Genomic DNA, 63904 nt, shown 5'->3' with positions numbered 1-63904 from the left:
AGAGATTATGATGCACCAGTATTTTCTCTTCAGATCTCATGGGGAGGCAGGCTGTCAATTGGTACAGGTTCACACAACCATTATCCACATATGGGTGTTTGTGCAAGAATCACTGACAAAGCCAATTATGTACAATAATATGCAACAGAATCAAGCTGAATAGGGCTGTCTAAACCAGAAAGCAAACTAGAGGAAACTCTTAAGAAAAATATTGTGGTGGTTAGTTTTTGTGCCCTCTGGGCTCCTTTAGTCTTCATTTCCCCTGAAATATACTGAACTAAACATGTGGGAGAAAATCAAATATGTATGTGACATTAAGAGTTAAGTGATTCCAGATTTTGAGATGCACTACCCTACGATAAAATCTGTTCAGCACTTCTAATTTCATAATCTGATTAGATATTAAAATAAAATTAGAAATTGGTTTTATATAATGGACTGCAGAGAAATTAGTGGTCTCATTATGCAAATGATGATGAAGAACATAATTTCCTTAAGCCACAACCCATTATGCTAGTGATGGTCTTCTACTTATTGCTCTATCCCTCAACGTAAGCCAGACATAGACTGACCTTTTCTTAATTTGAGTCGTCAGATGCACATTAGCGCCTGGGATACCCTCCCATTCTGCACAAATATCAGCATTGCTGATCAACAACCATTAAGCTGACAAATAAGTTATTCAGTACTTTAATTTCCTCCTCTGTTTCCTACGGTCCCCAGGTTCTTTCCTGGGAATAATTCATTAAAGAGAAAGTGAGAACACAGCACAAGGATGCTCTTTTAATGCCACTAGAATCCATTTACATGATGATCACTGAATAAAATAAACACAATGTTTTTCCTTTAGTGATGTTGGTTTTTTGTTTTGTTTTGACAAAATTAACAGAACGGTGCAGTGATGGGGGTGATATAGATGAGAAGAATTCTGTTTATATTTGCATGGGGCGGGGGGGAATGTGCAGCTACTCAGTCCAGCAAAAATCTACACCATCATCTCACAAAGGACGTCTTTTTCCACAATGAATTGATTGTTAATATTAGCTTCCATCCTCCGGATCATGGATCAGGGTGGTCTAATACAATGGCACCTTGGGTTACAGACGCTTCAGGTTACAGACTCTTCAGGTTACAGACTCCGTTAACCCAGAAATAGTACCTCGGGTTAAGAACTTTGCTTCAGGATGAGAACAGAAATTGCACGGTGGTGGCGCAGCAGCAGCAGGAGGCCCCATTAGCTGAAGTGGTGCTTCAGGTTAAGAACAGTTTCAGGTTAAGAACAGACCTCCAGAACGAATTAAGTTCTTAACCTGAGGTACCACTATACATGGCTTAGGGGTAGTCTTGGTCAGTACTGTGCAAACAAGAGAATCACACCACCAGCCACTGCTACGGATTTCTGAAGCATCTGATCAAATTTGGTCAGGAGTCCTCATTACCATCTGATTTTATCTTTAGCTCAATTTTTGTAGAGAAGACCATTTTGACTGTGAGAAATGTTGGTGCTGGTGGAGTAGAACATAGAGGTGCAGTTGGAACTGGCTGAATGGGGAGGGGAGTGGCGGAAATATTTCACTACACTGGAACTTACTTTTTATGTTCCAAAAAGACCAGGGTATTTGGGACTGGCGGGTTCAACAGCTGACACTTTTGATTTAGCAACATACAGATTTTTCTTAATTGTCTTTGGCTGTGGGATGAAGTGGATTTGAGTTTCCAGCTGTTCTTCTCTCTCAGACTGTTCATTGAGGTCTAATTTGAAAAATTTAATTACTTTCCACATTCCCACCCTTCCCAACAACCTGAATCCGAGGGCTAAAGAGAGTTTATTACTAACCAAAGCACACCATTTCAGAGAAGGGCACCAGATGTTGTTATAGCTTTAAATCAAAAAAATGGTAGATAGTTGTGGGCCTAGTTGTGGGCATCAAAACGGAAGAACCCAGAGAAAAGTGGCTTCTGCATTCCTGAAGGACATCTCCGGTTTGAAGAGAAACTTACTTTGCTTGTTAAAAATTTGAGACCCCAAAGTCTGCCACTGTCTCCAACTCCAGCTTCTCCCCCACCCCAGAAAAAAAACCATTTGAAGTGTTACAAGATCTTCAACTTTTGTAGCGTAAAGGGTCATTGGGGGTAGTTAAGCTGAATTAGACAAAATAGTACTTCCTCAAATCCAAATACCCCCCCCCCAAGAACAATTTAAGGTATAAATGGGGCAAAGTCAGTACATCCTTTTGCCAGGTTTTGTGACTTGGTGCTTTAGAGAGTGCTTTTTTCTGGGGGGGGGGGGGACACGGGGTACACATACCCCATAATATTTAAGTTTGGCCTCATTGAGGGGCAGTATTTCAATATGACTAGGAAAATGAGATTACCCCAGAACATATTTTTTTTTAGAAAAAAGGACTGGCTTTAGATATATTTTAGCTATATTATCAAAGTGCCCATTATGATGGGCTGGGTGGGTGTCTGGGCAGGGTGGGCTTTGCATGCCGCGTGGACCCCTGGAAAGCAGAGTTTACCTGTGTGCTCTGCACAAATGCAGATACAGAAAAAGAGAGGGAGACCCTATATGGGATCTTCTCTGCACTAGTGCCAGACCAGTAGTACCAGAAGTTGCATGAGTTTCTTTTAGTCTTTAGAATGCCCTTCAGAAGGACAATCTAACACCAAATTAGGACATTAGTCACCAAGCACATTTAAGGAAGATTGGAAAAGCATCACCTGGTCTCCCAACTAAATAGATTTACGTTGACTTTTGACTTCCTTTGCTTCCAGTGTCATAATTCCAGCTCCTGAACTGTATTCTGCACTATTCCAGGCATAGCCAAACCCCACTGTCAGCATTACAAAGGACTCTGCATACAACCTGTTTCGTAATGGACAATGAGAAAGCTCTCACTGCTTTTGTAGATACATTTGCTGAAGCACATAGTCCTGGACTGTTGCAGAAGTTCCCAGTTGTTAGAGGAAAAGCTAGATTTAAGAAGAACACAGGGCTTTTCCTCCTCCTTTTCTGTGGAGGTATTCTACAACATGTACGGTAATTGACACAATTACAGTGCACAGGAGTCCTTTTGGACTCACATCTGTCCTCGTCCTTTCTGCAGCTCTACTGCCATTCTAAGTATGATTCTCCTGCCACAATATTTCAAGGATAAGGTCAAAACAATCTAACGTTAATTAAATATTGCATGGAATTTTTAATATTGCATAATTCTATTTCTCAACCTACCCCCCTTCCCTGGATAGCCATCTTCTTCTGTTTGCTTTGCTTACAGATTGTGAAGCACCATTAATATTAAAACAGGGCAAGCAGCGCCAGTAGTTGTACCAGATGCTCCTGAAATGGATTCCCTGACTGTGCCGCAAGGGCACCGTTTGAGTCATAACACTCAAGGCTGAGTCATTGGAATGGCTTATATTAATTTTCTGAGCCTGCAACTCAGCAACTCAAAATTATTGTGGAAGACAGCAGGAATATAGTACCGATAAGGTGTGCCTTCCACAAGAAAGGTAATAATGATAGGTCAGCATTTTTCAAGATATTTTAGACTACAGCTCCCATCAGCTGGGGAAAGTTGCGTTCTCAAAGGCCACACTAGAGCCTAAGCGGAATTTGACCAACAGAATATTTTCTGATTACTATGGGCCTGTATGGAATTCCCCACGACAAGCAGCCACACAGAAACAAAAAATGACCAAGCATGTCCAAGGTTAGAGGTTCTTATTCATGGCAGCAGTACATGCAATTGGTTGAGTTGATGTGCTACAATAATTGAGGCTCCTATAACCCCAGATATGTTCAGGCCATCAGGCAAGATGCTCCACAATAAAACTTTTCCATTGCCTGGAATTTCCCTGTGATGTAAATATTACCGTATATACGCTTGTGCTTGTGGTGGTGAAGCTTTACCACAAATGATAGAGGAGAATGAGAGATGATAGAAATAATGAGCAGGAGACAGCCATCCCAGTTCATCCGCCAGCAGAAGATTCTCATGTAGGCCTTGCATCATCCATCTGCTCCCTTCAAGAAAATGCTAGCTTTCCTCCACAACCGGCTCAGGTGATTTTTATTCTGGAAGGAAGGGGGAAAATGGTGCCGTTGGGTATTATAATGGACCATCTACCTCACACCTTGTTTGGTATTTGATGGAGGGGATGGTCAGCAACCCACAGTTCCTCAGCTACTTACATTACCTACTTAAGAGGATTGGCATACAGCTTAATCAGAAGTGTGCATGCACACAAAAGCTCATACCAATAACAAACTTAGTTGGTCTCTAAGGTGCTACTGGAATGATTTTTTTTATTTTGGTTAACATAAAATATACATAGAAATTAATAGTTGAGTGGTCATATATGGGATATGGCAAACTACTAGCCATTGCTAAACAATAAACCAGGACAGACAACAGATGAGAAAGGGGTAGGGTGAGAAAAGGACAGGCAAGAATGAAGGCATAGGGGAGGAGATTTTCCTGTGGGCCATTGACCGGGGTGAATGGGATCTCTCTGTGTTAAGTTGCTATTGGTAAAAACAGCCACTTTAAAAACCTTGAGTAGCTACAAGTTCTTGAAATGCCATATGTGGTCATTCATTGGGGATCATACTTCCCAGTTTCAGGTACATATTTGCTATTTCAGGTAAAACATGGACTTGCTGATTCACAGGTGTTTCAAATTATAGTGTAGGCTGACATGAGGAACAGTTATAAGCATGCAGTTGCCTTTCCTATTTTTATCTTCCTTCTCCTATCAGCCCACAAAGCATTATTGTAACAACACACTCCCTGAAGGTGTCCACCCTGCTTTCCCAGTTTGGGTAGAATCGATGTGTTAGGAGTGAGACTCCAGCAAACCAATTAATTTATTTTGTATACCTAAACTGATTTGCAAGCACAGAATATTTTCACCTAATATTTTAACACATTGACAAGAGCACCCAGAGGGAGTTGGATGGGCATTTTGTCATTGTGCTTTGCATTTATACATTTAAATATGCTGCTTTTCACTTTTTACTGTATCAGACTACTTAATCTTGACTCTTACCTCTCTAAGATGTCACCACCTTCTCTCATTTATTTATTCAAAAATTTATCAGCTGCTCTTTCATAAGAGCAAAGTTGTTTACCACATATAAAATAAAACCGGTCTATGAATTTCTACAAGACTAAAAACATCGAGACATTATTAGAGTGAGAATAAATTGCACAATTATGTACAATGTATTCATTTACCATAAATCCATTGAACAAATAAAAATGTGCAATATATCGTGCTGACTTCAATTTTTGTGTTTGTGTGAGAGAGGAAGGTTCATTTTGTTCTATTTTCTAGTCACTAGGAATTTTCCATAGGTTTCCTATAAAATGTTAAGGCTTCTTGCCACCAGTTTCCAACCACCCTTCCCCTTATGAAAAGCATGGGACATTTATTAATCGAAGAGTGCTCTGAAGTTTAATAAAAGAACCCTTTCAGCTTATTTAATCAACTATTCATTGCATATATTTGTACTGAACAAAATACAATAAGCTTAATTTTTTTTTATGTGAAATCTTAAAGGGCTCTGATAGCTACCATACATCAATGAACAGAATTCTTATGTAAAATCTATACAGACCCCTGTTTCATACTGTCCTCATGTCATGCAGTCATGAGTGGCAGCCTGAGTCTCAAGAGGGGACTCAGCTATATAGCTGCAAATGAAAAGTTTTAAATGTTGTAAAGTACAATATACAAATGTGACACTATATGGCGACAGTGAGCTATGCCAAATTCAATGTATTTTTCAAAACTTAAAAAAACACACACATTTCCACAGCGTTTTTTTAGATGTGTGCAGATTCCACCAGGATCAGCTCAATGACTCATTTAAGACAGTTGTTTTTTGAAAACACCGTCTTTGACCTCTATGTTTTCTACGAAAGGTACACTGGCTTTAAAGAGTACAATTTACTTACTGAGGGATCAAATATTAGTCTCTCCCCCCCCCCTTCTGCCTGTGGCAAGTGGAAAGATTTGAGGGTTATGTAGGTAGGTTTCTTTGTGCTCCATTTTGAAGCAACGTCATTTAAATCCCAAACTGCTATTTCAAAGGCAAAGTTCAAGATAAAGGAAGTGAAAAAATGTTGTCTGTGATCAATGTTTAGGTATTGTTGTTGTTTTTAAATAACCATAAGAAATAGGTTATTTAGAAAGATAGCTGTCATCACTCCATTCATGAATGTATGAAGCTCTCTTAGACATGCAGTGGTACCTCGGGTTAATAATTTAATTCGTTCCGGAGGTCCGTTCTTAACCTGAAACTGTTCTTAACCTGAAGCACCACTTTAGCTAATGAGGCCTCCTGCTGCTGCTGTGCCACTGGAGCACGATTTCTGTTCTCATCCTGAAGCAAAGTTCTTAACCCGAGGTAATATTTCTGGGTTAGCGGAGTCTGTAACCTGAAGCGTATGTAACCTGAGGTACCACTGTATACAGATATGTCACATTCACTAACAAAACAGTAATTGTCCTAGCGCTTATCAGCCACTAGCTTAAAGTTTACTGATGCCTAAAAAAGATCCTAGTTGGAACTCAATAACACAAGTTTGATGAGAAAGGAAAATGGACCCCATGTACCAAAGGGACATGCAATAGCAGTATGCCTCCAAATCACATTTCATAGAGGCAATTTCAACCCAAGCTTCACTGCACCGCACATAGACACCTCTTATGTTTGGGCTCTTAACCTGCTCTCTTCACTCTGTAGTCTGCAGAACAATTGAAGCAAGGCTCAAAAGGGTATTGGCAACTTGTCAGTCAGCCCCAGAAATCACAATATGCAGCACACCTTAACGTTTAGGGAAGAAATAGCAACTTACAACCTTTTCTTAAAAATAAAAACAAATCCTTCTCATGAGATTGAAAACAAAACCCAGGACACAGAAGTCATGGCAAAGGCAAATGCTTGTTGCCCTGCAGGAAAAAGGATTGAAAAGCTACTACATTTGATTATCTTTAATCAGCGTAGTTAAAAGAACTGAATAAAACTACTCATTGATTCTTCTGGGAGTCTAAACACAATATTTACTATGCCACAGAATTATCAGCAACAAAGAAGAATGTTGATTGCAGCAATAATTAAAAATGCAAGCAAGAATGGAGTGATTACATATTAAAAGTTTGCCCTTTAAAATTGGTTTCCATGAATGATTGCTTTTCATCAGCCTTTATACTTGTTTCTATGGACAATATAAAAGCTTACAAAGGAGAAGTGAAATAATAGAAATTTTATCAAGCTCTCTGACTTGCCCTATTAACCTTTAACTTTAATAAATATAATGATAATAAATATTCTACAACTATAGATTAAAATACACAACTAGAACATTTATTTATATGTATCTATATAAAATTATTTTTTTATATAATCATTTTTTAAAAGTCAGTTTGGGCTCAACCACAATTCTGGTTTGCCCCATGTCTAGAAAGTATAAGTCTGAGAGGTTTGGGGTCCGAATGGTTTTGGTTTGTTTGTTTTTGCCTGTCCCATTGCTTTCCCCAGGAAAACCAACTGTTTACTGCTGAATTGGAACAAATGTTGGTCCACAAAAAAACTGATTGGCGTTTGTTCCGTTTCAGCAGTAAACAGCAGGTTTCCTCAGGACAAGCAGAAGTGTGGCTGAGCCCAAACTAACTTATGTAGCATAAAAACATAGTACGAAAGCATGATTATAGCTGCAGCACTACCCACCATTTAAGGACATGTGCCAGTTAAAACAAATACAACAAAATAAGGTTACAGGAGACAGAGAAAAGCTATCCGTCTTAAGAGAGCTTTGTAACAATGAAGTTCTTCTTTAGGAGAAGGTGCCCCCAAATCAACAATTGGAGTGATGTAATAGTTGAAATGCCCCTTGTAGATAATTCATCCAGCCAGAGGTCGCTTGTCTTTGTTTTATATCTCCTCATCCTGTCCCAGGGGTGGGCGGAAAGTGAAAACAAATATTCTAGTGTTTATGAAAATTAAACACCATGTATCAAATTAATACAGTGTCTCTAGAGACACTAACTGGGAAAAATTATTGCTGTTACACATCTCTGAAATGTGTGCCTGAGGGCAATTCCAGACTGTCATTATTTTTAGTGAGATCTAGTCGCATGATTGGGAGGTCTTGCACAACAAACCCACTTATCCAGAAGATTGGACTTTTTGGGGTAAGAAAAGTGACCAGGAAACGCACTGGAAAGTGTGATATATCATTAGCTTTGATGCAACATCATCTCACCTCACCACCAACAAATCAGATTTAATGCCCAACAGCCAATGTCATCTAATTTCCCTGCAATCAAATCAAGATTAAAAACAACAACAACCCAGATCATCTGGAAATACCCTGAAGGAGGAATGTTCCTATTTTTTTGCTGGAAGGGCTGGGCTTTGCCATTGAGACAGGACGGGAAATCAAGGACGTACAGTAATGGCTTGGAAAAGCAAGAGTCTTATGGAGATATATTATGATTGATTCTTCCACTGTGAATAATAACGCCCTTGATTCATAATAGAAGCTACCTGCCAGTTTTTCTGTACATATATTTGTGTTTTTCCATAGTTGACAGGTAGTCATTTTGTTCGTTTTATAAAAGATCTTAAAGTACCTCTTGATGATTTATAATTTACTCAAGGCAATACGAGTCTCTCTTTTCCACCGCAGTATAATTTTGCATTTCTTTTCACTGTATAGTATGTGAGCGAGACCACAAAGGAACTCGTTACTGTAGGCATTCTGTTTCCTTGAAGGACTGCCATTATAGAAGCAGAAATAGTGATCAACAATCAGCCTGTGTTTAGGTGACTGGCGTTCCATATGGAAATGCCTATTCTTTCAATGCTGGGCAGTCATCACCTTGCCTGATCACTGCATGTATTGAACACATTTCTTGGTGGCAAATAACGACTCGACAGCATTGAAATTAAAAGCAAAAAAATCACAAGAATTTTTTTGCCAGAAGTCTTAAGGCAATAACCCCACAAATCCAAGACAAGGCAGCCTTGTGTCTTCTATATTTCCGTTGTGCTGTAAGAAGAACCATAAGGAAGGGAAGCTGCCCACCAACTGTTAGCAACTGGACCCCAGACTGAGCAGACACACAGCTCACCTGGTTAGTCTTCCCTACAATAACGAGATGTATTGCATTTCTATTTAAATCACATCGACTATTTCTAAATTTGCACCTATATATGTACATTAGTACCTGCACCACATTTGGTCTTCTCTTTTTTTTTGATGTTTAACGTGATATTGGCAACCATGTCTGTTGAAAAAGAAGGCATGGGGCAAGGGGGGCTCGATTTTTCCATGAAGCATTTTTTGGGTATTTACCTTGAAATTTGGTAATGCCAGCTTAAACAGCAGATACCGGCAATTTCAGTTTACCAGCTGGAAATCTTCATACATTTAGAAGAGTAAGAACTAACTTCTGTGGCTGTCCACATAAGCTCTACTGTCCTCCTTCAAATGAATTAGTGAGAAAGATACTGAAGCCCTTCCTATGCTCCAAAAGGTTATACAAGGGGAAGCCAGGCTTTATTTGCAGCAGATGCTGTATCCAAATATGAAAAGTAATCTCACTGCAGTCCTTCTCTGTCATCCATCTTGACACAGCTGTGATTATTTACTTGTTCTTCTCTCTGTCATGGGCACTGAAAAGTAATTTAGTAATTTAACCTTTACATAGACTTAGATAAACATCTGGGAATAAAATCACACTAGGGTGGTTAGAGGCACAGTTAAGATTACTGGTGAGTAAAGAAGGGTTATAAAGTAACTGGATGATAAACATCATGTGTAGGTTTGTGTAGGTGTACGTAATGTACATGTTACATATAACGTTTATGACAGAGGCTCTCTTTCAACTTCAACTTTGCTTTTTTCATCACTAGGTCTGCAATGCAGTTAACGAAATCTATAACTGTCTGTGGACAAACGTCGGCTCCCTCGGCCAGTAAAGCGAGACGAACGCCGCAACCCCAGATTCGTTCGCGACTGGACTTAACTGTCAGGGGTCCTTTACCTTTTTTATAATTTAATCAGTTACGTCAGCATAAATCTGCACATCACAAGCATATGTTTCCCTGCTTAATATTTTGGTAAAAATAAATAAAAGCCAGTAGTGTGATCCAGAGGCTTTAGTGTAAGATAGTTGTGTTAGAAGAGCTGCAGAAGAAGGGATCCATTGTGCACATGTCAAAATGCACCGGATTCGGAGCACTGGGTTATTATTTGGGTTGTCACTTAGGGAAAGGACACATTGTTTTCATGAGTTTATGAGGTCCAATTGATAAATTGATTAACTAACCCAATTTGCAAGCAAAGAGGCAATGCTTTGGAAGGAGACACCTCCCCCCACTGATTTTTGGCTTGCACATGTTGAAGCAGGTTCTGCCTTGGAAGAGGTATCTCCCTATCCAACTATGCATAAATTCTGGTTTAGAAACCTAATAGATGGGGATGTGAAATTATACAGAGGAAAACGGATATGTTGTTTTTAAACCAACCAACCAACCAACCAACCAACCAACAAACAGTTTTAACAAGGAGAAATAGTAGAAATGGGTACAATACAGAAACGAATACCAAAAAGATAACACAACAGAAACTTTCTCAACTCCCTTCTTACTGTGCTCAAATCTTGTTTTACGCTGTCACCCCCTGCTCACTCAAAACTCTGCCACCATTGTTTCCCTCTCAGTTTCTTTCCAAGGATTTGAGCCTTCAATATTTCATTGTATGAAGGTCTAACCTCCGCCATTGCTTAAAAGTTCAATTTCCCTCTCAGTTCTCTGCCTTCCTGCTTTACTCAGGCTTCTTCTGTTGTTTTAGACCATCAATTTCCACCTATTGTTTATCTTTTCTCACTCCCATGTCATAGATACTGGTGTTGTGCAACCGGCCTTCTCTTTTGCTTTTCTTCCCCCCTCCTACCCTGACTCCCTGAAAATATCAGCTTCCTATATGCACATAGGAAGGAAATTTATATACTGCTTGACTGTAATAAAACATCCAAGCAATCTACTGCATGTGTTCATTAGGCGAGTAATATGGAAAACAGTTTTAAGAATAGCAATGGTTTCTTTTAGCCACCATAAGACATTTCTTGAATTTATGTAACAATCCTGGTTGTCAAGGGAACAGAAAACAAAGCCAGACTCCACTTGTTATTGTTTACCCAGGAGTAAATATCACTGATTTCACTCCTGATAAGCGTGCACAAGAAGAGTGCAGTCTCAGACTGAGCATCTCTTTCTAAGCGGCCTTTGAATGTTTACACATGCACACACCTTTCAGTCTCAGGCCAGAGAATTCCAAATTCCAGAGGTACTACACTCAGTTGTCATAGTTACTGAACTCATTAAAATAAAGCCTTATGAGGAACAGTTGAAGGAGCTGGGTATGTTTAGTCAGGAAAAGAGGAGACTGACAGAAGATATCTCAAGGGTTATCACATGGAAGAGGAGGAGGAGGAGGAGGAGGAGGAGTTTGGATTTGATATCCTGCTTTATCACTGCCCGAAGGAGTCTCAAAGCAGCTAAGATTCTCCTTTCCCTTCCTCCCCCACAACAAACACTCTGTGAGGTGAGTGAGGCTGAGAGACTTCAAAGAAGTGTGACTAGCAGCTGCATGTGGAGGAGCGAAGATGAAAATCCGGTTCACCAGATTACGAGTCTACCGCTCCTAACCACTACACCACAGTGGCTCTCCACACAGGAAGAGGGAACAAGCTTGTTTTCTCCTGCTCTGTAGGGTAGGACTTGAACCAATGGCTTCAAGTTACAAGAAAGGAGCTTCCAACTAAATATCAGGAAGAACTTTCTGACAATAAGAGCTGTTCGACAATGGAACAGTCTCCTTTGGGAGGTTGTGGACTTTTCTTCCTTGGAGGTTTTTAAGCAGAGGTTGGATGGCCATCTGTCATGGATGCTTCAGCTGAGATTCCTGCATTGCAGGAGGTTGAACTAGATGACCCTTAGGATCCCTTTCAACTCTATACTTCTGTGATTCTATGAAAGGAAACAACTATTTCCCTCCCAGTAAGCAATAGTGACCCACCTGCCTGGAAGTTAGTGGAGTGACTCCATCCCATCTGGTGAGCCACTTCTGCCTGGGAGTACACATGTGAAGGACTGCAGCATTATGACTAAGTCAAAATCATAACAGACCAATTGAAATCAATGGACATGACTAAGAAGCCAACTGACTTCAATGGATCTACTCTGAATATGACTTAGTCAGATGCAACCCATTGATTGAGAGATGCTCTGAGCTGACATAGCTGAGAAGAATGGAGCAGCTTTGGTTCCAGAAGATTTGTGGACAACCCTGCTCCTCTCCCACCCACTAAACCCCCTTTCAAAGCCATATGCTTGCTTCCACTGGTAGGAACTCCATGTTCTTCGTGGTTGCAGTAGAGGCCTTCATAGCGGTCCTTATGCATAGGGGCCACCAGAGGCAGCCAGTAGATGGACATGTCCTCCTTTGTCATAACCCGCTCCGGCAGTGAAGAGAAGGATTCCTCTTTATGCTTTTTTTTAAAATAAAAAAGTATAGCTTGTGTTATCAAGACAAATAATGTATCTCTCTAGTACAGTATCCTTATTTGTGCAGAAAAGTAACAACGTACGTAGATACGGCTGATATTAAAATAAGTGATGAAGCACTGAAATATTACTATGAAGCACAGTAAATATTTAAATAAGAAATCTATTAAGCAAACACATTTTGAAATATGATAAAATTATTTATCCTGGTGAAGGAAATTAGAGAATGAAATAGCTGAAGAATAAATAAGCAACAGCTGTATATTTGCCCAATAGATAAGTAATTGTTGCAAGTGTTTTTCTTAATTTAACTTTTCCATAAAAGGGCCCATTTGCATATACTGTAGCACTCAGTATTGCACAGCAACAGATCCAACCAATTGTGAAAAACATTAAGAATCGATTATTTAGCCATTCCCTGTCCCACCCTTCCCTGGTTAAATGGAAAGTTGAGCTATATAAGCCTCATTTTGCATGAAAACACATACAGTGGTACCTCAGGTTACAGAGGTACACAAACCTAAAAAGCATCTTTGGTGACAGGACTAGGAAACCAGAAAAGTCTGAGACCATGGAGAGTTACATCCATAATAAGCAATGCTGACTGTACAGTGGTACCTCGGGTTACATATGCTTCAGGTTACATACGCTTCAGCTTACAGACTCCGCTAACCCAGAAATAGTACCTCAGGTTAAGAACTTTGCTTCAGGATAAACACAGAAATCATGCTCCGGTGGCGTGATGGCAGCAGGAGGCCCCATTAGCTAAAGTGGTGCCTCAGGTTAAGAACAGTTTCAGGTCAAGAACGAACCTTTAGAATGAATTAAGTTCTTAACCCAAGGTACTACTGTATAAGGAAGCCAAGCTTTAATTTAGAAAAGCCTCTGTAGTGGAGACATAAGGCATTCCCCCCCAAGAGCCCCCAGCCAAACTTATTCTTTTCTTGTGGGGTGCAAGTTACTCTACCATTTAAGAACATCCATGCCCCACCACCCACAGAACTGACAAAGAGCCAAGCATGGCTGGAGGGGAGAGTTGGTGCTGTTCTAGCTTTTACTGGGAGAGGGGTGATGCAATGGGGAGGCCAGTCTTGAGTGGGCACACTGGCAGAGCCAATCTGGTGCTCCCACCATTGTACAAACACAGCACCAAACTTCCTGTCACCTCAGCATCAACACCCCAAAGAGTCTTGTTTCTTCTATTAGTCTCAGCCTTGGATTCCAACAAAAAACAAACATCTCTCTCTCTCCAGCTTGATGCTTTTCTATCCATTTGCTGTCTTGTACAGAGCCCCTTTCCTTTGTTCCCCTTAATGGCCCATCACCCAGGCAATCGCCTCATCAGGAAGCTAGCCTGGCTTATATTTCAACATTTGCTTGATCCAGGGGTTAGAATGGGCTCGGCATACAGCCTACTCCCCCCCCCCTTTATTTCTTATTCTTAGAAAGTTGTATAATCTTAGAAGGGACATGGCTATGAGGAGGCATGGCTGTGATGACCATGAAGGGATCCTGCACTTCTGAATTTGCCACTAAGCTACTGCCCTCAAGGTGGGGAGATGAATAAAGCTTTTCAAGAAACATAAGGCGCAGATGAAAAATGTAAGTACCTAACCAGCCTATGTTTATTACCACTATCCCCAGCAACAGTTAATTACCAGTTAAATGTTACTGTTAATAAGAACAAGATTATTATTACAATTTTGTGAAAATCCCTGCTCCTGCATTCTCCTTGGTTTCTCACACTAAATGCCTTCTGATGTGCTGTTAAAGACTGTTGTTTTATCTCACCAGGCCTTTGATTGGTTCCAGCTTTCTTTTTCATTTTTGTTTGAAATACTGGTTTTCTGCTAATTGTGACTGCAGGTTTATTCTCTTTTATGATGCATTTTTATTCATGGTTACTTTTACAGTGGTACCTCAGGCTACATATGCTTCAGGTTACATACGCTTCAGGTTACAGACTCCGCTAACCCAGAAATAGTACTTCAGGTTAAGAACTTTGCTTCAGGATGAGAACAGAAATTGTGTGGCGGTGGCGCGGCAGCAGCAGGAGGCCCCATTAGCTAAAGTGGTGCTTCAGGTTAAGAACAGTTTCAGGTTAAGAACGGATCTCCGGAACAAATTAAGTACTTAACCCGAGGTACCACTGTATTAGGAACTTCAATGGGCAGAAATGCAGCTTAGATGTATGAATGCCAATAAATATAAATTTATAATCAAAAAATCAAAATGTCAGGCAAGATAATAAAGCAAGAACTGGGGGAATTTTTTTCAGACTGAGGGCTACATTGCTATCTGGACAATGGTGGGTGGGGCAAGAGGGGAAAGTGGGTAAAGGAACAAATGTAAATTCTACCTTTGTATAGCAGGCTAGTTTCTACAGACACATGCACACACAGACACCCTTCTATCTAGGCAAGCAAGAGACAATATCCGAGTTCAAGCACATATTCCAGCCATGCAACAGCACTCAAGGAGAGTGTGAAACAAAGCCAGTGTGGTCACACTCTCACACACCCAGCCAGGGGGTGTGGCCAGAGAGAATCCTGATTCACACAGAGGGTGGATAGCTCATACCTTAAAGCAGAGCTTGACAAACTGTGTGTCATGAAGTGTTGGTGTGTTGGCTGCACTGTGTAGATGTGCTGCATGAACTCTCCCCATGCTCCTCCTGGGGCTGGAAAAGTGTTCGTTTAACCTCTGGTTTGCCAGTAAAGCTGTATTACTGTGTCGCGAAATGATGCATGTCTAAAAAGTGTGTCACCAACATGAAAAGTTTGGAAAGCTCTGCTGTAAAGCATGGGACTCATAACCTCAATGTCATGGGTTCGAGCCCCATGCTGGACAAAAAAAAATCCTGCATTGCAGGGGGTTGGAGTAGATGACCCTTGTGATCCCTTTCCAACTCTACTATTCTATGTGGCTGATGGTGAAGCCACGGACTCGGGTGTGCCTTCTAGGCTGAACCCTCCTGAGAGAAGTCAAAAGGTTGCACAGACGTTTCAGCTGGTCTAAGAAAAGTTTCGCCTTCACTACCACCACCACAAAGATGGCACACTACTTTGTGACATTTTGTTGGCCTGATGAAGGTTTTTCAGTCGTTTTCTTATGGGGCTCTAGGGCAATTTTACTATTCCTGGGTTAGCTCAGTCGGTAGAGCATGAGACTCAGGATTGTTTGCTGAAGCCCCACGTTGGGCGAACGATTGAAGCGGGCTGGACTTCAACGCTACCATAATTCTAACTGCTCGCCTGTTACGTATTTAGGCAAAAGGCGCCTGCGCACACACTGGAGTCCCCAGGTCCCCGCATGCGCGAAGCTCTTCCTCCCATGCGGAGAACGAACGAGGCCGGAAGCAGCGTATCCGGCTCGCGCGCGCCGCAGCTCCCGCCGTTGTTGCCAGGGCAGCTGTGCGTAATTACGCGCGGAAAGAAGGCGCGCAGATGGACGAGCTCCCGGCTTCGCGGGACTCCGGCCTCGCGGGCTGCCGAGTGACGCAGCGGCTGCAGCAGCTGAGCGTGGCTGGCGGTGCCGAGGGGAGCTCGGCCGGGACCTGCCCGCTGGCCCTTGCCGTGAAGGAGGGAGAGAAGGGAGCCACGGAGGCCTCCGACCCTCATGGAGGCGGCGTGGAAGGAGGAGCCCCGCAGCCCGGGCCCTGTCCCGGCCTGCTGCAGCCGTCCGGCGCGGCGGAAGAAGAGCCGCCTCCGCTGGGAGATGGCTCGTCGTCGTCCTCCATCGGCGGCCCGCGGCTCAGTTTCAACGCCGGAGAAGGAGGCGAGCCGGGCGGGGGACCTCGCCGCGCCCCCGATGCACCCGCTGCACCGGCAGACGAGACGCCCCTCCCCGGCGAGAGAAGGGAGGAGAAGCCGCCGCCGCCGGATTTGAGAAGCCTTCCGGATTTTAACGGCGACCTCCAAGATGTAGGGATGGGTGTCGCGGAGGAATCGAGGCCGGCGCCGCTAGGGATCGAGCAGGACTCGTCGGCGATAGAAGGCGGCGGCTCCTCGAATTCCGACAGGTGGGTAGTTCCGCAAAGCATGGCAGGAAATCCGCCCGGCCGGAGTCTTGCATTTTCGAACTTCCCGGGGAAGTAGGAGAGGAAAGCGGGTATTTGTACTGCTCGGCTTGCCACCTAGCTGCGCGTCACCTTTTAATGGCCGCGAGACTGGAGAAAAGCACTTGGGGAAAGTTAGACGCTGGAAAAGGACCTTGCCTGGCTGTGCTTCGGCAGTGATGGGTTGCCGGTTGTGTAGCAGGAAAAAAGTCGCGTGCTGCTCTATAGAGTCTGTTTTATTTTGTGCTACCTTCCACTTTTGGTTGGTACCACCTTTATAAAAAGCACGAGATTTTTCTTCCTTAACATATTTTAAAACTGATGTCTGTCCTTACATATTCTAGGGCAGTATGCAGTAGGAGTGATGTAAGTTAATATTAAAACAAATCTAAACGGAGTTCGAAGTAGTTAAAAATGATGGAGCAGACTAACAACACTTGAAAATGCCAAATATTTTAACTAGCTCTTGCAGTAAACTTGTTTATGTACAGACATATTGATAAGAACATAGTCTGCTGGATCAGGCCAGTGGCCTGTATAGCCTAGCATTCCTTATCACGGTTGCCTATGGGAAGCCTAGGAAACTGCTAGTTAAGTGATAAGTAACAGAACCAAATGTATGCATATATATTGGGCCTATTTTTCAATGCTACACCAGTGTGGTTTAGTGGTTACAGTGTCTGACCAGGACATTGGAGACCAAAGCCCACTTGGCCCATTAAGCTCACTGGGCGGCCTTGGCCTATCCACTTCCTCTCAGGCTAACCTGCTTCACACTGTTCTTGTGTGAAGCGGTACCTCCTCATTAAATGAGGAGGGGGCAAACCATGTACACCACCTTGAGCTCCTTGGAGAAAAAGGTCTTCTAAAAATCCAGTAAATAAGTAAAGGTCCAGTCGTGGCTGACTCGGGGGTTGCGGTGCTCATCTCGCTTTATTGGCCGAGGGAGCCGGCGTTTGCCCCGCAGACAGCTTCCAGGTCATGTGGCCAGCATGACTAAGCTGCTTCTGGCGAATCAGAGCAGCACATGGAAACGCTGTTTACCTTCCCGCTGGAGCAGTACCTATTTATCTACTTGCACTTTGACATGCTTTCGAACTGCTCGGTTGGCAGGAGCAGGGACCCAAAAATGGGAGCTCACCCTGTTGCGGGGATTTGAACCGCCAACCTTCTGATCAGCAAGTCCTAGGCTCTGTGGTTTAACCCACAGTGCCACCCACGTCTCCATAAATAAGTAAATAAATAAGTAAATTCAGATTGTAGGTCCCTGAATGCTTGAACAGACCTAGTCTTGTCATGACCAGAGGTATGTGTGCTGTTAAAAAGTTGAATATTAATATACTGCAAAAGCTAAATTCTATCGGCGTATTAGTGATGAGAATTAACAATACTTGGATTTTGTTTGTTTGTTTAGCACAATACTCCCAAGTAAGAAAGTGGCACTAAGGGCTTGCAAAGCATTGTAGTTCTGGCACTGGGAATACTGGGTCTCTGCCAACCTGCTGACTATGGAAATTTTGTGCAGGCATCAACAAGCCGGTGAAATACATCCTTGCTGCCCTGAAAGTTAGAAATGTATTGTTGCAGGCCATGCAAAATCGCTGCTGAGCTGTTCACAGGGTTCCAGGGGTCTTGGTCCTCAACCAGGGCCTATGCTTCTTGGGAGAATTGAAGACAACAGTGAAGGCTGTCATTGCTTTAAGAAATATGATTTATTCACATGTTTACACTTGAGTTTAGATTCAGGTAGAAATTGCAAAATATCTTTTGGAGGACCAGCATAGTTCTCAGCTCAACTGTATTATGCTTTTGAACTTTTTAAATGTCAGTGGGGAAGAACATTGGTACTGGCCAGAGTCCGAATAAATTGTGGGCTCTCTAAGAGCCTTTTGCTTGGAGAGGCTCAGCAAACAATTGTTTAGTCCCTTTCCAGTCCTGCCCCCTTTCCTGCTCCCTCCTCTGTAGCTCTGTAGAGCCCCCCTAAAGCTCAGATTTGCATCTCATTCATGCCTTGATGGCAGGCTACCAAGTGAACCAGAGTTTAGACTTCTGCGAAATTTTGTGATCATAACAGCACTTACCAATCCAGAATTGTGTCCAGTGGTGGTTCTCATGTGACAGGAAGGATTCCATTGCTTCCTTCCCAAAATGTTCTCCAGAGGGTTGGGGAATCCTTCAGACCATGTTTTTGTTTTTTTTGGGGGGGGGGAGCGGGGTTCCAAGCAAGAGAGGGAAATCACTGGATTTCCCCTATTCTGCTGAGTGAAGCCTTACCATAAGTTGAGTGACATGGATGCAGCCCATAGGCTTCTTTTGCTATTATATGAACAACAATTTCTTCTTTTAAGATTTTTCTGTAAATAGAATGTGGCAGGAGATATGCTGAAGAATAAAAATAAAATTTAACTTTCGTGCAGTGATACAGACAGTTCATCTACAGACAGTTCATCTTCTGTCTCCTCTTCTTCCTGTCTTCCAATGCTGTCTGAAGATGATGATCAGCAGTCTAAGACTGAAAGTAACTCTTGCCCTAATAAAAAGAAGGGCGAATTAAGTGAAGTAAGTATGTTGATTTATACACTATCCTCATATACCTATAGTTGGACGGTTTATCTGAGAATCTTATCTGTAGCGCTTTTATAGGGCAGAATTAGATGTTGTTATAGAAAGTGCTCAGAGCAAAGGGGCCCTCCTCCTTTGTCTGTTAAAGCATTGCAAGGGATGCTTTGGAGTCCCACTTTATCATCTTTCCCTATCACTTGTTTTTTTGGTCCAAACTTAAAGTTAGCAAGTGCCAAAACAAGTGGATTGTTTATTATTGTATATATTTGAACAATTTATAAACTGCATGGCTGCAATAGTTGCTAAGCAGTTTTCTAAGATACAATACCTCCAAAATTAAAACTGTAAAATCAAGAAAACAAGTTAATAATAATAAGTATTGTTTTGTTAATGTTTGTCTTTCTCTTCATGTACAGTGTCTGTTTTTGCTCCTCTTTTTTTAAAAAAAACCCTCAACACAGCAACTATAAACTTCAGTAAAACTTCAGTAAAAATGACTGCAGTAGGCACTCATTAGGGAGAAGGCTCTTGGTGGATATGGTCTGTACCTCTGAGCCATGGGGAACACTTAACAGTGACTCCTGGAAATCTCAGTGATAGGGCAGGGATATAAGGAATTAGGCTGCCCTTGAATACTGGGCCCCAATGGTAAATTATTACAAAACCTTGAACCTGGCCCAGTACTGTTTGGGCAGCCACTGCAGACTTTTGAGGTTTTGTACCAGCAATAGTCTGTCCCCATCAACAGTCCAACTAAAGCTTTTTGCATCAGCTGGAGCCTGTAGACCAAGGTCCAAGATGTGCTGTGATTACTGTCTCCATCTCCACCCCCAGCCCAAGAGTCAAGAGAAGCAAATAAGAGGCTGCTTGCTTCTTTTTAGGCACCCATGCCTAGTTAATGAGAGCTCAAGAGGCGTGAAGACACTGGGCATGCACATCCTTTGTCACTTTTGGTGATTTGTAGGGAAGATAGCCAGAGGAGTTCCCGTTGTACTGTGCTTGCCTTTCCTTGGGCACCGTGCATCCAAACATGCAGAGTTTGCTAAAATTAGATGTTTTGACCAAAGGAAGCTCCAGGGAGGCTCACTTAGCATCTTCATTACATATCTTCAGGTGCCAGTTGAAAACATTCCTCCCCTCCCAGGCCTTTGGCTGCTTAAACAATCTATGGTCTTTTAAAGGGGGAGCATTGTTTTGTTTGCTATTATGTTATGTGTTTTTGTGTTTTTATACGTAAACTCCCCTGTGATCCTTGGATGGAGGGTGGTATATAAATTTAATGAATAATAACAAGGTTAACTAATTGTGGATTTTAGGACTGCAGTTATAAATTGACCCTCGGCCAGACAGCTACAAAGAGATTATCTAGGGTGGGCAGCAGTAGGATTAATATTTTATTATGAAAGTAAATTCTTAAAATTATCCAGCAGGAGCCACTTCCCGTTGAAGATTTTACCATAATTCTGCCTGAATCGGTTGAACTTATGCCTTTTGGAAAAGTTTCCAGCATCATTGAGCACCTAGGTAAGCGAAATGTTTCTGTGTGTGCATGCTTTTTCAATAATTGTTCTCCTTTATAGTTCATAGTGTATTGAGAAGCTTAATGTTTTGACAGAGGGGTTCCTTTTGGAGGAAAGGCAGGATATAAGAATAAGTTATAATATGATACCATATTCCTAAGTGTGTAGATGCCAAGTGTATAGTATAGTTTAGTGTCAAGGGATAGTCAGAACCTCTAGAATGTGTACTTTTTGTTTCACCTCCTGGCTTCATGCACATCTACCCCAAACCTATATTTCATTCATTTCGTGCATGCAGCTGTGCATCCTGCCCCGCTCTCTCTCAGGCTACCATCAAAATGCAACTTCTTCTTATGCTTCCTTTGTCCCTCCAAAATGTGTAGTAGTTCTCTTCTGCCTTACACCTCTCATCTCTGTGACTATTATTGCATCACATAGAACTAAAACCTAAAGGTAAAGGGACCCCTGACCATTAGGTCCAGTCGTGGCTGACTCTGGGGTTGCGGCTCTCATTTCGCTTTATTGGCCAAGGGAGCCGGCGTACAGCTTCTGGGTCATGTGGCCAGCATGATTAAGCCGCTTCTGGCGAACCAGAGCAGCACACAGAAACGTTTACCTTCCCGCCAGAGCGGTACCTATTTATCCACTTGCACTTTGACGTGCTTTCGAACTGCTAGGTTGGCAGGAGCTGGGACCGAACAACGGGAGCTCACCCCGTCGCGGGGATTCGAACCACCGACCTCCTGATTGGCAAGTCCTTGGCTCTGGTTTAACCCACACCTCGCCAAATTCTCATTTTGACTCTTTTGCCGCCCCTTCTTCCTCACTAGGCTCTCTCCTTGTTTCAGCAGGGTGCCCTTGCCAATAAGATAATTTTGTCTTGAGAATTCCTAACTTTTCTTCTAGTTGTCAATGCTAAAACATGTGTTATGTGGAAGGTTGTCTGGGGGCACAAATTGAGCCACTTGGACAGCGATAGACTGCAGTGCAGTGAGACTAAAGGCTGAAGAAGAAAAAGCTTTGTAGAATGTGTATCACAGAAAGCAATGACAATATGTGAAAGTAAATAGAAAATAAGCTTTGGGAAAGGTAGTGGGTTTTGTTCTTGGTGTTCAGTTAGTAGTGATATTTTAGTATTGGAAGTTTCTTAATAGCGCCACAAACACTGCAGTGTCAAAGATTCCATTGGCAAAGGATAATTCTGAGGTATAGTCCACATAGTGATTCAGTTCCATATTGGTGGCAATATTTTTCATACTTTTGTGGGCATTTGTTTACTCTTCATTAAGTTGAAGGTGGTAATTCTGGAATTGCAGCTAAAGTTGGAGAGGAAGAGAAGAGGGACACACTATAGTACCACAGAGCTAGCTGCAAAAATCTGTATCTTTAGGCAGGACGCTGTATATATTAAATTGTATTATACAAATTAAAAATCTACTTATTCCAGTTAAACCTAGAGGCAAGTAAGATTGTCCATGCCAGAGAAGGCTGCATGAGTCTAGCAATGCTGTTCCAAAAACTCCTGGGTTTATACCATAAAATTAAAATACGGAGAAAGCAAAGCTATTGGCATGCATGTGAGGTAAATGGTTTCTTTTTTTAAGAAAAAAATGTTTCTGTACTGTTCTTCCTGTGGGAGCCAACAGCGATGAACAACATAGAGAATACAATAATCAAAACCATCTTAAAAGCATTAAAAATGCATCTGAAACCAAAATAATGTACAAAAACATTAATTGAAAACATGTTGTTGCCATGCTTGTTTTGAAGCCGCATGGTATGAATGAACTGCCATAATTGGGGGGGGGGGGGGAGTATTTTTGCTGTTCAAGAAGGAAAAGTGTATTGAGCGTAATATTCTTGTCTAGATTTTGACTCATGTTGCGGCTCTTCCTTCTGGTTCCCCTTAGCGTTACCCCTCTTTTTGTGCTTGAAATGGTACGGGCCAGACACTAGCATGCTGCATTTCTCCTAAGATTGCGAATCTGTAAGTGAACCCCATTGAACAGAGTGGGACATGAGACTGAAAAAATATGCACAGGCTTTCACTGCAAATCTTACCTTTCTAAAAGCAAATAAGATAGGTAACGGATTTAAAGTGACAGGGTCTTTCAAGCACATTTTCTACACAGAACATGAATCATAGTCTGTCAAATGCAAGCGATTTAAATCAAGCCTAAAATTGTGCTGATAGCTGTGTAATCCTGATTGTATGAAAACACGCATGCAGAAATATAGTGTGACTAGAATCTTATTGGATGCTCAAGCCATTGTGATTAAGTCACTAAAATATGCATTTTAAGGTGACGTATTTCTTTTTGAGTTAAAATCTACTCAGTAGTTCCATCTGTTCAAAACATGGGTCATTGTACTTGGGTTTGTCCAACCTTTTTTTTTCTTCCTGGGAGTACATTTGAAATTTCGGGAGTGCTGTGGCTGCTGCACCTCAGTCCCCTCCCTCCCTGATTATTTTTACACAAGGTCCTCTGGAAACCATTGTCACAGTGATAAACTGCAAAGCTGTAAATCACAGATCAGCAGCACCAAAGCACAAAAATATTGATGAAAGGCACAGATCCTTATGGATCTGAACCGTTTCAAGATGGGATGCCAATAGATTACAGAACACATATATGGACAGATACTTTGATAATGTGAACAAGTGGGGAAATGCCTTGCAACTCATTACAGTAAGTTACAGGTTTTGATTTACAGCTTCAGGCCTTTAAAGAAAAGTTTATATGTGGTACAATATATTTTCACACCTGATGAGGTGAGAAGAGAGAGACCAAAGCCATTAACTGACACTTGCAAGATCACTGTTGCTACTATTCAACTAAGTTTTATTTAGAGTAGACCTATTTGAGTTAATGAGCATGACTAAGTTGGGTCCTTTAATTTCTGTTGATCTGCACCCTGTGTAGTCTGGTGTTAGCCAGAACACGTCACAAGAGTGCACTTTTTTATTTTTCTATTGCTTCACCTTTATAGCCCTAGTAGGGATCAAGCTGTCACTGCTGCATTAATTGTACTCTGGAGTTTTTTTGTGAAGGAGTGATGAGTGTGAATATTTAATTGATCATTATACTGTCTCAGAATGGATGACTTCCTTGCCAGGAAATGAGTTTCCGTTAATAAGTGTTGCAGAAGCATTTTCTTGTTTCTGCAGCAATGAATATTAGATTTTTGCAGGATAATTGGGAGTAATTTACATTTTTATTAAATGATATCAAATCACCTGCCTTCTTTGTAGTTTTCTTCTTTAGAAATTGACACTCTTTTACATAGTTTCATGCACTTTTGATGTTAAACGTGAAATCTGCTTGTCAGAAAGTATATAATAGGAAAGGTAAAAGTTTATCCACAATATCCACAATTCATTACATTGCTATTAGTTCTACAGCAAAGTGTCACAGTGCTGTTCTTGAAGTTATTGATCTCTGCGTCTTTTAATTATACCGTCCCAGTGAATATCAAGCTTAATGGAGAGGTGTAGCATTCTGATAGTTCTAGCAGAAGTTGATAGATGTCTAATTTCCATCTGTAGAAACAATAGAGCTTTCTGATTTGTAGCAATAAGCAATTGTAAACAGTGAGCTTGTGAGTACTGAGAATGCTACTCTGGCTTATAACAAGCTCATCACGTGAATACCTTCAAATGGGGTACTGCTTTCCCAGTGCACATGCTGGTTTCACATGATGCATGGCTCAAACTTTATTCATCAGTGCATCTATAGATTAATATTGTAGTTTAAAGTACCGTATATACTCGAGTATAAGCTGAGTTTTTCAGCAATTTTTTTTTATGCTGAAAAAGCCTCCCTCAGCTTATACTCGAGTGAGGCGGGCGGCAGCAGAGGGACAAGCGGCGAGAAAGGAGCACTTTCTCGCCGCTCGTCCCTCCGCCACTGCCTGCCTCTCGCAAGGGCAGTCACAGGGGCCGAGGTTGGAAGAGGCTCTGCGCTGTGCCTCTCCCAACTGGGCTCCTATGCCTGCTCTTGTGAGCGGCAGATGTGGTGGCGGAGGGACAGGCAGCCTGAAAGGAGCCCTTTCGGGCTGCTTGTTATTCCTCCTCTTTCACCGCTGTCGGCAGTGGCAGAGGAGGAAGGAGCAGCCTGAAAGCAGCCCTTTGGGGCTGCTTGTTCTTCCTCCTCCCCTGCCGCCGCTGCCAGGTTTGTGGTGTGGTGAACCGGCTTATACTCGAGTCAATAAGTTTCCCCAGTTGTTTGGCCTAAAATTAGGTGCCTCTGCTTATATTTGGGTCGGCTTATACTCGAGTATATATGGTAGTTCCTCAAACTTGGGTTATGAAGGTAGAAGCAGGGTAATGAGATTTAAACTAATGCTGTTTAACCTTCTTTTGGAAAAGGTTGTCAGCTTTATAATATTTTCTTTTTAGTAATAATAGAGTCACAGAAAGGGCTACCTCCAGTCAATGAAGATACGGTGCTATTTAAAGAAGATCGGCATTCAATGGGAAAGGTGAGCAAATTGCACATGACTTGTACTGTATATATTATTTTTTAAAGCAGGAATGGGGAACCTCAGGCCTGGGGGCTCAATGCAACTCTCCATCTGGACCTTGGGATTCTCCCCAGACTCCATCACTTGGGCCTCCCCACCCCTGGCCTGCCGAAGGCTACCCACAAGGGAACGTGGCCCTCAGACTCAAAAGGCTTCCCCATCACTAATCTAAAGCCTTTTGGCTTTTTGCATTCTGCTCATTATGTGTTTTTACATATTTTTTATTCACGTCTAATGAATTTCTGAGGAAATACATTTTTTAAAGTAAAGAACAACTAAAGAGGTAGAAATACTTTGCCAGTATAAAGGCACTATCAAGCTACCTTACATAGGCAGTAACCTTGAAGATACTTAACTGTACTTTCAAACAGATGATTTTGAAAAAAATGACTCACCATGTTGCATAGGTTCAGCTAGTGATAAAATATCGATTGAAAGCCTCTTCCTTTGTTTTAGATTGCATGTTGCAGGGCCTATTTCTCTCTTGTGTTGCACTTATTTGCATACATTCAAATGAACTTGGCTTTTCTGTTTGAGAATTCAAATAAACATGCCTAAAATCAATGGGGCCCGGAGGAGAATTCTTACAGGGTTGTGTTCTGCAGTATTGTCCATCTTACTTTAAGACTGCCATTAGCAGAACAGGACAGAAGCAATTTTCAATGATTTCCTCTCCCTTCTTAAGCCCCTGCACCCTTCCTAAATCACCCAACCATTTGAAGGGGGGGGGGGGAGGAATAATTGAAAACTGCTTCCTTCCTTGTTTGTCTGACAGAAGCCTTATGAGCAGCTGAGTAATGCTACATTGTTTGATACAACATAGTATTTTATATTGGGTGCTTCAGTTCCCCAAGCTGTGACGTGTTTTGGATTGCTACTATATCATTAGCCCAAGTCAGTATGGCTGTGCTGACTGGGGCTGATGAAAGTTAGTCCAAAACATGTGGAGGGCACCAGGTTGGTGAATGCTAAATTATAGAATGTCTAATGTTGGTTTTTGTCTTGCAGGTCTTTGAGGTATTTGGTCCTGTGTCACATCCCTTTTATGTGCTACAGTTTAACAGTCCTGAGCGTATAGAATCCAAAGGTATTAAAATGCACGAGGCTGTATATTTTGCTCCATCCGTTGAAAGCTTCACCCAGTATATATTTCCAGAAAAAATAAAACAGTAAGTAATGTAAATGTGTGCATCTTGAAAGTCTTGCTAAATAGATTTAGAACTCATCTCCTTGATGATGCATTCCGAAATGCTTAGACAATACCTTTGCCAGCCATTAGTGTCCATATACTTACAATTCCTGATATATGAATATGAGACTTATATGCAGATGTTCTGTTTAAAAGACGTAAGTATCCTCTGAGGTCCTTACTTTGGTTCTCCTGAAGATTTCCTCATTTTGAGCTATAAATTTGGTATGGAAATACACAACTCATATTGCCCAGAAGGCTTTTTAATTCTAGATTTAATGTAGCCTTCAAATGATCCAAAACCTATCCTTGAGCATAATTAGCCTCTTGGATTTAGGATTCCTGATTGAAAATCGTAATGATTTTGAACAGAAGTTAAAATCATGTGCTATATATCCTCTCCCAGAAGGGTGTGTTTGGGATAGAGGAAGCATCTATCCTGAGCTTCTTCAAACGTTGCTCTGTTGATAACCCCTGTTCCTTATTCAAAATGTTCATCAGATCAGGTGGAAATGGGTTTGTTCCTTATTTGTGGCAACAGGCTATTCTCTAAACTGAAGGCCTCATTAAGTAAATGCAGCATGCATGCACCCAGAAGTCCTGTTTTTTTATCTGTCTTAACCTTTTATCTGTGGAGGAAGCATGGATGAATCACTGCAAGTATTGAGAAGCTCATATGGGGCATCTATATCTCCATTCTGCTTTCCCTCTCCTGAGTAACTTGCATGTTAGACAGAAGGGGGAGGGTAAGGCTCTGAGCCATGATGAAATCATCTGCTGCAGCTGCTATGCTGGGGCTTGGACTGGATCAGGCCCTGTCAGTTTCAGTTAAAATCTGTTTCTGTTTAGAGAGTGGTATTAGGGCTCACTGACAGTCCTATTTCAGTACTGAAGATAGGAACTTGGAGCTGAATGAACTGTGACTTGCCCAAGGCCACTTAGTAAATTTGTCACAGAGGTAAGATTTGAACTGTTGCTTTCTGGCTCATGCTGCTGGCAAATATGGTACACAATTGAATTGAAGTGGGCAATTTGAAAAATTGCCACTGGTTTTCCGGCAGGGTGGATTTGATTTAAATCACTAGTCAGTAAGACTTGGTTTAAATTATTATTTTTTTACAGAAAGATACATTCTTGCTGGTATGATCTTAATATTTACAAACAGATGAAGATTTCATTTTTGTAATAATAAATTTTCAGGGTAGTTTTTACAGTTATATCAAAAATTACAGATTTGGTTATACTATTAGAAATACATTGACAGATAATTATTAAATTATTGTGAGGTTTAATAAGTTTTTTTTTAAAAAATCATTTATTTTTATCCACCCTGTTTTCCGGCTTTTCCTCTCACCCATGACAAGAGAACTCTCAAAGGACAAATGTTGTCTTAGGAATCACAGTTCTTGCAAGCTTTTAATTAAATCTGACGTTCCCAGACTGGAATCAATACTGCATGTGTACTATAATGTTCCATGTATTTCTTTGGCATGTGTGGTTTTGCACAAAAGATGAATTAGACATTATAACATGCAGGTGAGTTTTCCTATGTGAAATTGATATCCATAGTGGAAGCTGTTTTGAGTGTTCAAATTTTGAATGGCTGAGGCTGCAGGTAGCATTTGAGTTGGGGTTTTTTTATTCTTTCCTCCTGCTTGAGGGTAACAGTAACTCATGTATAGAGATAATGCCCAGCATATAAATCTTTCACTTTGTCTCATCTTGCAGAGAGAGAGGATCTGATGCATCATGGAAAAATGATGAAGAACCACCACCCGAGGCAAGTACATCCTTTTGTGTACAAATTTTATACCTTAATGTCTGTAAGTGGTTACTACTTAAAGAGCAGTATTCTTGCGGGATATTATATGCATAGAAAAATCACTTAAGCAGTGTCTGTCGTTCAACGGAATATGAATTTCCCTGAGAGCATCTTAACATTTAATTGTCTGAACAACAACGAGACATAGCGCTGCATATATCTTGTCTGCATCTTCATTAGCTCTTTATGAGAATCAGTGTGAGTTCTTTAGCTCCACGTATCAGTAGTCTGAAAGCTGGATTTTCAAAGTAGTTTGTCAATCTTTAAAAGCTTTTAGTTCATCCTCAGAAAGAGGATAAATTGACTTGGATCCTAAACTGCTTTTTCAGCGACTTAATGAAGGAGTAATTTTCAATCATTGCCCCCTCCACCTATAGCTCCCCACATATCCTATAATATTCTCAAGGATCAAGCTGGGGGAACTCCCAATGGCAGATTTTTCATTAAGTTTGTGAAAGGCAGGTTAGAACCCCATGGTCCGTAACATGTCATGAAGATCATGCTGTTTTAATTTCGTATTTCTGCAGTGAAATTGATTCTTGGTCCAGTTCCAGATTGCTTCTCCTTTAGTGTAAATAGTAAATTTAGGAAAGATACAAAACTAGTTGTATCATTTTGTACTTTGAATCCTATGTAAATAATCCTTTCCTATATTTTTCACTACTACTACTACAAATTTATTATATTTACCCCGCCCATCTGCCTGGGTTTCTCCAGCCACTACTACTATACTCCAGTGGTAGTAAAGGTGCTCCTAGTGTATTCCAGAATGTCATATTTATGAATGAGCATCAAATAACCTGTTATTGCCTGCTGATAGCCAGTAAAAAGAACCAAATGGTATATTCTGCTCAGTTTCTTATGTAAATATTTTGATCTAGGCTTTAGATTATAGTGATGATGAGAAAGAGAGAGCAGCTAAACAGCAGAAGAAATCTCAGAATCTAAGAAGAAAGAAGTGCCGACCACAACCAGAGGATTCCAGTAAGTAGGTGCTATTACGGAATTTTAATGTTGGGCCTCAAACCAAATTAAAGTATAAAAGCTCAAAATCCCACTTTCTTAGATGGATTACTGTATGAATATAGCATAATTGTAAATTTTAGTCCTTGCGTGTGAGAACCTTTCAGTGTCAATATTGCCTTTATCCTGAACAGATTAACAGTGTGGGGTTGCAGGGGGAAATTATCATTTATTCTGCTACGGAAGCTGGAAATGTTTATTGAATTTTTATCACACCCTTCTACCCAAATGAATCCACGGTGTCAGCAGACATTCATTGGTTCGTTGCAATTTGTATGCTGCCTTTCTCGCAAGGTAACCAAGGCAGTTTACAAATTTAAAGGACTGAAACAAATGGAAACACATTTAAACTTGGCCCGGGGTGGGAAGGGGACAGTCCGTGTTCCCCATGATACCACATTCGCAGGCTAACCCTGAATTACCAAAATACCACAATTGCTTTTTCATTTCTTTCTGCAGATGGGAACGGAGCTCATTATCAGCCCAGAAGACAATATCCTTCAGATTATTCACATGGATATTTTGGGAGAGAACCCAATCCTACCTTTGCCAGGAGTCGATTTCCTCATTCATCTGCTTCCCCACGTTCCTTCAGGCAGTATGGGACATCTCCACAGCATTACTCTAACTTCACAGAACTTCCAAAGCCTTCAGCTTATTGCCAGCAGCAGAGGCAGGAGAACCTGAGGAGACATCAATATTCTTTTCCTCCCCCAACATTTGAAACTGTTAACAACGAGGCAAATTTTCCACCTCCTCCCCCTTCTGTACCATGGGGGTGGCCTCATGAGTGTAGTCAGAATGCATATGACCCATTGTTCTCACTGCTGTCTCTGCCACCACCACCACCACCTCCAATACCACCTCCACCTGCTGGTCCTCCCCACAATGCTCATCTTCCTTAAAGTGGTTCTTCTGTCATTCAGGGACCTGGAGAATCTATAATTGTGCACCTGATGCTTTGTATATTCTTACCTCCCATGTGGAGAGAATGATTTTCAAATTATGTACAAAAATATAAACTTTGATGTTCTTGTATGGAATCAAAAATATAAACCATGTTATATTTTTTGTTTGTTTTTAGAACTGACAAAAGAATAGGGGAATAGTGGTTTAAATTTTATAGAGCATACCTACGTCTAATGGAAATACTAAAACACGACTATATTTTTATCTTGAGTTTGTACAATCCAAGTTCCTAGAATTTTTTTTATAAAGCTGTACATTATTTTTATAGTAGCTGTCCTAAACTAAGGTATGTATTTGTCGATGCAATAAAAGAAGATTGTGTTTGCGGGGTATATATATGGATTAAAAAACTTATCCAAGAAATACGTTTAAATTATGAATTATATGCTGAATGTATGGCAAAACATACCCCATGCCAACAAATGCCAATTCCTAAAATAAAAATGTGTTGTCCAACCAAGACCCATCGAGTTTAGTGGGCACGTGCTTAACTCTCTCCTTTTAAATTTGAGGTTTTAACCATGCTTTATTTAGTAATCAGACAGGGGTATGAAATGGTGAAATTGGCTTGTTGACCATTTTGGTGGTAATTAAAAGTTTAGGTGATTAGGATACCACCTTTATGGCTGGTTGACCTAAGAAGTTACAGTACAAGTAGCCTGAATTAGCTTCCGTACTGCATCATGAAAAAACGTAGCCGTAGGAAGTAGTAGTCTTACTGTTTGAGGTCATTGAAGAAAGTCTTGTGTTCAGATTAAGACTGCTAATAGTTTCACTTCAGCTTCCACATCTGATACTACGTGTCATTTTTGTGGCTTAAGTGCCTTGATGTGATGGATCAATGGAGAAACTAACCACTAGATCTGACTAGGCTTTCTGTTTTGTGTGAAATAAATAGACTTTGTTCAAATTATGGTGTTGAATAAAATTATTTATGGTGTCTGAAGTATGTCTATAGGTTTTGGTCCTAAACTGAACAAAGTTCATAAGTGAATCAAGCCAGGTTATATATATATATATTTGCCAGTCCACTTTAGGCTGCATGCTCAAATTTCTTCTCATTTCTTTTTTCAGCATCACTGTGCCTGCATTAGATGAAACTTTCTATATGGTCTAGAGCTAGACTTTAATTACTTTCCCCTTCACTTTTCTGTGCTGACTGGTATTGGCAGGATGCCATTTGTAGGCAGCAAGTTGCGTCTGTCAGACAGGCACTATCGCCGCCTCATTTGCCTCTTGACACCCCTGTGTTGTCAGGAGTTCACAAGATAAGCACGGTGGAACAGATCCTCCTGGATTTTGATGACCTTATGGGAGCAGGCCTCCTTTGATAGCATATGCTAAGCCCCAATTTACCAGTGTGTCGCCAGCTGCATGACTCTTGATTTCATCTTGTTGCTGCCATTACTACTGGTGGCAGTCCCTCTCTGAAGACCCTAAGAGCTGCTGCCACAGCTATGTTAGTTTCTCTAAGACATTGTCTGCTGTAGCAGTTGGTCTGCTCTCTACAAGGTATGTGACTGCAGCCACCTTACTACTGACCATCATGGTCTGTATATCATTCTCCATTGCAGCTGACCAAGCTCACAAGGCCTCTTCTCTTTTCATGCAATAGGTGTGTCTAGTGAACTTTTCTCTGGCACTTCCCTATAGTGGGGACATTCCAGGAGTCAGTTAAGGGGTGGAACAGTAAGGTCCCCACGCCTGACTTCAAGCGTGCATGCTGAAGTCTGGGGCCAGGCAACTATTTCTGTTGCCTATTCTAGAAGGTTCAGGTCATGTGCAACTTTAAAAGATTCAAGGTTTTAATAAGTGTTTCCGCTCCAGCTTGTTTCACTTACCTTTAGAAAATGTTACCGGACTGAAGCTCCCATTTCCCATTCTTCAGTCAGTTGCCGTTCTGTAACCACAAAGCATAGGCTGTTTGTGGGGTTATTACCCATTTGGTTTTTTCACCAGATTTAAAAACACCTTTTTTAAAAAAAACTATTTTTTTTTTTGCTGTGTTGCTATTTTTGTCTTGTATTTGCTTCGTGCTCTGTTTTTTGTTAAATAAGCATTGGCACTCATAGCTGAACATTAGCAATACCGTGAATTACGCTATTACCGGCCCATTTGGATAGAACAACATTCAAAGATGTGTGGTGAAAGTTCTTTCAAACCATTCACCAAAGTCTTAACACATCTCCCAAAATGTCTTCTATGAATAATTGTAAGCAATTCTCTGGCCATGATGCACACTTGCAGACAGAAAAACGGAAATTCCATTGAGCATGGCCAGAAAACAATAGCTTTATAGCTCAGGCACAACCACAGAAAGATAATTGAAGCTAGTGCTGCGGTTAAAAGAGCTAGTCTGAAATAGTTGCTTTCAGAAAAGTTGGAAAGAGTATAACTTGTCATTTGCTGCTATTGTGATGTTTAAAAAATGCTAGTGCCATAAATATCCAAAACTGGCATTTTCTAAAAGAGCAAGTCTTGCTCTGGAAGACATTGCATTAAATGATAAGTGGTTCAGATTGTAATTTAACTAACAAAGGTTAATCAAACTTTTGCTTTCATTTCTCATGGCAGGGGGAATCTTTGTTGTTGCTTACTTTGAAATAATTTAATGATAGCACCAAAGAGTTTTCAGAAGCCAAGAGTGGTTAAAAAATACCCTTGAAAAATTAGGTCAAATTGTTTTTATTTACCACATCATAATTTCAGGGCAAATTTTGGAATCCAGGTAAGTATTCTTACTGGTGAGGGCAGAGGCTGCAGCCTTGAGAAATCAGGGTCCTTCCGTGTGTGAGTGGAAGAGCTTTCTGCTTATCCATGTATTTCAGAGATCCTAGCCTTTGCTATGAAGTGCATGCATTCACAATCTAATAGCCTTCATCAAGATAAACGCTAAACATAATTTCCATAGAGTTTCAGATAATGGAGGCTTGATTATAATACGAATCTATATGATTATCAATATTCACTTCATTGGTACGTGCAACTGTATGCCTTAAGGATGCCTGAGAACAATCTTACTTATGGAAATGTAGAATTCAGTGAATGAAATAATAAGATGTTATGGCATAGTGTGAATTTTGCTTCTATACTGCATGATGAATGTACATATTATGGTGAATGTAGCCCACATTAGACATGCAGTCCACATTATTCCTAATAAGTTTGTGTATGTACACACTATGTACCTCCTTTTAACAATATGCAATGATGTTTCAAATAACCATATTGCAAATTTATTATTTCACGTTTCTATGTATACTTACTAGGAAGCAAGACTCAAAAATCCCCAGGCTGTTGGTACCTCTTTATCATGGTAGCTCTTTCCCCAGTTTGCATCCTGGCAAATCCTTTGTGAGTGAAATCAGAATTAAACTGAGAATCCTTGTTCCTAAAAAATATTAAAGTTAATTACAGGGCAGACAAATGGTTACAGAATTTCACTAACCGTATAAATTTAGCTTAAGCATCTATCTTAACCAAGTTAGTGTGACAGATCTTCTATTATGGACGATTACATTATCAGTCTGCTTATACAAATGCGATTGCCTGGATGATAATACCCAAACCCTATCTGATTAGTGCCATATTCCTAAATTAGCATGTCAAACTGTCAACAGCAATCAAGAGATGATAAGCTGATGGATCTTGGTACTTATTGCTGCTGTGTTGAACAGATTGATTGCATATTTATAGTGTGTCTTTGGTTACCTAGCGTCACTTTACAATAACATATTACTGTATCATAATTCTATTAGGGTTGTTATAGAAGGATGTCATTTAACTTGTGAAGCAATTCTCTCATATGATTTCCTTGGAGGAAGATTTAAGAATGCACTTGGCAAATAGTTCCATCTTTTCACCACAAAATCATGATAGGATTGGTGGTGTTTATGTGAAAATGTGTGCTGTACAGTATACAGTGACTTTCTAAATACTTACAATATTGTGCTTTTATCATTTTTGAAATTTATTACACCTAGTCCTGTAATTGCTAGGCAGGGCTATATTATTGCAATTGACTTGTAGGTCAAGCTTGATATGGATTTCAATGGATTTCAAGGGAGCAATGTTGAGCAATTTCTCTAATAATAATCTTGTCTGTTGAACAGCATAATCATTCCCAATCATTTCTCAAAAATACCTCACCTTTTCTTAATAAGTCAGTGACCCTAACTTTATCAAGTAGGGACTGTGCTCATGCAAAATAATAAGAAATAATAAGTTTGGAAGTAGAATATTAAGAAGAGCAAGGATTGGACAGAGTATGAAAAATGAATGACAAGAGAATTTAGGTGTTCTGCACAATCTTTTTAAAAAGTAGGAGCTGTAACAGTGACAACTACTGCTTCTTAATGGCTGAAGGGTGTGTGGAGCCCCCAACTATTCCTGACCTACAGTGTAAAGTGGACAGTGCTTTGTACCCTGAGCAAGGATTATCTTCTAATGTGTGAGAAGGATGGTTGGAACTGGAGGGACTCACAAGAGAAAACAAAGTGGTCCTTCCATTTCCCCACACAGGGATGAGGTGGAGAGGTTACTGTGTCATCAACCTTCACCATCTCCTGGGCCTCAAGATATTGCTGGGAGGTGATTTCCCTTCAGTGCCAGCCAGTGTACCTTTTAATGCCAGCCTTAGGTTTTACTAGCAGGGGTAGAATATATGGGCTCAGCACACTAACCAACTTCTCAGTGTACCTTGAACATTGCCCACACCTGGACACATAGACCATATTACAAAAAGTAGTGTGACAGGGGACCTCTATGTGAGCATATCACATTTTTTTAGTTCCTTTCCCCCTTAAAACATAACAGGGACTGGGCCTAAGCATGTACAGCTGTGCATCTTGTGTTTTGGGGAGTTGATGGTGATGATGGCAGCTCCTTCACCACAGAAACATAATCCATGACCAGGTGAGAATATGTATTAGTGACCCAAACAAATGGAAATGTTTTACATTCTCCTGATGGAATAATGTCACTACAAGGGAACTTTCGCAGCAAAAAACCAATGCAAACAATCCAGCCTTCCTCCAGCAACGACTTTTGTGATGTGAATATCTGCATGCGTAAACAGATAAAGTACTTGGATTGAAAACTATTGCCTAAATATTAAGGCATGTTTCTACACTGTGGGCCATTTTCCACCTACATATTTTGAAGAAAGGCATATGAAAGCTTTAGAAGTATTAGAGTAAATGAGAACCGGCACTTTTTCTGACTTGAAGTTGTTCTTTTTTCCAGCTTGAATGCCATAGAAAGGCTTAAGGCAATAAGAATCCATACAAGTGTGATATTAGCTAAGGGGGGGAAAGGAGATTATGGATGCAGGAAATACAGCTTTGAGGGTTTTCTTTCCTCAAAATAGAAAAGAAACACAAAGAAGAAAATTATCTATACGTATTTCAATTATTAAGATAGTATTAAAAGTTTCAGCAACACTGTAAAAAATGGGGACTATTTAATCAACTGTAAAAAATGCACCCTGCCCTCAGTGAATATTTTCTTTGGGCAGGGTTGCCAACCAAGGTAAAAGAGCCTGTTCAGATTGAGGGCAGGAAACATTGCTCTCAATTTGAATTGGCTGGGATATATTGTTCTCAAACACATCCAGACAATTCACAGTATCCTGATAATGTTGCACTGTTTATGTAATCCCTGATTAGTTAGAATCCTATAGTTAGCAGAGCAACTGGCATTAAACAGAGTGAAAGAGGTGAGCAATATTTACTGTAGCTCCAACCTCTATGGAAGCAAAAGCCAGGGATGGAACAAGCCCTGTTTCCTCCCGGGAAAGAGCTGTAGCTTAGTAGTAGAGCATTTGCTTTGCATACAGAAGTTCCCAGCTTCAATCCCCAGCATCTCCTGTTAGAAATGGGAATTTTGGAGAGCTACTTCCAGTCAGTGTAGACAGATGGGCTGAGTTGGATGGACTTGGTAGAAGGCAACTTTCTATGTTGCATCTTGAGGTCTGTGCTGTTATCTGGGCAGGCAGCCAAATCGCAACAGTTATGAATAATTTACAAACCGGCGCAGGTTCATCTGTGTTCTAAAATTGGCTTACCACGGCACACGGCTTCATTTGTTGCCGGCAAAGACCACTTCAGGCTTTTTGTTCGATTTCCCACTTCCTCCTCTATCAAATCACATCAAGAGTTCCATTTAGAAAGCTAAACTTGCACTCTATTTAATAAAGCTGAGAGGCTAATGTGGCTTTTTGACACTGCCACTACATTATCTTTAAAGTGCTGTTGTGATATATGAACTGTGGGTCGTTGTGGTCCTTTTGCCATGACACTGGTGCAGTCTTAAGTCCCCTTACGCGTGAGACTTTGAAGAGAATGGGGGCGGTGGGCTGAGTGCCCTTCCCCTTAGTTCAACATCTGTAGAGAATTGAAGCACAAGACCAGGCAGCTCTTGGGAGTATTTCTGAGCCCCAGGAAGCAAACTTTTTCTCTTCCTTTTTCATCCTTGCTGTCACTTAGAGTCTTATTTATCTAATAAACAGAACTATGTTACTTTAATGGCCAAATAACTTCACCTAAAGTTCTGGCTAGGGCTGTCGGTCTATAATTAATGGTGGTTATTTTTTATTTAAACGATGGGACTCTCTCAGAGATTTGATTGTCAGCAACTGGGAATGCACTCACAGTAATTAGCTACAGTGGTGCCCACTTCCTACAGAGTTAGGACTGGAGCGATAGATTTTCAAGCTTCTGGCTGCCTCTCTGGAGAATTTGGCAGAAGCAGTTGGATTTCTGTGTTCAGAAATGATATGATTTATTATTCTAAACCAGGGATGGGTGTACCTGTCAATTTTGGCTTCTCTCAGCTGTCCAGTTTTCTAGTTCAGTTTACCCAATTTCCAGTTTTCAATTTTTAAAAAGTATGCATGAGAATTCATATATACTTTTGTACACCTTTCTTATATGCATTTTTAATACCATTTTGGCTAATGATGTGTGCATTTTGGCAAGCAATTTCCCCTAATAGTCATTTTTGATCATTACCAATGGGCATATTTTTGTACACATTTGTTGGATAGAGAACTGCATCACAGTATTTGGAGAACTGCACATTTCAAAGGATAAGGGTGCTTTGGTTCACATATTAGTTTTGGAAGGGCAAACAGAATGATTTTCTCCTCCATCCCTACTCTAGGTTTGCCACTGTCAAAATATCAACATCACTGGTGCCCCTTCTGTTATCCTATCATTGTATCCCAGGCTTCTGTATCTTGTCATTCTGTGACTCGCGCAAACGACAACAGTTCTGCAGAAGTTGCCTAGAAGTTCCCAGTGTTTGAGAAAATGAGAATAAAACATTATACACTGTTCAACTTTTAAATAATTGATTTTCTCATAGGTTGTCACTGACTCTGTGGACTTTCCAGAATGTTTCTTGTAAGTATCAATGGATACTGTGGTCTTTTAAAACTGTACTTAATTTCAAGAACTAGTCAAGCAGCAAATTACACGTTGACTTTCACCTTCTCCCACACTGTTGTCACGCTTTCTATATCTTCTAGCCAAGATCCTTTTCTGGGGGGAAATTACTGTGTCATATCTTTACTCCCCTTTGCAAATAACCTCTCAATAACCTCAGTTTTGCATATGCTCAATGAATTTTGTTCTGAGATAACATGCCCCTTCCAGATGAGGAATCTCTGGATGTTCCCAAGCTCACATGTTTGCTGATTTATTTTGGCTCATTCTTAGGTTATCTGTTTCTCTAGGGAAATGTGAACTCCTTGCACCAGGCAGATCAGCCCTATTATTTTGAGATCACTTTATCTCAGGCATCTAGATGTTGTTTAACTACAACTCCCATCAGCCCCAGTAAACATGACCCATAGCCATGGGTGTTGTAGTTCAGCCAGATATGGAGGGTCAAAGGTTCCCCATGCTTGCTTTCTCCCATATCCAAAAGGAAGAAGTGACAGAAGAGGTCCCAGTCTTTCCAGTGATGCTGTCCCTTTCCGCTCTCTTGAATCTCCTTTAGTTGTTTCTGTCCATGGGGTTGGAATCGAGTGGAGCGAGAGAGTGCATCTGGCCCTGCGTTTACCATCGCATGGTGTCTGCACGTTGGGGCTGAAGGTCTCAATTGGGAAAACTTGTTTTTATGTGCACAGACTCCCTGCATCATGCAGGCTTCTCACATGCAGGCTTCTCACATGCATAGCCAATGCACATGCAGCAGACTTCAGATATTCAGCCCCAAGATGTGAATGTGAGAAGACAGGTCTGGCAGGTGATGGGGTGGTGGTCAGGGATGAGACCCCACATTCCCCTCACAAAAATTGTAGTTGTGAGAGGCAAGAATAACTGTAGAAGGCTTTAATCTCCTGAATATTTAGCAAGTCAGGAATTGAAGAAAATTCATGCATTGCTATTCCAGCATAAATTGTTTTGTGTAAAACAGGTCCCTCTATGTTCCTCTGTTCATTTACATGCTCAGTGTTCCAGAGAAATCAGAAAAAAGTGTATGTGGAAAACTGCATAATTCTGACTGGGCTCTAAAGTTTCAGTTGATCACATTCTTACTCTTCTTTTCTGTGTGTGAATGAATAACTTCCAAATCTGTGTTTTCTTTCTTTCTTTCTTTCTTTCTTTCTTTCTTTCTTTCTTTCTTTCACTAGGCACTTGAGAAACAAATTATATGAAAGGAATGGGTTTCAGGCTCCGCGCTGTTTCCCTGTTTGATAATTGTTGTGCATGAATAGTCTAAAAGAAAATGTGCCTGATTGTCTTTCTCCCAGCAGCATATGATTTCTGAAATTTCACTCCAATAACCAATATGCTCTGTGCATCTGTGCTGCAGCCCCAAGCTTTGCAACCACATTTCTTTGTGCTTTCTTTCAAGAGAAATGTGCCTTTGGTCTTTAAAAGAAAGTTCACATTTTTATATTAGCCATTTTAGATTTACTTGAAAACAATTGCTCCAGCTGTGCCTTTTAAAAACCTTGTCTTAAACTAATGATTTAGTTTGCATTTAGAATGTATCGTGAAACAATTTTGAATAAAGTTTCAAACTGTGCGTGATGCTTGGAAGCCTGCAGAGGGAACCTTCCCTGACTTCAGCTGAAACAGGCACTGAAAATTCATTTTTAGGAACACTAGCAGAGAGCCCTGACTTTTTACCTGATTTGGCTTCCATGTTCTTTGCTAAGTTACATGTCTCAGAGAAGTGAGGTTGCATAGATACTCCCACCTTGATGATCTCATCATCCACTTCCAGTTCTTGGAGCAATGATGGCAAGACTTGAAATTCACCAGCTTCACAGGTCCTGGTCAACAGGGTCAAAATTGGATACCTGGTGTTATGTACTGAAGTTCTCACCCTGGGCCAGCAGGGGGATACTGTAGACAGTTTTCTCAGGTCTACATATGCAAATAAGGGATCAAAAGTGACGTTCAGTGATTGGATAGTTACAGAAAATGGTTACTGCTGCGTTCTAGTGGAGCTCTATATAAGCAGGCTGGCTGAACCCTTCAGTTCAGTTCTGTTCTGGCCTGTGAATAAACAAGAGCTGTTTGAAGAATCGCTGTGTCATCTGATATGTTCACCCACAACTTAACACCTAGGAATAGCCAACACGACGGACTATTGCTAGATGGGAACTACTGGCCCTTTTGATCGAGAAAGTGGATAGAGAAAAGTTTCTGTCTGCTCTCCTAAGACTGAAACTCATTGGCACCCAAGGAAGCTGAATGTTGGGAGATTCATGATAGGCAAAGGAAAGCACTTCTTCATACATCGCATAGTAAAACTGTGAAATTTGCTCCCACAAGTAGTAGTGATGGCCACTAACTTGGGTGGCTTTTAAAAAGAGTAGAAAAATTCACGTGTGATAAAGCTATCAACCGCTCCTAGCCAATATGGTTATTTTTTCCTCCACTATCAGAGGCATACTGCCAGTTTCCCACCTGTCAGAGCAGTGCTCCCCTGCATAATTCTTCTCTTGTTTATTAGGGAAAGGTTTCCTCATATCTCCTTGTCTCTCTTAGAATTGCCTTTTGTTGTTTGGTTTTGTTTAACCAGTCTTTGATAGTTTGTCAGTTTAGCTGTATGTTGTATGCAGTTAGGATGTGTGACTTTTAATGTGCAAAAACTTGCTTGAGGTTTTTTTTAAATCTGAGGGTAAAATCTGCTCCTTCTCCCACTCTCAATTTGGTAATCTCTTAGCCATCCCGGAGAAGCAGCTTAATCCCCATACCTTTGAAAAGAACATAAAGTCATTGCTAAGCCCAGAATTTCCTTGTCAGAATCAAACTGCAGTATCTTACTGCTTGCGGTTGAATGGTAACAGGCTCAGGGATGTGGTTTTGTTCTGTTTTGTTTTTTGTGCATCTACATGTTTTGCTATAGTGCCTCGGGAAAGTAATTCAGATGAGTGAGTCAACTCTCAATAGAAATAAATAAAGATAACAAAATCTCAAGAAGCCCTGTGATAAAAGACATTCCAGTTGTAATTAAAGTTCTCTTGCCTGACAGCACATCTTCATGCTATCACACCTATTGCTTTCATCTAATGAAATAGGATTAGCAGGAGTTAAATGGGATTCTTATTAAAGTAATATACATTAATTGGGCTTTCAAGGCACTAGAATGTTGATTTCTTCCTCTCTCTCGGACTCTTGATTCAACAATTTACAGATTCAAGCTAAGATGTAGCTTTTAACTTCTAGTTTCATATGTAACTTGGAAATATTGAACCAAGGTATTCATGTGCTTAAGGCAATATAACGTATTGCCTTAAGCACAGAACCAAACTTTTGCTGAAGACTGCTTCATTGTTTTCAATCAAGAGATAATCAATTACCATTATCTGAATACATCAATCTGGCTTCAGGCTTGATTTTGGGACAGAAATAGCCTAAGTTGCCCTGATTTACACGAGGAAATGGACAGAAATTTTAGCCTTTCTGAATCGCTTAGCAACTTTCAGTATTTATTGTATATTTCTGGATAGACTATCTGGGTCTGGCTTTGGAGGGACAGTGCTATGTAGGCTCTGGTCCTTCCTGGAGAATGAATTTGGTGTAATGGATAACTGCTCCTTCCCTTGACCTTTGGCCTATGTAAAGGTAAAGGTACCCCTGCCCGTACGGGCCAGTCTTGACAGACTCTAGGGTTGTGTGCCCATCTCACTCAAGAGGCCGGGGGCCAGCGCTGTCCGGAGACACTTCCGGGTCACGTGGCCAGCGTGACATCGCTGCTCTGGCGAGCCAGAGCCACACACGGAAACGCCGTTTACCTTCCCGCTGGTAAGCGGTCCCTATTTATCTACTTGCACCCGGGAGTGCTTTCGAACTGCTAGGTTGGCAGGCGCTGGGACCGAACGACGGGAGCGCACCCCGCCACAGGGATTCGAACCGCTGACCTTGCGATCGGCAAGCCCTAGGCGCTGAGGCTTTAACCCACAGCGCCACCTGCGTCCCTTATGGCCTATGTAGTGTCTTGCATTTCTACTTTGTGCCTCATGCTGGTGAACATATACATGAAATCACTGGGAGAAGTCATCTGGAGGTTTTGACTGAAGTATCACCAGTATGTAGATGGCACTTGGCTCCAGCTCCCTTTTCAGTTTATTCATCCTAAGAAAGTTGTTTGACTTCTGAACTGGTGCTTGGAGGCAAAACCAGGATGGATAGTTTTTAGGAAGCTGAAACTTAATTCCACCAAGATGGATATGTTGAGGAAACCGGCTAATTAGGATGGAATTTGCATCTGGTCTTAAATGGGTTTGTATTCCTGCTGAAGGACCAATCTATTTCCTCATAAATGGATGGGGAATGGTTTTAAAAGTGCAGAGATTGAGTCTGGTAATTGTGCTTCATCTGAAGCAGATGCACACCCCAACTATCTGATCTCTAGAAAAATACCGGCAGGTAACATTGTATGGGGGTTTTCAACTGAAAAGAACGGGTGGGTTATTTTGCTTAAAATTAGCGCTCAAATATAATGTTCACGGAAGTTCATTACCAATACTCATAAGACCAAGGTTGCTGTTTTTTTGAAGAGAGAGAGTTTCTGCCAGGACTCTCTTTAGCCTAGGACCCATGGTGCTCTAAGAAAATGCTGGTTATTTGGGAATTGGTGAGATGAAATAATCAAGATGTTGATGTTGGCTTGGTCAGAAATGTAAGCAGCATTGCCCCCAGACATAAAATAATCGGTCCAAGAGGAAAGGTATCTTTGTCCATGACGAAAGCTTTCTCATTTCTGTTCTGTTAACAGACAGGGATGTTAGGCTAAAAGAAACTGGAAAAATGAATTGATAACTAGGGCTGGCAGTATATTTGTGTGCTTCATAGTGGCAAAAACCAGATTCAGTTATGTCCCACTTGGGAGAGTCTTCTGCAGCAGGAACAAACAGATATGCTTATTTGGAAGACCCTGCTTTGAAGCATTAAGCTATAGTGACTGCCAGAGAGCCTTGAGCAAAAGCCACATCCAAATATCTTGGAACAATTTCAGAATGAATCCTGCACATAATGCAACATTTGCTACAATTACTGCATAGCTAATTGCTCCTCAGGCTCACCAGCTCTCTTGTACCTCTTCTGATTTGGAGAACAATGAAAACCAGAAAATCCTATTTCATATCTCCATCCTTCAGTATAAGAGGGATGAGGAGAAATCTGGAATGGAGTGCAAGAAATAGCCTGCCATCCACTGTAAACAAAGCCATCATCTTAAGAAGCAGATTATCTGATCCCCAAGCATAGGTTCAGCAGCCAGACATTAAACAGGAAATAGAGAGGGCACCATAAGTCATCTGAGATGTTTACAACTGCAGACGTTTAGTTATTATCTTCTTGGCCATGACTGAAATACAGTGGTACCTCGGGTTACATACGCTTCAGGTTACATACGCTTCAGGTTACACTCCACTAACCCAGAACTATAACCTTGGGTTAAGAACTTTGCTTCAGGATGAGAACAGAAATCGTGCAGCAGTGGCACAGCGGCAGCAGAAGGCTCCATTAGCTAAAGTGGTGCTTCAGGTTAAGAACAGTTTCAGGTTAAGAACAGACCTCCTGAACAAATTAAGTTCTTAACCCGAGGTACCACTGTATTGCTAAAATTTTGGTTAGTAAAGTTTTTCTGTTGCAAAAGCAATGCTGACTCATCCACACCAATGTTTTTGTTACATGCCACCCAATCACTGTGCTCTGCAAGAGAGGGCCTCTGGCAGACAATATCTCATTAGGAGGTCTAGTCTGTACTTTGTACAAATTGGACCTTTAGTCTGGCAGCACGATCCTCTGGAATTCCCTCCCATAACATATCAGACAGCCACCATCTCTATTGTCTTTTGGGGGGGGGAGCAATGGGAGAAGCACCACTCTCGGGGTGCTGATGCTGTGAACCCCTCCATTGTAGGCTCAGGCTGTATATATGTGTAAATAAACCATATATCACAAAGACACCACAGTCTCTGCTGTGTCTTATTTCCAAAAGGAAACAAAAACACTAGGTAAGCACATGGAACACTGGGAATCTTGTACTGCTCAGAGATTAGGGTGGTGGGCTACACTACAATTAATTCAGTTAACAAATCTAGTTTTCATAATAGCTTCTATATTAAAGAGAGATGGTACTAATGTTATTTCTCAGATCCACATGAGATTTCCCCCTTTTAAAAGCACTAATGTAAATTTGGCTGCTTTCCATCCCTCTGGTATAGAGGCCAGTTTTATATTTATTTTATTAAATAATGGGTGAACATCCTTTCTTTGTGCTAACCTGTTCCTGCTAATCTGTTACTTGATAATTTTTCAGATAAATCTCTAGCAAACACTTTGTCACCTCTGCTTGATATAAGGTATCAAATGCTAATCCTACAGAGAGCAGACTCACTGAAATTAATGGAGATGGCTAACATAGTTTTATTCAGTTCAGTGACTCTGAGTATAAATTGTGGCTTCCTATATACTAAGGGTTATGGCAGCTTTAGCAGCCTCCCTCATTTCTGCCTCTTGGTCCCCTCCTCTCCAGCCTCCACTTCTGCCTCTGATTCTGGACTGCTGTTTGCCACAGCCTCTTCCTGCTCATGAAACCCTGTTACCTCATCGGCTTCTGAGACCTCCTCCTTCCATTTGGCTCCCTCTTCTCCCTCTGACCACTCATCATCATCCCCCCACCAATCCCCTGGCTCTGAGCCTTCTTTTCCTGGGGGTTCCCTTGGGGACCCTCTACACCCAGCCAGGCCTTGACATTGGCATGTTAGAACAATCTAAAATAGTTTTATGTGTTAGAATTAATACTTAGAATTCTTAAAGTGCAGTTCTTAGAGGCCCTTCCCCAAAATTGTACTTGAGCTGTGTAATAGGATGTACAGTCTGAGCAAAGTGTGTAACTTGGAATAGTCAAGAAGTCCTGGGATGCCTTGAAGAGGTCATTGCAGTAATCAAGTCTCACAGTTATGTAAGCATAAATAACTGTGACTAGGCTGTGATAGGAAGTTATAGTTCAGAAACCTTTCCTTGCCATCTTGATTGATAGTGATCAGCAGGGGAGCTTGCCCTCTGTGAGACAAACAAGAATTTATTTTGAACAGGCATGAGGACAAAAGATAAGTGCAAAGGATATCTCTGAAACACAGGCTAATGTAGAGAAACTGTAGACGTGTTGAACAAACAAGACAACAAATATATAAATCAGTATGAAAAGCTTCTGAGCTGAATGAGAAAACAACTAACTAACTAAATAAATAAATGAAACATTCTAAGTTGGGGGACATTACATATTTTTATTACCAAAAACTTCTGGAAGATGCCAAGATTTTTTTTATCAATAAGGGCAAACAGAGTGTTAAAAACTTTTTTAAGGAGCTGGTGAATTTCACAGCTAATGAGACATATGGATGCTGAGATGAAAAGATGTAAAGAGGTGCCATGCCTGCATTAAGTTGCCCTGTAACTTCAATAGAAGGGCAGTGGGATGATTTTTCCAATCCTAGAATAAATATTCAATGAAGCTGGGTGACAACAAGCTGAACTGAATCCTAGGCATGATCTTGGCTATTAGGCAGGGGGTCTTGCTGGAACTCTGAGATGATTAGTTATCACTATAAACCTGCGATGAGTTTCATTAAACTGACAACTATTCCAGGGGGTTAAAATGTTGGTCAGAAGCTTTTCCAAAAGACTATTTAGGAGGATTTATAGTACATGTACATATAGTACATGTAATAATACATATTCTTCAAAATCTTATTCAGTGTCATGGCTGGGAGCAAATGCAGTTTTAATAGACCTACTCCTTCCTTTACTATTCAGAGCATTCACCTTTTCAAATGATTATCTTTCATGAGAATCCTAGAGCAAAGAAGAACTCTCACACTTAATACATAAAATATGTGGGTTTATGCTGCAGGTCACATGCAAACATGAAGCTGTGATGGACCTGTGTGATGATGATGATGATGATGATGATGATCATCATCATCATAGGTGCTGGAAAAATACTACCATTAATGCAACTAGTCAGTGGAACATAAGTGGGATTTTTTTTGCAGGAGGATTATTCTAGATGTCATTTTTGGGGTCCATTCCACTCTAGGATGAGATTTTTGCAAAGAAAAGGGGAGTGCTAAAGAGGTCAAATCAGTTTTTGGATAAGTTAATTGTCCTGGTCATTCTGTTAAGTACAGTGGTACCTTGGGTTACATACGCTTCAGGTTACAGACTCCACTAACCCAGAAATAGTACCTCGGGTTAAGAACTTTGCTTCAGGATGAGAACAGAAATTGTGCTCCAGCAGCGCGGCAGCAGCAGGAGACCCCATTAGCTAAAGTGGTGCTTTAGGTTAAAAACAGTTTCAGGTTAAGAACGGACGTCCGGAACAAATTAAGTACTTAACCTTAGGCACCACTATATCCCTTTGCCTATTTAAAGTGTTATAAGTAAAAAAAAAACACAACCTGCTTGTTTCCCCTTATGGGGTACCCAAGAGCCCACATAGAGTCCTTTTGTAGGTTCTCTATCGGTAGGAGAAAATAACAGAGACCAACCAGAGAATATTGAGAAGCAAAGCAGCTACTAAGCCTGATCTTTATTAACTTTTGCAACAGGGTGCTCCCCCACAGGCAGGAGAGACGAGGAGGACCCATAGCCATGCGCGCAAGCCATTTTAAATTGCCCACCCTGGAGTTCAAGACCACCCCCCCAGATACATTATACCTACATCACAAAAAAGGCGGTCTATAAAAGAAATTTGAGTGCGTTGTTTATCTCCTGTCTGGCAAGTTACCTGATTGCATTATCTAGGTGTGCTGGGCCAGGGGGTAACCCAAGCAACACGGTCCAGGTCTGGTCCAGAATCCAAGGGTTCTGTGAGGAGTCAGTCCAACAGGGCCAAGGCAGGACACCAGGCAAGGTCTCAGGCAGGTTCTAGCAAACAGCAAAGTTGCTCCCGCAACCTGGTGCGGGGTCCGACAGTCTTTTATCTCTGTTGGGGTAATGGCCGGTCCTGATCCCCCGGTGACTCACCTCCCTGTCTCGCCCAAAGGCGAGCACTCCTCCTGCGAGTACTCAGGTCTCTCCTTCTCTCAGTCTCTGCAGCTCAGGAGATGTTGGTGGGTTACTAGACCCAGAGGCCACCTCAGCCTCTCCTGACCCAACTGGTTGTGGAGCAGCTGTAAGTGATTGCCCAGCTGAAGGCAACAAGGTAATCCCCACATCTGGAGCCAGGGCAGGCTCAGGCCCCTGACTTGGGCCAGCTGGTGCTTGTTGTAAGTGAACCTGTGCAGACTGGGGCTCTTCAGAATCTGGCCCCAATTTGGTTTAGATGCTGCCTGAGGCAAAGGATCCAGTGCGGACTGAGACTCCTCTGGTTCCGAGTCCAAGCCCGAGTCCCAGGCCATCACACTAGGTTTTGGCCACTCTTTTGTTATTATAACAACTTAATTATTGAATCTAGGTCACAGGCTCACACCCTGTTCATATCTTGAATGTGCCCTTAAGACAGGATTTGTGAGGAAAGAGACAATGGGGAGGTTTCCCACTTTGACCTTGCAGAGAAATATTTGAGGTCAATTTGTTCAGGACCTAATCTATGGGGTTTCAGAGATGTGGTATATATTTACAGTTATGAACATTTAATTTTTTATATATGACCTTGAAATTCTTATAACATAAAGAATACAGGTTGCCACAGTAACCACTAGCTGAAGATACGTGGAAGGGTTGCCATGCCTTTGCTGGCTGGAGATGGAGAGACTTTATGAATAGAAAAGCTTCCCCAGTTCTGAAATTCACTTTCCCGCCACTTGGAAGGTGATGTTGCCAGTTACACGGATGTGATGGAGGGGCTGAGGTCAATGGGCATATTCCTACTTTCCCACTCAAACTATGTAATCGTTTGTGGGAGAGAATGCTCAGAAGGGATTTCCTTTTACAGCACTGCTGTGACAACAAAAAGGAGGTATAGAAAATCTCATTGGACCTTCTCTTCAGTTCCTTGGAAGAAAGAGAGTCTGGAAAGTGATGTGTCTTGGTAAGATGGCTTGAAGAACATGACGTTCCTCACCTTCCAGCTGGGGAAAGCATAAAACTTTCTTGAGTTTATAAGCAATCCTTAATTTTATTTTAAGGAGGCTGGTGCCTTTTCTTTGTTGATATATAACACAGGGATGTCTTTGATACTGACACCAAACAGGGTTCTGCTTAGTTGTGCAAACTATCATCCTATAGCCTTGAGTCATATGAATAGAGCAGTGTTTACAGAACAGCAGAGAGGTCATTGCAGTACACTGTAGTTTTCTCAGTTGTTATTGTAAGCTCAGGTATTAAACTGAAAGCATGCTGAAGACAGCCATTATGTCAAAAAACTGGACTTAGGACCAGACAATCCTTTACATGTATAATTCTGCTTTGTAAGAGAGTAATTTCGCCATTCTCAATTCAATCTTTGTACACATTTCTGCTTTGCACAAAGAAGTTATTTATAACATTTTAAAGCATTTTGTTGCCCGCTTCAGATAATCTGCAGTCAATAAGCATATAATGAAATCAGGTTGTGATGGCCACTTTGCAGCCACTATGGATCCAGGCTGTTTTGAAAGAAGGGGAAGTCTCCACCTATCACAAGGTATACTTCTCTGATCAGCTCACTGTTCCCTTTTGAGAACTGCTTCTACCAGATAAATGGGAGAATTATTTCTACATGGTTGCCCTGAAGCCTGTATACATAGTGAAGTAGCCTGAGCAGGTTAAAATGAGAAAAGACCACACCAGAAAGTCACTACAGTGGTACAGTGGTACCTCGGGTTACATATGCTTCAGGTTACATACGCTTCAGGTTACACACTCCGCTAACCCAGAAATAGTGCTTCAGGTTAAGAACTTTGCTTCAGGATAAGTACAGAAATCGGGCTCCGGCGGTGCGGTGGCAGCAGGAGGCCCCATTAGCTAAAGTGGTGCTTCAGGTTAAAAACAGTTTCAGGTTAAGAACGGACCTCCGGAACAAATTAAGTACTTAACCCGAGGTACCACTGTATATTCCTTTTGGAGCAAATGAACAAACACACACAAGTCTCTAAGCATATTATCTGAATACAGAATCTTATACAACGTTCTTTGTTGTTCTCTGTATGATTCTTATCGTTTCCTTGCCTGACTCTTTCCCCTGCTTTGTACCACGCTGAGATCCACTTTGATCTAAACGCCTCCAGGCTGGCTACCTGCAGATATTGACCTCCCTTGTCAATCACAGGCCTCACGCAGCAGGCTATAGGAAGTCATGGAAGCCCTCAGCACAGAGACCGCCAAACTCCTTGTCTGCAATGAATTCTTTTTCTTCCCAACTGAACCCCAAGTGCAATTCTAGGCTTCACAAATTAACCCTATACAGTCATATCTCGGGTTAAATATGCTTCAGGTTGAGCGTTTTCAAGTTACACTCCACGGTGACCAGGAAGTAGTGGAGTGCGTTACTTCTGGGTTTTGCAGTTCACGCATGCACAGATGCTCAAAATGACGTCACACACATGCATGGAAGTGGTGAAACGCGACCCATGCACGTGCAGATGCGCAGTCGTGTGTTATGTTCTACTCAGGATGCAAATGGGGCTCCGGAACGGATCCCATTCGCATCCAGAGGTACCACTGTAATCTCCAAATAAGGGAGGGGAAACCTTTTAATCAAAAATTTTAATTTTTACAATATTTTTGTAAACCACTTAAAAAGCTTTCTTATAATCAAGTATATATAAATTTTGTTATGTAAATATATACGCAACAGACAAGGACGATGCATATGCATCCCCATAGACACAACAGTCCACCCAAGTGAAACTCATACAAAGAAGCTTACTGCAATGAAGTTCAGTTCTTTTACAAAGGTAAAAGGCATGTTGGGTGGGATCAGCATGAATTTGACTCCATGTAGCACCGCATGTTGAGACTAAGTGGTCACCAACCATTTATTCACTAAGCAGTTGTATTGATTCCCCTCACCCCATGGTCCATTTGAACGGTCTGTCATTGTGCAATATCAAATTGAAATAGGCTTGTAAATAGCCTCAAATCCAATCTCTTTAAATAGATGCTTGGCTTGGGCAAGAAATGAGACTCCCCTCCCACGCTGCTACATTTACTGAAAATCCTTTTTGCAAGAAAAAGGAAGGAAAAAGAAAGGAATTCATTCCTCCCTCTCCCCAAGAGGTGCAAATGATACTTACTGATCAGCATAGCTGTTGATTACTGGAATGCTAATTTATGCATTCTTTAAAGACATTTTTTAAAATTTGCATTTCTGCTGTTAACATATATGTTAACTGATAACCCCTTGCAAACAGAATTTCCTTTGTTTTGCTCCTTTCTTTTGCAAGAAGAAATTTCAGCAAATTTATCACTGGGATGGGGGGGGTGGGGAGAATCCAAGTTCTCAACAATTACTTCATTTGCTTATATTCTAAAGGTTAAAATAAAAGCAAAGTAGCTGTTGAAATAACAATATTGTTAAGAATGCTTTAATTATTCATTGCTTATTTGTTTTTTAAAATCTTTTATCTACAGGGATTGCAGATAAAGCACTATCCTTTCTTCAGGCAGTTTCAGCTCAGCAAGATGCCTCCACCTCCTACACAGAGAAACTAATATGGTTTTGTAAAAGGTTGGTTGTTGTCTCAGCTGTTGCCAAGCTACATGACTGAACCTCAAGGTGCAACGTTTCCTGCTTTATTGCATTCCTCCCAAGAGACTTGATTCAGGACACTTACTGCTTCAAGAGCCTCAGAAAACTGGAACAAAATTCCTCATCCTCGACTCTTCCCATTGCCTTCAGGTTGCCAACAAGCCTTCGACTCTCCAAAAATAAGTTTGTGCATGAGATTGAAATACCTTTGTAGTGGAGGCTCATCCCTTAGGGCAACTGGGGCACTGCTGCACCAACCTCCCATCAGAAGGTTTCAAATTTCAGCAGCGCCTTGTGTGAGCCCAAAATTCAGTGCCCCTCTGCCTCTCACATTCTGTTCTGCTCAACTCGCTGCATCATAGTTGCAATGCCTTGTGGCTCCCTCTAGGCTCAACTCCCTGTGCTGCAGAACTGGCCATGCTGCCCTAAATCTGCCTCTGTCTCCATCTTCCCTTGCCTGCATTCTACATCCAGTCCAGCGGGTGGCACTGCCTTCCAGATTCCTCTTCTCATTGTTCCCCCTTCTAGAACTCAGCAGGGAAGAGGATGGGGGCAAAGCTATGCTTAGTTGGTTCTTACTGTCATGGGCTCTAGCTTCACCTACTATTGACATTCCTGCCTTCTGTCCTAATGGGCACTAGACATCACATTTGTGTTGACGAGGCACAATGTTGAATCCTGCTCCTGTTAAATGCTGATAAATGCACTTTATTCTGCAATGTTCCTTAAGGTCCTTACTGTCTTTGCCACTGCAAGAACTTTTTATCAGGATCAATTCAGTTTATTAGTCAACCTTAGAGATACTAGTGAAGTTTATCAGTCTCAGATCTAGACGTGAGCATTAGTGGTCAACATTCTTTTTCAGTCTCATATTAAAATCTGAAATGGAGACAAATTCCTAGTTTGTCTCCCAACTGTCCACTTGTACCCATCATCCACCCTTCATCTTTATAATCAGCTTACATGCCAGGCTAACAGCAGACAGTTTCAGGGACGGAGAAGGCAAAGTGACAGTGGCTGCATACCTGAAATATCTCAAGGGGCAAGAACACCCACCAAGTGGGTTATTGTGGCATGGGGTTGCACATCCACCAACAATATAATCCAATGGAGGGAACTTGGGGGCTTAGTGGGTGGAAATAAACTGGATTAAATGCAAATTGTCTTAGAAATAATCTCAACTCTTCCCTCCCAAATGGGAAATGGCTAAGCTTAGTTTTGAGCCAATCTGATGGCAGACATGGGTTATTCCTCTAGGAATAACCACTTACACCACCTTAAAATAGCATGATGCAAAGTACAGAATACAACTTGAACCTCCAGAATACTTTCATGTCTCTTCCTAGGCTTCCAGGATGGGAGATCTACTCTAAGCATGTTGACAATATTGCTGTTAGAAAGTAATACCTTATAAGTGGGTCAGTTTATGAGCATCATCAACTCCCATAACCTGAATTATTAACTCCCCAAGTAGTTTTTGCCTTATGAAGACATTGATGCATGCATGGCAAATATCTTCAGTTTCCGCCATACCACATGCACACTTGAACCCTACTTTGCAGATTAAAGATACATTGGCTCTTCACTAAAGTTCTAAGAGTTTTTCATTCTACCTATTCTTTTGCCTTTTACAACTTTCCCTGCCTGGTAAGTGCAATCTTGTCTCTGTTTAAGAAAACATTTCTATAATGCTACTTTAAGAAACAAGCAGAAAACCCCCAAAAGTTAAGACTTGTCACCTTTTGAAACAAAACATCAAACGAGGTAGAAATAATGCCAAGTCAATGACATTTGAACAGATGAACATTGTCGTGATCAAGCATGTAGCTATGACATTTGCAATTGCCCTTTGACTAGCACTGAGACTGAACCAAACAAGAGCACAAGCTAGTGAGCAGCACCCTTTATCTGAAACCACTTTAAAGCTAAGGTGCTGTTATTATATCCTGAAGGCTCATCATATCCATATTCTGCTTCTCTACATGGCAGAAGTTACAAGAGCCCTATTCAGCCCTCCCACAACTAATCCTTGTAACTACAGAATGAAAAGAGATCATTCTTACAACCAGAATGTCAGACAGACAGACAAAGATGAGGAGGGAAAAAGCAGGATGGTGGAGGTCTGTGGGATCTTCTCCTGGAAATAGTTTCTTACTGCTTTACCTGAGGTAAGACTGATGGGCACATGAGGTGGTGCCTTCTCTGTGTTGGAAGATATACTCTCTTTCCACTTGCTTAATGTGGCTGAACATTCAAAACACAGTTTTTAAAATAGATAAACAATTAAAAGGAAAAAAGGGGGAAAAGTTTACCTCATGGAATACTAAGTTGAGGATGATTAATAAGAAAACATGGTCCTCATGACTCCCTGTGTGTGGCTTTCCACATGTAGAAAGGAGCTTTCTTCAGTTCCCTTATTCTGATGAAAGCACTTCCAGGCTGTACCCCAGAAGCATCTAAAGTTCAGGGACCTTCTGGAGCATCACCCCAAAGGCTTGAGAGCCCGTCACTCGAAGGCTATAGACATGCAAACCACTTCCTTCATGTGTATGGATGAGCCTCTCTGTATCACAGGTGTTATGTTAATATCGTTCTTACTTTCTTGCATGCCAATGCCAGGTGATGTGTGGTGGTGGGGAACAAAAGAGAACAAAGATGCCCAGGTCCTACCCTCAGGCTTACAATCAAAGTGAAATGAGGTACACAGGGGAAGGGGTGGGAAGTGGTAGGAAATGATGGAAACAGACATTTCTCCTATCTTTCAACAAATTCCTTTCATCAGCAGTCTCTCCCACTGACAGGCTGACTGTGTTTATCTGCTGCTGCTCTTCAGTACTTTTGTTTCTTTCTTGTAATGCAGTTATTCTTCCTTTGGTTTCCAGGCTTGTGTTTTCTTGAGAGTCGTAGCTTTCTGTCTAAAGAAAGAAGATCTAGGCAGCTGCAATCCATTACTCACTTAGGGAGCAATCCACGTTCTCCCACAGACAGCCCAAAGGCACTGGAGAAGGAGTAGCAGGACCACCAACAACACCTGAAGCATTCCTGTGCATGATATCTAGGGTGGAAAGTGGAACTGGGGGGCTGGATCCTGGACCAGCTCAGTCAACCCTGATCCTGGAAAGCTCTGTTTAGGGGCTTTCATTTCTGCATTTGGAGGGTGGAAGGGAGAGTTCTGCTCCAACAAAGTGATGCTGGTGGGAGGCTAACCCAACCCCTCCCGCCCACCCAGCCTAGCCCAGCACAAAGGGAGATTATATTGTTCTGTTACCTGTTTACCTGGAACTCTGTTACCTGAAACCTTCTCTTTCTCCATACCACCAAAATCTGTTCCCCTTTGGTCTTCAGAAAGCTACTTTCCATTGTTGCTTGGAGGGGGACGACAAAGGTTGATTTAAATGCGGGAGATCACAATGCACCTATAGTGTTTTCAGATTTAAACAAAACTGAATGAAAATTTCAGGGAGCCCCCAAGGAATAGTAACCACATTTCAGATAAATGGGTCTGGGGGCTTTGGTGCTAGACACCAAGATAAAGCTGCCCTACTACCCGTGTGTACTCTTTTTTCACATGGTCTGCAGCAATGCTGTTTGGCAAGACCCCTGCAAGTGTTACATGCACGGATACATGCATATCTAATAGCCATCTAAAACAATATGTGAGGCTTCTTTGAGTAATGGTATTTAACCCATAAACAGAAGCTAAACTGTGAGTCTGCAGGCAATGCTGGGCATTATTCCATTTCCAGATAAACTGGCCAATTTCAGTGCTGGCTTGCTATCAATCACTCTTGCGCCCCTCTTGGCATCTGAATTATAAGGAAAAGGCTCCAGAGTTGGTTGAAAGTTGTTTAAAAAATTAAGCATAATTAAGGGGGGGGGGACAGCTTTCAAAACACAGGTTCAGTGTTGTTAAACAACACAGCTTGTTGTTCAGGTGTTTCAGGTCCAGCTGCTTCTGTCTCTCCTTTGTTCTAAACTGATTCCAAAACACCCTGATCTGTTTCAGATCTGAATTGGATCTGCAAGGAGGACCGGCCCTAATAGAAAGGTGATAAATGGAATCAGGTAGTAAAGTAAACACGTTGGACTGTGACAGCTAGATGAGGAGGAACTGTCTTGTTGTCCCAAGCTAAAGCGAACAAGTTTGTAAAGAACATCCTTCTTCTTGAAATGTCAGGTGAACCTTTTCAATCTTGAGGGCTGCATTCCCTTCTGAGGAATACTCTGAGGGTCACATGTCAGAGGCAAAAGTAGGTAGAGCAATGAATATAAATGTTACCTTTGGATAGCAGAGTAGTTTTTACATAAACCCACCCCACTCTATGCTCTCGCTAGCCTTTAACCAGGCAAGCAAGAGGCATTATCATGTTTCATTCAGTCAAGAACTTTCAGGGTGAGAAGCAGTGAAGGGTGTGGCCTGGGGAGAGTTATGAGGGCCAGATAGATTGACCTGGAGGGCCACATCCAGGGTCCCAGCCCTGAGGTTTCCCACCCCTGACATAGGTGGACCCACAGATAAGATATATGACAGCAATGAGTTATGATAGGTGGGCAAAACTTCATTTTTGAAAAATGAAATCTTTCATTACTACAACCATCATACTCAAAGAGATGATTATACAATAATAGTAAATACTATTCTACATATACATATGTAATTAACACATAATTTCGGAGAGCCACATTTTGTTCTTAGGTATAGGTAAGGAATCACACAGATTGTTGTAAGATATAAAGTCCCGCCAGATTGCATAAAATGGTTCTACTGGTTCTATGCCTTTCATCACATGAAATCTTTTTCTTTTCTGACAGTGAGTGTAGAAGTTTCAGGTATTTGATCCTCAAAAGTTTTAGGCACTTTAACAAAAGTCTGTAGTTCATTTGCTGTACACACAAACTCCCACTGGAGTTTTTCTTCTTCTAACCATTTGAGGTCTGAGGTTTGATGAAAAGTCCTCTGCAGGCTGTGTAGAAATAGGTCATGAATCATGAAATGCATTTTTTAGGTATGTTTTGTGTTTCTCATTTGAACTCACATAAAGAGCATAATCCTATTCTGTTTTGTTTTTTCCTAACAAAGAACAGTATAAGCATTAAATCATGGGCAGACTAAGAAACCCTGTGAATAGCTGTGGGAATAATGGTCTGTTTTCTGTGATGTGAGTGGCTAAGCAACACTGCACATATTATTGTATCCTCAAAAGAAGATGAATTTGATTTCTAGGTCACTGAGACAGCTCTAGCTTGTCAACCAGCAAAAAAATAAAAAAGGTCCAAAACCCAAGTTTGTAATATGCATCTTAAAATGGTAGTTCTTTTCCCTTTGCCAAGGGTCATTGTTAATATGTTTATGCATGTCAGCCTCCTTTCATTTAGTTTATTTCAATTCTCTGTTAAGGATACTTTTACGCTGTATCTATTTTTGAACAATGAGATTAGCTCTGAAGTATTACCTGCCTTTCCATTCTGGGAAGGCAGCCAAATCTGTAAGTGGATCTGTCTCTAAGCAGAAGGATATATTAACACGTCCAAATTGAGCGCTAAACACACAAACATTATTGCCTGATTACCTTCACTGAACTTCAGATGCCTTGCTGGATGCTTCTGTTAGAGGCAGAAGTGTGTCTTCAGCTTCATAAAGATGACAGATGTTGGGGCTTGTTCTGGACAGGATGAAGCTACAGCAAGTAAAAAAACAAAAACGTAAAGGTAAAGGACCTCTGGACAGTTAAGTCCTGTCAAAGGCAACTAGGGGGTTGTGGCGCTCAATTCGCTGTCAGGCCAAGGGAGCCGGCGTTTGTCCACAGACAGCTTTCTGGGTCATGTGGCCAGCATGACTAAATTGCTTCTGGCACAACAGAACACTGTGACGGAAACCAGAGCACACAGAAATGCCATTTATCTTACTGCTGTTTACCTTCCCGCCGGAGCAGTACCTATTCATCTACTTGTACTGATATGCTTTTGGCAGAAGCTGGGACAGAGCATTGGGAGCTCACCCCGTTGAGGGCATTCAAGCCGCTGATCTTCTGATTGGTAAGCCCAAGAGGCTCAGTGGTTTAGACCACTGCACCACCTGCGTCCCTCAACAGCAAGTAGAAGAAAAAGAATGAAGGGGAAAAAATACTGCATCTAGTTGCTTTGCATTGTATCAGCAGGGTTTTTTGTTTGTTTGTTTAAATGAAAGACTCCAACTTCTGAACCCTTATGGGGAAGTGCCATAGCTCAGTGGTAGAGCATCTGCTTTTGGCAGGGCATCTCAAGGTAGGACTGGGAATGCCCCCCACTTGCAACCCTGGAGAGCCACAGTCAGTCAGACAATTTCTGAGCCAAGTGGAGCAGCAGTCTCCATACCCTTCAATATTCCACAGAAGAAAATCAGGATGCATGGCTTTCGGGCTTCTCTCCCACACAAGTCATGTAATTTACACAAGAGCATGGCCCCCCAAGCATCTTTTAGCATCGTCCTCTTGCAGGAGCCAAAGCAGGATATCCCAAGAACCAATCAGAAGCCAGGATGGCTTCTGTAATTCCAGGATGTTCCACTCAAAGTGGGACAGTTGATGCGTATGCCAGTATAAGACAACTTTCTGGGTTCCTATAATATCCTAAGGAAGATACTGCACTGTCCTAGTTGCTCTTCTTTGGCTATTCTTTCCAGAATTTCTTTATTTCATTTTTGATAGTGCATTCAGAACTGCACACACTGTTCCATTGTTCCAGTTGATTTAAATAACAGTGTTATATATTTTCCTTCCATTCCAAACAATGCTGAATATTGAATGATTTTCTTTCTTCATTGCCAAAGTACAATGAGCAGTTGTTTCAATGACTTATTTTCTATTCTAATCGTGTTGTTTATTTCCTTAATGCTTTAGAGCTTATGCATATGTAAAAGTTTCCCACTTTCTTCATTAGCACTGACATTGAATCTTGTCTGCCCAATTAATTACCTAGTGTTTGAATTATCCTTTCTAACTAGTCTACATGGGATTTAATGATCTTGAATAATTGGCTGCCATATGCACAGTTGGCTAAGCCATTCTTAATTTAGGCTACAGATCATTTGCACTTACTTGGGAGCAAAATACCATTGAACTTGGTGGGACTAATATCCAAGTCAACATGTAAAGGACCAGGCTGTGCATCAAATAGCACCAGACAGCTCAAGTACAGATGCACCCGGGAATCACATGGTGAAAAATGCTTGATGATTCCCAACTTTGAGTCAGTTGCCAGTCCATAAGAAAGCTTGTTCTATTATTCTATGTTAATGTGTGTGTATATATATATATATATATGCTTAAGGTGGGGATGCAGTTTTTAAGTGTGCAAATCTTAGAAGTCAACAGCTTGCTTTCTTCTTTTTCAAAGAGTCGAATATATGGTGGCTAGATGTGACAGAGGACAGGGCTCCTGTACTTTAAATAGTTTTATAAAAGAGGGCATTTCAACAAAAGTTACCTGCATGACCAGCTGCATCTGCTTTGCAAGAAGGTGGTGATATATAAATACAGTGTACCTCAGTTTATGAACTTAATCCGTTCTGGAAGTCCGTTCTTAAACTGAAACCGTTCTTAAACCGAGGCACGCTTTCCCTAATGAGGCCTCCCACCGCCAATGCCCTTCCACCATTCGGATTCTGTTCTTAGACCGAGGTAAAGTTCGCAAACCGGGAACTTTCGGTTTTGCAGAGTTCGTAAACCAAATCGTTCGTAAACAGAACTGTTCTTAAACCACTGTACAGGTACCACTGTAATATAAATAAATCAATGCATGAAATTAAAGGTGCAGCAGCCCTCTCCTCTTTTGCACTTTGCCACTCATGCTGGAAAGGAGGTAAAAATCAACTTCTATTTCTCTACAGAAGCCTAAAGGTAAAGGGGTCCCTGACAATTAAGTCAAACTGCGAACGACTCTGGGGTTGCGGCACTCATCTCACTTTACAGGCCGAGGGAGCCTGCATTTGTCCGTTTCTGAGACAGTTTTTCTGGCTCACGTGGCCAGCATGACTAAGCCGCTTCTGCTGAACCAGAGCAGCGCACGGAAACACCGTTTACCTTCCCGCCGGAGCGGTACCTATTTATCTACTTGAACTGGTGTGCTTTTGAACTGCTAGGTTGGCAGGAGGTGGGACTGAACAACGGGAGCTCACCCTGTTGCGGAGATTCAAACCGCCGACCTTTCGATCGGCAAGCCCAAGTGGCAAAGTGGTTTAACCCACAGCGATACCCCTGTTTAATTAGGCCCAATTTGTTCAGGAACAAGTGTCAAACAGCCTAGATGTTTGCACTCTGGTTTTGACAGCTCTCCTTCAAGGTGAACAGCAGTTTGGGGAGAGGGGTACTATCATATGCACTGTGGCATGAGAGGGTCCCTCTGCCATCTTGCTTTTAAAGGGGAGCATCCTGAAGTCAAACGTTCTGAAACAATATGAGAACTAGAACAGAGCCATCCTTTAAAATGTGCAATTCTCTAGCCAAGTAATGTAAGCAAAAATGTATATACTGGGGTGAAATGTGCATAACAACACATATATTAGTGAATACAGCACCAAGAGAGCATTTCATTAGGGAACATTGCTCTGTAAAATGTGTACATTAGGCAAAATAGCATGCAAACGTATATTAAGAAAAAACCCACACTAAAGTGCTGATGAATCTTCATGAGGGGCTTTAATAATTGCAAACTGAAATGAAATTTCAGAAAACTGAATTTCAGATTGGGAAAATGAGAACATGAAAGCCCTTGAATTTGATAGACTCTGCCTTCCCTACTCAGCCCCTCCTATTTCTTTTATTATTATTTTTTAAAAGAAGCATCAAACACAATCCTGCATATATTTTTTGTATTGTCTAGTTTGGTCCTCTTAATTCTGCTTATTAAAAAAGTGCTGATATACTTTGAAGACTAGAGCAGTGACTGAATACCGCCGGCATTTATTCTTTCCTATATTAATGCTAAAAAGAATTAGCATTAATGACACTGTTTCAGTAAAATAGTCAAGGTGAAAGACTACAACTACGCTTTTGATCAAGGACAGAATAGAAGTGTCTAAAAGTGACAGTTTGAATTAAATTAGTGGGTGATTTTTTAATAGAAGTTCTTGTCTAGCATCTCATTAGCTCCTGCACACTATTCCAGAGCCAAAGGTATTGGCTATGAAAATAAACTGATTATAGTTTCCTTAAAAGGTGATGCACTAAGCTAATCCTCAGCAGTTACAGGTGTTGGCATTTGACATGATAAAACACAAGAGAAATAATTGAATGCAAATTGCTTGGTGTTGGATGAAGGGGGAAAAAAGAGAGATAATAAATAATTTTCTAAGTAGATAAACCTTATTTGATAATGATGATGATGATGACACATCTCAAAAGAATATAAGCAAAGCACTCAGTGATCATACCAAGGGTCTATCTGGTCCAGCTTTATAAAGCTCAGTATATAAACTTATTAGCCATCAGGGCAGTTTTATGTCTTGTGAGCATTTATAAATTAAATGGAGGGGGAACCTCAGGCACAGAGGATGAATTCAGCCCTCTAGGCCTCTTTATCTGGCCTGTGAAACTTTCCTCAGATCCCACCCATGACTGGTCCTGCCTCATACCACAGGTATTTTTGCTCTTCTGGAATGTATCCTTGAACTCTGACCGTGCCTCTTGCTTGTCCAGATGGAGAACAGAGAAGTCATGCCCTCCCACATTCCCTTGATGAAAATTGGGACATGGGAGTGCGGCACCCAAAGACGCATGTCTTTCGTTGCCATGCGAGATAGCTTGCTTGTGTGTCTTTTGGTGCAGAGCTCCTGCCTGAGTCAGCTGACTCATGGGAGAATGCAGCACAGCTGCAACTGCCAGTTCACTCCCAGGACATTCCAGGATAAAACAATTGCTTCTGTAGTTCTGAGAATGCCCCATTAAAACAGGGGTGGCTGGAGAGTCTGAGAGGTGTGTGCACAAAAGGTGAAATTTACATTCATTTTCCCACCCACATTTGCCTCTGGTCCTGTCCACCAATGGCATGTGGCCCCTGAAGGTTTTCTAGAAGAAAATGAGCTGGGCTGAAAAAGTCCCCCCAGTCCTGCCCTGCCTTAAGCATGCCATTTATGTCCATTTTGTCATGGTGGTAGCTACCAGATTTTATTAAACCACTCTCATTCTGTTCTGACTTTTAAAACATGCTCTTGACCTGCTTTCAGTATTTTTTTGCAGCAGTCAACAGAGCCCCCATTAAGTTTTGATGTTCCGATCTCACATCTTTTAAGACGTCCCAGAAGATTTATTATTATGGGTCTCTCAAATTCACTAATACTTTGAGATCAGCATCTCCGAGGAAGCATGTAGGAACAGTTTGTCTCTTGCTGGGACGGCACATAGCAATGTCTGTAATTTTTATGTGCCCTGGTTTCCCTAGTGAATACAAAATTTCCGAGCCTCTCGTCACAACCCTGTACTCACAGAATTGCTTTGTCAATAATAGGGATGCTGAACAGAGTGCTTCTTTCACAAATTAAGACTTAGCCCTCTATAGAGCAATAATAAAATATCTATGGGGAGGGGAGCTACAGTTGAACTAGAGTCCCTCGACACAGTGCAACTATTATTTGTTATTATTGGTATATTATGTTTGGGCAAATGTTTGTAGCAAGTAGCATTCAGAAACAACTCCAATTGTGGAGGCAGAGCATAGCCATCATGGCTTATAATCATTAGTAGCCCTCTCATCCATGTATTTGCCAAATCCTCTTTTAAAGACAGCTAGGGTGGTATTGCCGGAAGAAATATCAACAACCTCAGATATGCAGATGACACAACCTTGATGGCAGAAAGTGAGGAGGAATTAAAGAACCTTTTAATGAGGGTGAAAGAGGAGAGAGCAAAATAGGGTTTGAAGCTCAACATCAAAAAAATGAAGATCATGGCCACTGGTCCCATCACCTCCTGGCAAATAGAAGGAGAAGAAATGGAGGCAGTGAGAGATTTTACTTTCTTGGGCTCCATGATCACTGCAGATGGTGACAGCAGCCATGAAATTAAAAGAAGCCTGTTTCTTGGGAGAAAGGCGATGGCAAACCTAGACAGCATCTTAAAAAGCAGAGACATCACCTTGCCAGCAAAGGTCCGTATAGTTAAAGCCATGGTTTTCCCAGTAGTGATGTATGGAAGTGAGAGCTGGACCATAAAGAAGGCTGATCACTGAAGAATTGATGCTTTTGAATTATGGTGCTGGAGGAGACTCTTGAGAGTCCCATGGACTGCAAGAAGATCAAGCCTATCAATTCTTAAGGAAATCAGCCCTGAGTGCTCACTGGAAGGACAGATCGTGAAGCTGACACTCCAGTATTTTGGCCACCTCATGAGAACAGAAGACTCCCTGGAAAAGACCCTGATGTTGGGAAAGATGGAGGGCACAAGGAGAAGGGGATGACAGAGGACGAGATGGTTGGATAGTGTTCGCGAAGCTACCAGCATGAATTTGACCAAACTGCGGGTGGCAGTGGAAGACAGGAGTGCCTGGTGTGCTCTGGTCCAGGGGGTCATGAAGAGTCGGACATGACTAAACAACTAAACAAAACAAGGGGTGGTAGTTATCACTGCCTCCTGTGGGAACAAATTCCATAACTGGAGTATGTATTGCATGAAGAAGTGCTTTCTTTTATCATTCAATGATAATTGGTGGTCCTGTAGAAATTCACCAGTCTGGAGTCAGCCTTATTACTTTTAAATTTCAACTTCTTCCCATCTGGAACTCAATAGGGCATACATGGGATCCCCAGGTGGTGCCCAGTCCAGGTCCCACCATTCCAAGTCCAGCTTACTCTTAGCAAGGTGGATCCATCCTGCACCTAATGTTAGCCTGGTTGAACCTAAGAATCACTGGGGAAAGAATAAGGAAAATCTGAGCAAAGGAAATATTTGGATTACTAATAACCTAATCTTGCTCAGGAAGAAACTGAGCCTCCAATGGTATCTTGCCCAGGTCATGTATGCCCTATTCGTGGCAAACCTTCATATCAAAATCAAATGATAAGCTTTGATTTCCTCATGGGGCATTTCTCCATTTTCACTTAAACCTCATGGGTAGAGATCAAACAAGCACAACCTTGAGATTGTGTGGCAGTATGCAGCTACTTGGGGTGTCTGGAACAAGCACAGTCAAACACAGCCAGGGGATAAAACAGGCTGCAACTTTACAGTAAGTAAGTGGGGTTGGCATGGCTGCAGGGCAAAGGATCTGGCCTTGATTCCCTCCTGTTGGACTCCTCTACCCAGCAAGCCTGCTGGAGAACACCCATGGGAATAGGCGTGAGCCTGAAGACTTCTTGCAAAAGCCACTGAAAGAGCACATTCATGTCTGATGTGATGGGGAAATAATCATTTTTCAGAGCTGTGTGGGATGTCTGTTTTGTCTTTTACCACAACTATTTTTGCAGTTGCCATGTACCAATTTGCATCCATGTTTACAATTTATCCAGGTTGAATTGTGTTGTCTGAAGGGGTCCCCTACCCTGCTTTTGGTTTTGTGACCATTATATTTTAAACCAAGTCAAAAAAAATCTGACGTGCCTAAAGTGGTAAGTTTCCTATATTCTAGCCTGGCAAATGATGGCCATTTGCTAGGTTGTTAAAGTCATTCCCTGCATTTGTGAATAAGAAGAGATCAAGAGGCTGATTGCAACTAGAGTATAATCATGGGTACTTAGTCACTTAGTCGAAATTATTTTAATTATTAAAAATGGAGTTGGAAAATATGTCGCTAATGCCTATGAAAAGTGCCTTGTGCATAGACAGGGACAGATAATAGCTGTATTTTAAACCAGAGATTTCTAAAGGCTAAATAAACAATAGGACTAAAATAAAACCAAATCCTTGCTGAGATAGTGAATTACATTTGCAGCCCCTAAGTAAGGTGGGGCCAATTTAGTTCATTCAGATCTTGTCTGTGGTAAGCCATGTATACAGCAATTCAGGATCTGAATTGATTTCATAGTCTCTCAGTCTGACATAGCTCACATATTTTTGCAAGTATACAATAGAGCGGGAGAGAGAATTATGTATTCTCGTTGACCTCATTGTAGGAAAGGTGGGATATGATGATGATAATAATAATGATGATGATGATGATGATGATGATGATAATAATAATAATAATAATAATAATAATAATATAGGTGCTGTTGTTTTTAATCTGTTTTTATATGCAATTGTTTTTAATTGTTTATATATGTATATACATGTAACCGTTTGCTATATGTCATTATGTCGCAAGTCTCTTTGAGATGCCTCAGGGGAAGTGATTAATAAATGAAATTGATGATGATATTGATATTGAGCCTACCTAATATTGAAACAGGTGCTAGGAGGGGGGAGGCAAGGCAGTGAAAGCTTTGCATTGGAGAGGAAAGAAAGAATGTTCTGGGAAACTGGGTCATGCCTTGAGGGGAAATAAAGGAATTCGTAAACAAGTGGAATTTGACTTGGACTGGAGAAAAAGTATGAACGGA

General features: G+C 41.4%; 1 protein-coding gene and 1 long non-coding RNA gene across 2 annotated transcripts; both read left to right on the top strand.

Moving 5' to 3' along the window:
• Nucleotides 1-15898: 15898 nt before the first annotated feature.
• On the top strand, nt 15899-31162 carry NAF1 (nuclear assembly factor 1 ribonucleoprotein; the record flags this gene model as incomplete). Its single annotated transcript, XM_083457749.1, is given in 9 exon segments — nt 15899-15914; nt 15917-16607; nt 19061-19202; nt 20633-20729; nt 25125-25207; nt 26258-26418; nt 28167-28218; nt 29142-29244; nt 29743-31162. Coding segments are annotated over 9 exon segments (1791 nt in total). The 3' UTR covers nt 30189-31162.
• Nucleotides 31163-37563: 6401 nt separating this feature from the next.
• On the top strand, nt 37564-39793 carry LOC310685512. The gene is made up of 2 exons (XR_014515328.1): nt 37564-37655; nt 39248-39793. It is a non-coding gene; the product is annotated as an uncharacterized lncRNA (long non-coding RNA).
• The last annotated feature ends 24111 nt before the right edge of the window (nt 39794-63904 follow it).

This window comes from Podarcis tiliguerta, assembly GCF_965153285.1.
Source record: "Podarcis tiliguerta genome assembly, chromosome: 9".
NCBI classification, from domain to species: domain Eukaryota; kingdom Metazoa; phylum Chordata; class Lepidosauria; order Squamata; family Lacertidae; genus Podarcis; species Podarcis tiliguerta.
This window is presented reverse-complemented; position numbering and strand designations above follow the sequence as displayed.